This window comes from Neofelis nebulosa, chromosome 1 (genome assembly GCF_028018385.1).
Source record: "Neofelis nebulosa isolate mNeoNeb1 chromosome 1, mNeoNeb1.pri, whole genome shotgun sequence".
In the NCBI taxonomy this organism is placed as follows: Eukaryota; Metazoa; Chordata; class Mammalia; order Carnivora; family Felidae; genus Neofelis; species Neofelis nebulosa.
This window is the reverse complement of record NC_080782.1, coordinates 21,357,458-21,428,096: the sequence shown is the minus strand read 5'-3', so window position 1 is coordinate 21,428,096 and position 70,639 is coordinate 21,357,458. Positions and strand designations below refer to the sequence as shown.

The window sequence follows — 70,639 nt, the reverse complement described above, 5'->3', positions numbered from 1 at the left end:
ATTACAATTAAAAATACTACCATGAGTAAAACCTTTTCTCCTCCAGGAGGAGAGAATTGGGCTTGAAAGAGGAGAGTAAGTCAATTGAATTGTCTTCAAGTATTTATGGGGAAGAGGACCTGGAGGTGGTTAACTTGCTGACATAAGGAAAAATACAAAGTAATCTGGCTATGCGGCATGGACTTCAAAGTAGTCTTCCTTCCCCTTTTTCAGGCTGAATATGTAACTCTCTAATTTTTAAACTTGCTGAAATATAGTAAAGAAAACAAGGAAATATAGTAAAGAAAAAAATCCCATGTCTATTTATCATCATTTTCTTATTGTAATCTAATCATTTCCACACTCATTATTTTACTGCAACAGCTCTCCTGGTTTACCTGCATTTACTAGGACTCTTTCTTGCTGGACATTTTGTTTTTCATGTAATATTAACATCTTCTATTTTTATTGTAAGGCTGCACTTTGGCTGTTTTTTTTTTCTACCTCTATTTCTCAAACCAAATTAATGTATTTCCTTTTTCTCTTTTTATATTTTAGTAGATGCTCAAGATTTATTTTTCTTTTTCCACGGGGGGAAAAAACCCAAGCAAACATAATTTAAACTTCCATCTTAGGCAGCAATCATATGTCCCTATATTCAACTATGTAGCCACGTTCTTCAAACCCTTGATGAAAGTTGTATCTATTTTTTATCACTCACTAATTACTTCCCTATAATTGGGACTGCCTCCTCCTACTCCCCCAAAATATATTTTGCTCAGATCAATGGTGACTTATGTGACAGTGAATCCTATAGCGGTTTGTACTCCTGGCCACTCTGTTCTTGAAACTTTCACCTTTCTTGGATTCTTTGAGTTCACTCTCTTTTCTTACGTCACTGACTACCTCTCTCTAGTGCCCTCTTTTTTTTCTTATCCTTTTTGGGTTCCATCAAATCTTGTGTGTAGAACATGATTCTCCTTATGTCATTTTTTTCCACAATAAACAACAGTATGTCAGTGAATTCAATTATCACTTTTATCAGATTTATTTTACTTTAATGCTTCTAGCAAACTCTGTCATCTGAGCTTTAGACCTATGTATCTCTATTTTTCTATGGCACCTTCCTTTGAAGTCTCAATTCACCTTATAACTAACAAGTTTGAAATAAAACTCTTGAACTCCCCTTTCCATGTTTTTGTACTCTTGTGGGGGTCCCCTATCTTGATACATGGCATCATCATAAATATTTAAACTTGAGAACCCAGGAACCAAATTCAACATTTCCCTGTCTCTTCCATTTTTATTCAAGCTATCAACATTTCTTGGTCATTTATATCCATTGAATCTATTAGCTTTTCTTTCTCTCCTATCTGGCAATTTCCAGCTACCATAAATCTTGGTATGAAATATTGCGCCTATGTAGTGGGATAAATCAGTCTATCCTAGTATATACAAGGTTGGCCCTAACTAAGCTATTTCCTCTGTCGAATAGAATCCACTCATCAAAATTCAGATCTGATCACACTGCCCTCTGCTTAAAATATCTTAGTATCTTTTGTCCTTAGATAAAAAGCAAAATGTATTAAAATAGAAAACAAGATTAGGTATTCTAATCCTCCCTACCTATCTAACTTCATGTAAACATATTCCCATCTTGACCTTGGTGCCCCAGATATACTACATTGACTTTATTATTACCTTGTATACTTCATGTTCATTCTAGCACAGGGCTTTTCCAAAACACTCGTCTCTCAGACTAGCAATTTCTCATTCATTCCTCCATTTGCCATGTTACTTCTGTTCTGTCTTCAATTTTATTTTATTGTTTAAACTTTATTTATTTATTTTGAGAGAGTATGAATCCACGAGTGGGGGAGGGGCAGAGAAAGAGAGAAAGAGAGAATCCCAAGAAGGTTGCACACTGTCAGCCCAGAGCCTGATGTGGGCTCAAGAACCATGAGATCATGACCTGAGCCAAAATCAAGAGTTGGACACTTAGCCAACTGAGCTACCCAGGCACCCCTTCTGTCTTAAATCTTACCTCCATTATTTCATTAGGTGATCTTTTGCTGACCTAACTATAATGTGCTTCATAATGCAGTTCATAACACCAAGGGCCTTTCTATTTAGCACTTTATAAATGACTTTTAATTTTCTATTTATTTGTGTGATTCTTCGATTAATATACATTCCTTACTAGATCTTATGCTATGTTTTATCAGCAACTGTCTTTTCTTTTTTCTTTCATTCTATTCCCAGTATCTAGAAATAACCTGAAAGGTGAAAGGTGTCCATAAATATTTGTAAAATATATTAATGAAGAGACAGATAAATAAAATAAAGTCCATGTAGTCACTAAATTTCTTATAATTCACATAGACAGTAAAACCTTGGTTAGTTTGCAAGCATAATTCTTTCTGGAAATATGCTTGTAATCCAAAGCACTTGTATATCAAAGCAAATTTCCCCATAAGAAATGGAAACTCAAATAATTTGTTCCACAACCTGAAAATATTCATGTAAAAATGATTAGAACTTTGTAATATAATATAAAATAATAAAGAAAATACAAACTATAAAGAAAAACAAACTAACTTGCACTTGACTTTGAAACACTTCATGACTGGTGTGAGGGAGACAAGAGAGAGGAGGGTTACTGTGCAGGACAACTTTCACGATCACTAAAAGAATCACTGCATTCTATTAATCAATGGAATCTCTTTCTTTTAATGCAACATTAACAAGGAACTTATCCAATCACACTTGCTTTTGCCTCCTTTTGAGGATTTCATGGAGATGTGACATTGCATTGTGGTTAAACAGATTCATTGCTCACACTGCTACAGCCTTATCCGGGTGGTGTTTTTCTGCAAAATTTTGTGCTGTTTCCAACACTTTACACATCTCCCTAATCTCATTTGAAGTGAGGGATTCCTCCCCTTTTTCTCCTCCTCCTCTGCAGCTGAGATCTCTTCCATAACCTCTTGCTGTCCCTCATGATGCAACAGTTGGATGCCAGTTGTGGGCACCTTCCAACGTTCTGAAAATCACTGATTTCTGCTAAATACTGCAGCCTGAGACTGAGCATCCGAGCATGGGAGATGATCACCCACAATCCCACAGGGAGAGAGAGAGAAGCAGCATTGGCTTAGTTGTGATCATGTGACATTCAGCATCACGTACTACTTGTATTGCAAGACATCACTCGTTTATCAAGTTAAAATTTATTACACGTTTGCTCCTCTTGAAGAACACTCACAGAACAAGTTACTCACAATCCAAGGTTTTACTGCTACATGTTATTCAGACATATGCATTTTCATTACATTTGTATGCAGTGTGAAGTGGCTTTGCATTTTGGAAAATAAAACTTCTGTCAGAAATTCCTATTTCTCAATAATATTTAGTCCTGAGCACTACCCATGCCAACTCTATAGGAATCTTGGGGACATAGAGTTGGAAGCTCTGTGTTTGTAGTTAGGTCTCCAGGTAATAAAATAATATTCTAGATTTGTCCAGAACTACTACTCCTTCATGAAACCACATACTGAGTGTAGGAAAGTATGTCTTCCACACTAATTTTTATCTAGTGGTTCACTCAGATAAAAATACCTTCTGCATAATAAATATCATCCCAATATTAATAATCAACACTAGGTAGAAAATAGAAAGGTCAAAGGTCAAAAGAAACTCCATAATTGACAGTATTTCTCCTCAGTCAAAAGACATCTGGGGACATTAGTCAGTAGGACAAGCCTCAGAATAAATTAGTGGATTAACAAGGGATATGGCTATTCAGGGAATTGCATGAGATGATAATAAAATACCTGGGAGTTTTAATGATTACACTTTCCCCAAGGAAAACTTCTGCTGAACAATCATTAAAAGTATTCCCTAGCATCTGTTACATTTTTTAATAGTTCCTCCCAGTGATTCAAATGTGAATAATCACATTTCTGAAAAGGCATGCAATGATATCTGTAAGAGAGACCATATGAGTAGTTATGCCTGGGAAGATACAGGTAGCATTTTAAGATTCCTTCAAGGAGCAACTGTTTTTGAATGAAAACAGTGATAAGTCACCTTATATTCTAATATTGGTTAAATTTAACATTTAATGAATGCATATTATGCTCTACACATTCTCTTAGGAGCTATCTTGTTTAATTTTTATAATAACACTCTTTTATCCTATTCGTAACTCACAAAAAGGAAACTGAGGCTCAGTGGAGTGGAAGGCATTGTGTGGGTTTTCATAGGCTGAGCCAAGGTATAATTAATTGTCTCCAAACTCTAGTATGTTTCATTGTGCTGATCTCTAGAATGTCAAGGCATTTTTCCACTTAGAGAAAAGATAAAACGTTTATACCCACAAGATGGTATCTCTGTTCTACACTGTGCATAATAACTAATAAAACTGCTTACATTTTAAATTATTCTTTGTCACAATGTTACCACTTAACCTGAGAAGCACACACTCATTTACATTCCAAGGGCATTTTGCGATTTGAATTAAACATAAGTGTACACAAGAAAGGCATACCATGATGTTTTCCAGGAAGTTGGATTCTAAGCACTTATTAACTAATATATTTTCTTGGCAGATAAGTGGTAAACTGAAATGCATTGTGCTGTCAGTGGAAAGAAGCTGAACGGATGGCTATTCTGCATCCTAGTCTCCGCTGCAGTCGTAACTTGTCACACAACCTTGGACAAGTTGTCATTTCATGTTTCTGAGTCATATTTCTTACTTTCATCACGAGTGAGGTGACTAGATAATCTGTAGAGTTATTTCAAGCTTTAAAATAATTTTTAAAAAGTAAACTTAATGATAGAATCCTTCCTACAAAGATCACGATCCCCCTAGTGTCCCCATCTCAGTTCATCAACCCACTTGGACAGTTGGACAGTATCAAGGCAGGAAACATTTTCATTTCATTCCTTTATCTGGTCTCCAATGGAATAATAGGACAGAAGCACAAAGAAGGTTCTTACCACATGGGCACAGTCAGACTGTTCTCCCATAAAGCCTTCCTGTCGCATTGATATTCTACATTTTTCATAACAGATGTGTGACTATGGTGAATTTTGCTAGCATTCTAATGACCTTCCATATATGATGGGGACATTCTGAGCTTGGGTGCCAACTGCTCAAGAGCTAAACATTAGATCAGCCACCTACTTAGTAACATTGTGTATCAGCACCTCTATCTTCATAGCGCTTTATAGAACCTGAGGAGGTGAAGCTACCCAGGTATCTAGGAAGGGGGTTGAATTTGTGGCTCTTTATTTCCTAACTTGATGTATTTAAACTTACAGAAAGTTCTTTCTTTCCTACTTCCAAAATCTCGCCTATACTGAATCACTTCCCTTGATATCCACAACTGTCACTCCAGTCAAAGGCTACCTCATCGTGAATATGTGCGTGAACTGCTCCTTGATAACATATTTGACCTGATAGGATCCATTTTTACATAACGCAAAAAAGTTGATACCGACTCATCCTTTCTGCCTCAGACCATCCAGAAACCCCCACTACAGTGCAAAATCTACCTTTAACACCATCTGTTTTCCTCATTCTGAATACAACACATTAGCTTCTTTGTGACCCCTAAGGTAAACCAGTTCTCACCTGTGTTTCCTGTCTCTACTCAATCTCTTTAATCCACATTTTGCATGGTTACTCCCTGTCATCATTCATGTTTCAGCTCTCAGAAAATCCTTCCTGAACATCTCTTTAAATCTCTCCAACACCCCCCTCCCTAATCATCACCATGTTTTATTAATTTTTTTTAATTTTACTTATCATTATACTATATATTACTTATTTTTTAACATTAATATGTTTTCTTTTCATTAGGTTGGATGCTCCATGATGATGTAAGACTGTCTTGTTTAATTATGAACTCCTAGCAAATTTGTTATAATATGTATTGGATTATAGCATAAAAGGTTGAGAGGGCACGAGTTTGATATTGAATGAGTAGAGGAACAGAGAGACAGTAACGTACATACAGGCAGAGATACCTGAGACACTTTAGACAACTATATTTTTCTTGATTAATGTGCTTCACATTCACATGTAATGTATGCCTGATGTGAATTCTATGATCTCTATGATCTCTTCACACTATAATAATACATCTCTACATGTATCCATATGTAACTAAATATACTACCTTTGGAAGAAAAATATCAAGTTTAAAATGATTTAAAAAAGTACAAAACATAAAAAAATTTTAAAAAAGTACAAAACAAAGAATGTTGAGCTTTCCTTTAAAAATAATATTTTTCTTTTAAAAAATAAATAAAGAGGCAAAAGATTCTCATAACCTCAAAATGCTATAATTGGTTCTGTGCTTAGATAAAAATACTCAGACACTTAGATCTGGTTTTACTTTCTTATTACACAAAAAGTTTTAGATGAGGAAGTCTGGCTTGCCATGTTTTACACATCACAGTAGTTTACTCGCTGATACAAGTTGACTTGGACTTTTCGTAACCTTATTTCTTGCTATAAAATAAAATATTGGAACTTAGCTTGTGGGTTGCAAAAATTCTTTACAAGTGCTCCCTCAAGAGAATGAGTTCTCAATAGAGTGTTGTTTTGAAAAGATGAATAGTATTGCTAGGACATAGAAACCTTTACTGAGATATGTTTTTGTTTTGTTGTATTGTAGTGTTATGTTCTTTTTTTTCTCCAAGTATTATTTGGAATATTAGTCCAAAACGATTCTAAAAGTTAGTTGAAATAAACACAGAATGAAGAATTGCAAACTAACAATGATAAAGTTTCAAAGACGGAAACTAAAAGTAGTCAAGGGGGAAATATTAACTAAAATTGCTAGAAGAAAAGAAATTGTTCAAAGAAATGTCACTTTAAGATACCAGAATAAAATGGAAGATAGATGGGTTTCAATTTAATGACTGCTTGGTAGCATATGTGAAATTGATTGATTTTCCCAATCTAACTTTTAACAGAAATTCATCTATATTCCAAGATAAGTCTAAAATTTGAGTTAAAGAAAACTTTACACAATAAAGACTTCACATGATGTTTTCCACGGAGCAGATTATAAAAAACTTCTTAGAAAATGTTTGAAAAAACTAGAAGAAAATTATTGGTTTTTACTTGTAACTTTTATTGTTTTAGCTCTAGATTAAACTTTATAAATCAAAACCTGTTAATGAAGTTAATTAATAATTAAACCTATTAATGAAATCGTGTCTGTCTCCAATATGTTTAAAGTTTTTTGACTCATTTTATGGTTGCAATAATTTAAGCCACTAGTAAAGATGTCATTCAACACAAGAGAAATCTGAATTTAATCCATTGTATTTTATTTTCTTAATGTTCTCAGTAGTGGTATAATTGTGCAGTCCATGGTTTCAGGAAACTGGATAGGAGACATCAAAATTTTAAGTACTGATATGATAATCTTTGGGAGAAATTATGAAAAAATATACTTAGGAATAGCTTACTTTCTTGACCAGTTTCACAACTTTTCCACTACTAATCACTTTTAACATTTTCTCCCATAGCTTCCACATATTATAAGGTCTTGTCTACCAAACACATCAAATTTATCAATACAATGTTTTTGGTTTGCTTTAAAATTTGTCTAAGCCATGTGTCTCAAATGTTAACATAAAGAATCAGTGTTCTTATATGAAGATAACATTTTAAGGAAAAGAAAAGACACGTTTTAAATTTATGTGAATGACCTTATTTTTATGAATACTATACAATTTCATTTTAGCATTTGTGAAAACAAATTGGGATACAGTGGGTTATCTAAGAAGCTTATAAAACTAATGTTTGTGAAGTTTTTTTCATTATAAGGACATCAATGACCTTGGATTTAGGACCGATACTTATCCAATATGACCTCATCTTAATTAATTACATCTGTAAAATTACATCTGTAAAAGACCCCATTTCCAAACAAGGACACCTTCTGAGGTCCTGGTTGGACATGAATTTGGGGGCACACTATTCAACCCACAGCACATGCCCTGAGGGAAAAATCCATACAAACTGCACTAAATCCAACAATTTTATAGGCAAGTTCTAACAATCTTTCATGAAACATATATTTTCTTATTTCTCACCAAGAGTCTAGAGTAGGAAGTCTACCCAACTTATATGAGACCCAAGTGATGTTTTTACCAAACTGAACAAAGCACCACTGCAAAGGAAAGGCATAGGCCAATCTCAATTATGAACATAATCCCTTCTATATCTTTCTTTTAAATATTAGGTCAAATATACAAACAATGCATTGAATACATGACCATCAATATCAAGGAAAGTTTATCATGAAAGGGGGGTTCCATATAAAAACAAACATTTTAACAGATTAAAGGAGATAAAACATATGCTTCTCTTAGTTGAATCAAAAAATGCTAATAATAAAAATTTATCATCTACTCATAAGTTATTTAGAAAACTATAGAAGAGAAATTCCTCAGTATGATGCTGTGTGTATCTAGTCAGCATCAATTTATTTTCTTTTAATTTTAAAGATACACTTAAGCCAGTGACTAAATGTTTTGTGTTTAGAATAAGAAAATGTGTAATTGTTATCAATGTAATCAATGTAAGTTTATGTTTAGTAAGTCATCAATCAACAGCAGAGATGTTCTATGTTTGATTCAACTAAATTCCCTCTAACAGGCATCGTTGCAAACACTGTGACTACTGGAAATTTGGAATTAAACAGTGAAGTTAATTTTACCCTTACAGGTAATGGCTGCTTTCCATGGAATCTTTCCACACATTTTTTTTGTACCTAACTGCAGAATATAACATGAAAGCTTTATTATTATTATTTTTTTATTGGAATAAATGGCTTAAAGGCAATTTCATGGCCATGATTACAGAACATATATAGATTCAATTCCAAAAATTAATCTCACTTGAAGTTATCCTTATGTAATCATCCTTTTAACCTTCTCTCTTACTTGTGCAACCAAGCATAGTAATTACTCTGACACTTTTTATGTTCACAGTATTATGTAAACATTTTTCCTCCCAACTTTGCCATCACATGCAAAAGAAATTTGTGACCTGTGGTTTCTTTTCCTTTTAACCAAGAATGAGTCAGGACATTTGGGTCTGACATTTTTCTAATTCTATATCCATATTCCAGTGTTTCCTTTAAATGAATTTGCCTTACAACTGAATGTTTTGAGTAGAAACATTCTCTTGGTTATTTCCACCTTATTTCCTAATACATATAATATTTCTATCAGTAAATACTTTTGCCTTTCATTAGTAGTGTGGTCTAGGTAGCATTTTACCACCATTTTTTGCCACATGTAAGCCAGAGATAGACGATACCATGCAATATAGATTTTAATTTCCTTTATGATTTCTCATTCCAAACATAGAATCCTGCTCCTTAATCTGGTATGACATTGCCCTTCCCTTTCCAACAAAATGAGTAAAATCTTGGATAATCTGTCAATTATCAGGAATGTATGTTCAATGGTCTTTAACAAAGAGAGTGTATACTCCTTCATTATTCAGCTGAGTCATACCAAGAGAAAAATGAAGCATTACTAACCACATTTATATTGTAGTTATGTATGAGAGATTTATTAATACTAAATTTATGTGAATTGTTGTTGTTTCTTTCCCCCAAAGTGATCACACAACCCATACATTGGGATTGCCAATATTTTTTTTAAATTCCATCAGCCACAAAATTTCGTGATAGCCATGAACAAGCATATATCCTAGAAAACAAATTCCCTTATGAGTGGCTATCCCTTCTTTCTTGGAGCACATGAACTTGGGTTTGTTCACCGAGAGGGAAAGGGCTTACTCTTATTAAAGTGGCTCTATCATGAAGATATGAACATAGCCTAGAAGAAAAGCTTAGGTATGAACACAGAAGAAAATGCCTCTCCCCTTATTTGTGGCAAAGATAATACATACAAACATAGAAAACTAATGTCTCTCTCCTTATTTGTGGCAAAGAAAACTGTTCTGGGCAGGTTAAACCATGCACCATACACATGGAAATCAATATACAATAACTGGAAGCACATGAGGGACAATTAGACAGCAACCCAATAACACAAGATATCAATTTGATACCAAAAATCTTGAAAAAAATAGTATGAAATGTGATCTCAGAATTGTTTGATAGGAAACTACTTGTTTGACACATTGTGTAATGCATTCCACAAATGACACATCTTCAAAAATACTAATTTTGCCAACATGTGGATTGTTCAATCTATTCTGGGAAATAAAGAAGAAAGCAAAATTTAAAAAAAAATGTCTAATAATTACGAACAAGTAAAAAATAACACCTCTATCTTTCAGGATATAATTAAGACAGAAATAGTCACTGTGAAAAAAATAAAAGTAAATTATATGGAAAAACATGGATAACTTCTTTGAAGTTTTCAGCATATGGGGAAAAATACAGAGAAATATCTAGTTGAAAACATCCTCTTCAGACTTTAATAGTTCATCAAAATGATTCTTATAAGAATCTCCTTAGGGCTGAGAAAATTCCCCTAGTCTGATAAGGGAAGACAATTCCCAATTCAAGCACCCACTATCTTGAAATGCCTATAGTCATGCATCTGTTTTTAATAAGCTAATTCTGTCAATATTGGGGTTTCCAAATACCAGTTAATTAGATATTCTATAGGGAGACTTTCACAGACTTTAGATTAAAATGTATTCACTCAAAGGAGGAAGAGTTAAGATGGCAGAACAGCATGGAGACCCTGAGCTTTTCTCATCCCTGAAACACAGCTAGATCAGCACCAAACCATTTTGAACATTTAGGAAATTGATCTGAGGCTCACCACGACAATCTGCATAACTTGAGCCATAGAACTTGGCATGTACGCGGTATGGAGAGGGGAACTGGGGGGAGAGAAAAACTGGGGGAAAGGGTAGGGAGCTGTTTTGGTGGAGAGACGACAGAGAAAGAGAAAGGGGGAGAATGCAGCACATTGGGATTGTGCAAGAAAAGAACTCCCCTGAAAGTATCTGGAGAAAGAAACAGTGAAAACACAGGGACTCAACAAGAAAACTTTTCCCCAAAACCACTGATGGGAAGAAAGGAGAGGGTTTCAATAACACCAAGATTCTATAAACACTGGAACAGGGAGTCTGAGGTTCTGGAGCTCAGTGCCTGGCAGTGCCCTGGTGAAGAAGTAGGGCAAATCCCTAGCAGCAGGCAGCAGGATCTGAGGGGTCCATGTGCCACATGGGGAGAAGCAGTTCTCCTGCTTGGAGTACCTTTGGTAGAGGCCATACGGCTTCCCCTCAGGCAAAGGTCCCAGATGACCCTGGAGAGCAGCTACGTATGCTGGTATTGGCACAAAGATGCCAGAGTATGATAAAACCTGAGGCTGGCTGTGTGTTGTGATTTAGCATAATCTCTGAACTTCTGCCGTTGTGCAATTGCTCCACGTTTTCTGGGGCAAGCTGGTACCCACCTATTGTTCAGTGAGACCCTCACCCAGAGAGCATAGGTCCAAGCCTCTGGGGTCTCTGAAATGTAGGGTTTTGAAACACAAGTTCATTGAGATAAAACTCTCCATCCCCTTACTTTCAATCTGAAGGTGTCTTTAAGTCTAAAATGAGTCTCTTGTAAGCAGCATATAGATGATCTTGGTTTTTTAAATTTTTTTATCCACTCTGATATCCTGTGTCTTTGATTGGAGTTTTTAGTCCATTGACATTTAGAGTGAGTACTGAAAGATATAAATTTAGTGCCACTGTGGTGCTTATAGAGTTGGTGTTTCTGGTGGTGTTGTCTGGTCCTTTCTAGTCTTTTTTGCTTTGGGTCCTTTTTGCTTTGTTATCTTTTCTCCATTCAAAGAGTTTCCTTTTAAGTTTCTTGCAGGGCTGGTTTAGTGGTCATGAACTCCTTTAGTTTTGGTTTGTCTGGGAAACTCTTTAGCTCTCCTATTTTGAAAGATCTCAAATACACAACCTAATTTTACACCTGAAAAGCAAGAAAAAGAAAAGGAAACAAATCCCAAAATCAGCAGAGGAAGGGAAATAATAAAGATTAGAGCAGAAATCAATGATATCAAAATCAAAAAACAGATATCAACTTCAATAAAACCAGGAGCTGGTTCTTTGAAAGAATTAACCAAACTGATAAACCCCTACCCAGACTGATCAAAAAGAAAAAGGAAAGGACCCAAATAAATAAAATCAAGAATGAAAGAGGAGAGATCACAACCAACACTGCAGAAATGCAAACAATAATAAGAGAATATTATGAGCAATCATATGCCAACAAATTGGTCAATCAGGGAGAAATGGAAAAAATTCCTAAAAACATGTAAACTAATAAAACTGAAACAGGAAGATATAGAAAAAATGAACAGACTCATAACCAGTAATGAAATTGAATCAGTAATCAAAAATAACTCAACAAACAAGAATCCAGGGCTGGATGGCTTTCCAGGGGAATTCTACCAAACATTTAAAGAAGAGTTAATACTTATTCTTTAAAAGCTGTTCCAAAAATATAAATGGAAGGAAAACTTCCAAACTCTTTCTATGAGGCCAACATTACCTTGATTCCAAAACCAGAGGAAGACTCCAGTAAAAAGAACTACAGACCAATTTCCTTGATGAACATGGGGCAAAAATTCTCAATAAGATTCTAGCAAACTGGATCCAATAATATATTAAAAGAATTATTCACCATGATTAAGCGGGATTTATTCCTGGGATACAGGGCTAGTTCAGTATCTGCGAATCAATCAATGCAATACATCATATTAATAAAAGAAAGGATAGGAACCACATGATCTTCTCAATAGATGTAGAGAAAACATTTGACAAAACACAGCATCCTTTCTTGATAAAAACTCTCAAGAAATTAGGGATAGAAGGATCATACCTCAAGATCTTAAAAGCCATATGTAAAAGATCCACCACTAATATCATCCTCAATGGGGAAAAACTGAGAGTTTTCCCCCTTAGGTCAGGAACACAACAGGGATGTCCACTCTTGCCAGTTATTCGACACTGTATTGAAAGTTCTAGCCTCAGCAATTAGCCAATACAAAGAAATAAATGGCATCCATATTGGTGAGTATGAAGTCAAACTTTCACATTATACTCTAAATGGAAAATCCAAAAGATTCCACCAAAAAACTGCTACAACTGATCCATAAATTCAGCAAAGCTCCAGGATATAACACCAATGCACAGAAATTCGTTGCATTTCTATACACCAATAATTAAGTTGCACAAAGAGAAATCAAGGAATCAATCCCATTTACAATTGCACCATAAAATGCCTAGGAATAAACCTAACCAAAAAGGTGGAAAATCTATACACTGAAAACTATAGAAAGCTAATGAAAGAAACTGAAGAAATACACCAAAAAAATGGATAAATATTCTTTGCTCATGGGTTGGAAGAAAAAATATTGTTAAAATGTCAATACTACCCAAAGCAATCTACATATTCAATTCAATCCCTATCAAAATAACACCAGCATTCTTCACAGAGCTAGAACAAACAATCCTAAAATTTGAATTGAACCATAATAGACCCCGAATAGCCAAAGCAATCCTGAAAAAGTAAACCAAAGCTGGAAGCATCACAATTCCGGACTTCAAACTGTATTTGGAAGCTGTAGTATCAAGACAGTATGATACTGGCACAAAAACAGACGCATAGATCAATGAAACAGAGTAGAGAACCCAGAAATTGACCCACAAACATACGGCCAACTAATCTTTGACAAAGTGGGAAAGAATATCCGATGGAAAAAGAGAGAGTCTCTTCAGCAAATGGTGTTGGGAGAACTGGACAGCGACATGCAGAAAAATGAGCCTAGATGATTTTCTTACACCATACACAAAAATAAACTCAAAATGGATGAAAGATCTAAATGTAAGACATGGAGCCATCAAAATCCTAGAGGACAAAACAAGCAACAACCTCTTTGACGTTGGCCACAGCAACTTCGTACTTGACATGTCTTAGGAGGCAAAGGAAACAAAAGCAAAAATGAACTACTGGGACCTCATCAAGATAAAATGCTTCTCCATGGTGAAGGAAACAACCAACAAAACTAAAAGGCAACTGACAGGATGGGAGAAGATATTTACAAATGACATATCAGATAAAGGGTTAGTATCCAATATCTATAAAGAATTTATCAAACTCAACACCCAAAAAACAAATAACCCAATGAAGAAATGGGCAAAAGACATGAATAGACACTTTTGTAAAGAAGAAATCCATATGGCTAACAGACACACGAAAAAATGCTCAACATGGCTCATCATCAGGGAGATACAAATCAAAAGCACAATGAGATACCACCTCACACCTGTCAGAATGACTAAAATTAACAACTCAGGCAATGACAGATGTTGGTGAGGATGCGGAGAGAGAGGATCTCACTCTCCCTCTCTCTCTTCTCTCTCTCTCTCTCCCTCTTGAAACTGGTGCAGCCACTCCGGAAAACAGTATGGGGGTTCCTCAAAAAATTAAACATAGAACTACCCTATGACCCAGTAATTGCACTACTAGGTATTTATCCAAAGGATATAGGTGTGCTTTTTCAAAGGGGCACATGGATCTCAATGTTTATAGCAGCACTATCAACAATAGCCAAAGTATAGAAAGACCCCAAATGTCCATCAACTGATGAATGGATAAAGAGATTATATATATATATATATATATATATATATATATATATATATATACACACACACACAAACACACTGAAATATTACTCAGCAATCAAAAAGAATGAAATCTTGCCATTTACAATAATATGGCTGGAACTACAGGGTATTATGCTAAGTGAAATAAGTCAGTCAGAGAAAGACAAATATCATATGATTTTATTCATATGGAATTTAAGATACAAGACAGATGAACATAAGGAAGGAGATCAAAAGTAATATAAAAACAGAGAGGGAGACAAACTATAAGAGACTCTTAAATACAGAAAACAAACTGAAGGTTGCTGGTAGGGTGTTGGGTTGGGAAACTGCTAAAGGGGAGAGAGGCATTAAGGAGGATACTTGTTGGGATGAGCACTGGATGTTATATGTAAGTAATGAATCACTAAATCCTATTGCTGAAATTATTATTACACTATGTGTTAACTAACTTGGATCCAAATTTAAAAAAAAACAAAAACAAAAACAAAAAAATCTGTAAACAAACTGATGGTTACCAGAGGCTAGGTGGGTGGGGGGGATCAGTGAAATAGCTAATGGGAATTAAAGAGTTTACTTACCATGATAAGCACTGAGTATTGTATAAAATTGTTGAATCAGTACATTGTATGTCTGAAACCAATATAACACTGAATGTTAACTATACTGGAATTAAAATTTTTTTTTTAATTTTTTTTCAACGTTTTTTATTTATTTTTGGGACAGAGAGAGACAGAGCATGAACGGGGGAGGGGCAGAGAGAGAGGGAGACACAGAATCGGAAACAGGCTCCAGGCTCCGAGCCATCAGCCCAGAGCCCGACGCGGGGCTCGAACTCACGGACCGCGAGATCGTGACCTGGCTGAAGTCGGACGCTCAACCGACTGCGCCACCCAGGCGCCCCTGGAATTAAAATTTTAAAAAATGTTTAAAAATGTCAATTAAAGAAAATATTCAAATAATCAGGTTTCTATAAAATAAAATAAATGTATTTATAGTAGAAATCAGACGCTGATGTCACACACATACACGTCCTAATGTTAACCTTACAAAATAGAATACATTTTATTCTTTATTTTATTTACAAAAGCCTAGACTTTTTTTGCCTAGTCAAAAAAGTATATAACAGACTCTAAGAGTTGGGGTGGATATCTTTCCAGATGGCTTCTCTCAGCCAAGGACAATTCCTGTATAAGTTTACAAACTTAAGCCATTACCTGCACCTTGCAGATGGTTACAACTTTAGGTAAAGAGAATGTAGGTAGTACATCAGGAATATTCACTAGAATCATCTAACTGAAGCCAACTGATAGGTATATAGCCTATAAAAACCTTCACTAATTTATGTCAGCATTTCAGTTTTTTATGGCGCATTAATGTAACATTTTTCACACCCTTTTTAAACTTTGTTTAAAGTTTATTTATTTTGAGAGAGAGACAGAGAGAGTGAGCAGGAGAGAAGCAAGGGAGGGAGGGACAGAGAATCCCAAGCAGGCTTTACACTGTCAGTGTAGAGCCCAACCCGGGGCTCGAACACACCGACTGTGAGATCATGACCTAAGCTGAAATCAAGAGTCCAACACTTCACCCACTGAGCCACTCAGGCGCTCCAACAGAATATATTTTTAAATTATTGAAACGTCACATTTCAAAATGTCAAAATTAACACATTCACACAAGTATACAATCAAATTTGCAATAAAATGTCAATACATTTGAAGAGTTACCATTTCTTGCCTTGAATGCATACCAGAGTGTAAAAGATAACTGGCTCTAATCAGCAAAGCATCTGTATATGAACTTTCCTCAAAGATCTTTGCAGAGCCTGGCATTAACTTTTAAAAGCATATTTCTATGTGCTATGTTAGCTACTCATTGCTTGAATATTACATGAATACAATAGCAGACTGTTTTTCTTCACCATAAAAGTTTAGAAAAGTACAGGGTAAGACTGAATTTAATCAATTATTTTTATATACTTATGTACAAAAAGGCAACAAATATTCAGAAGGCCATGATAGATTGCTCATTTCTTAGTCTGTCTAAAGAAACTTTCTAGTCCAATAAGCCAAGGGCATCATAACAACTCCTTCAGATATTATTAACAAAGAAACTCTAGAAAACTGATAACCATTCTTGTAAGGAAGAGAAGGAGATTAGGGATGGCTTTGCCGAATCAGCATAGTATTATGAACTGACAATCAGCCTGCAGAAGACAGCTCATTAACAACCTAAACCACGAAAACACCACAGAGAAGTAAAGATCTCCATAGGTGACATGGGGCTGAAAGCTGTCAGTGAATACTGCTTCTTCTTCAGTGCAATTGCCTTTAAAAGAAAAGTTAATGGGAAGAAATAGCAAACCAGATCAATAAAATCAGCATGACCTTCAAGATGGCAGGAGGCAGAACATGTTATCTAACCAAGTTAATGGTTTCTTGAGCAGTCACAGACGCCACTTATTGGAGGACAGTGTTATTTGTATCTGACATGGACATTACATACACAACTTCGAAACATAATTATTTAAGAATTGACCAAACATATTCTATATCTGACAGGAAATCACAAGGAACCATCATTAAGGCCATCTAAAGATTAAAAAGTCAGAGGGTGATGCAGTTTTGCAGTCGTATCGAATAAGACAAGAATTTTAAATGAAAGAAAAGGTGTAGGTGTGGTATCTGCATGTTTTATGTTAGAAAAATAAAGAAATGGGAGTATTTTCCCAAAAGCATAGCTATGATTGGCAAGCTCATGAAGAAGAAAATGTCAAATAACTAAGAAATATTTATTTTTATGATTCAAATATCTATATAACACCAATGAGTAAGTTTAAGCTCCACTAATTTCTATTATATAATTCTTCATTTTCTTTGAATTTATAAAATTTTCAACATAAGTGAAAAGCACAAACGTAACCAGTAGTCCATCAAGGTATAAATAAATATACAAAAATATTAGGATAAATAGATAGTAAGATATATTTATGTAGAAAATCTAAACTCTTGTTTATAAAATCAATACATATATACACACTGATGTATAAAAGAAATATATATAGATATATGCACATAAAACACATTTGTCTATGTATATATATATGTATATATACATACTTTAAATAATATGTAAGAGGTTACTATATTTAAATATAAAATAGAATGTCTGTTAGCAAGGGAGTACAAAAGGTTGACATCACGTCAAATCTAAAAACAAATCTCAGAAAACATTATTTTGTATTGTGCGTCATAACATTTGACATACATTTACTTGAACAAAAATAATAGATAAATATAAGTTCAAATGCCAGAAATACACTTACAATAAAATTTGACATGAAACACTTGTGAGCGTTGAAATCAAAAGTGCAATTCAAAATGATAGTTCATTCTATAGAAAAATCTGAAACAACAAATTGAGATACATATACATACTGTATACATAAAAGGATTTCATCTATTGGCTTTTCCACATAAATCTATGAATTAAATATAACATGACCATTGAAAAACATACCTCAAGTGCAAGCATACCATTTTTGGGGGTAGAAAATAGGCATGTGTAAGAATATTATACTTCAAAAAACACCACAATTGATACTTTTCTAAAATCACAGTGAATTTCTTCTTTGGATCCTACTGCAAATCCTAAAGCTCTTTCTTCACAAATATAGAAATAGAGATTCTAAGCAAATGACACTCACTTGAATCAAAAGTATTTTGAAACAAGTGATCATACAGAAAATTCATACTTGCAAAATAAGAGTGTCTCTCATGGCACTAAAGAGAAGCTGCATTGTTTTAAAAAAGAGCTCATGAAGTCAACTTGTTCTTAAGAAATAAACATTAGACTTATTATTTTTTTTAAAAAAAAGGAATTTCCTGGGGTGGCTGGGTGTCTCAGTCAGCTCACAGTCATGATCTCACTGCTCCTGGGTTTGAACCCTGAGTCAGGCTCTATGTTGATAGCTCACAGCTCAGAGCTCAGAGCCTGGAGCCTGCTTCAGATTCTGTCTCCATCTCTCTGTCCCTTCCCGGTTCTCTCTCTCTCTCTCTCTTTCAAAAATAAATAAAGATTTTTAAAAAAAATTTAAAGGAATTTCCTAATTAGTCAAGAATATCACTCTACCCTCCCCCTCCTGCCCCCCACAACACAAACTTTTTTTTTTTTTAATAGGTGGTTCAGGGGAAAATGTCTTTATAAATATTAATAAGTTAAAAATAAACAATATAAATTCAAAAATAAAAAGGAACTTAAAAAACTGTGAAATATGAAGCATTCTTACCAAGAAAAATAATATTGCTTTTGGGTGCGTTAATATTGTCAACAAACATGCCATCATTACACAAACGTCATAATGAAGCTGTGTCCTATACAAACACTTTTAAAAGGTAAACTACAATATATCAAGGAAGAGATGGTAAGATACCAGAGATAGAAGTTGCATTGGCATAATTAGGAAGAGAGGTTAAAAAAAGTAGATTGTCCCCCCTAAAATTAAGGCAAGCCTCAAAAGATCAAATGGAAGAGATTTAAAAACAAACAAACAAACAAACAAACAAACAAACAAACAAAACAGTAAGGAACATTGTAAAATTCCAGGCTATGTTACTAAAGACACCATCTAAAACAGACACCATCTAAAACAGACACCGTCAGGGGCGCCTGGGTGGCGCAGTCGGTTAAGCGTCCGACTTCAGCCAGGTCATGATCTCGCAGTCCGTGAGTTCGAGCCCCGCGTCAGGCTCTGGGCTGATGGCTTGGAGCCTGTTTCCGATTCTGTGTCTCCCTCTCTCTCTGCCCCTCCCCCGTTCATGCTCTGTCTCTCTCCGTCCCAAAAAAATAAATAAAAAACGTTGAAAAAAAAAATAAAAATGAAACAGACACCGTCTTTGTTTTCTAAGTGGAAAGGTTTTAATTATAAAGCAGTGGTTCTCAAATTTTCTTCTCAGAAATATTTTATACTCTTAAAAACAATTGAAAACCCAGAGATTATGATGATGTGAAATTTTTTTAGTAATATTACCATACCTGAAATTAAAATGGAGATTGATTATTTATTTAAAAATAACCGTGATAAGCCAAGCATGTGTTAACATCAATAACCTTTTTTTAATTTCAGACACATTTCCAGTACAAAAAAATTGTGAGAAGAATGGCTTCATTTCCATTAATGTCTCCCTTCATTATAGACAGGTGGATTCTTGTATCTGCTTCTGCCTTCAATGTTATACCATGTTATTTTGGTGGAATGGCTTAAAAAAAATCCATTCCCACAGAGATAAATCGTTAGAAAGGAGAAGGACTTTTTTCAAAGACTTCTGAGATAATTGTGGATATTCTTTGATTCTACACTGAATGTGATATAGAACCTAATCAATGATAATATCCATCAGTCTATCTCGTGCTTTGAATGGACTTTTACTCAAAAATGATTTTTCCCCGTATTGTCTCATTATCCATCCTTCCTAATTGTTAAAGCTTACATTATCTACTTGTGGTGTGACCGGCTGTGTACAATGACTAGATAATGCAGTGACATGGCATTGATTGCATAAGAAGTATCTCAAACCAGGACCTATGATGCTACATGTGGGTAAAACAACTCATCACAAAGAAGTTTTTGAAAACGTTTATATTAAAAAGTATATACCAGAATTATTCAGAAATGTGGCTGGGCTACAAGAAATCTGAAAAGCTTAGTCTTACCCTGAGATTACAGACTCCACTCTACTCATGCTGGCAACCAAGTGGGAGAGTGACTGCCCATAAGGGTATGCGGTAGGGAGACACAGGAATGTGTGTTCACGAATATTCCTTAGGCTGACGCCTACAAATAACTAAGGTAAAACTCATTTTCTGCATATTTTACGTGTGCATCAGAATGCTTATTTTTGCCAATCCTTAAATCCAGAACTGACTCAAGTGGTAAGGGAGTGGCCTCTCTTAAATCTTTTATGCCTTCATACATGACCAAAAAAGTTTTGGGTTGTTGTTTTTTTTTTTTTTTTTTTTTTGAAATAGCATACAACCTTTTGTGGAATGTGGCACAATGTATGCATAGGAAGAGTTATCTCCAGCATTCTACAACAGTTATGTATTTTTAAGAAATGTAAGTCAAAAGTCAGCTAAGCTTTTTAAAACCCACTCATAGCTTAATAACAGTAAATACTGCTGAAGTTACTGTATTTCTCCCTCAGAAATTATTGCATATGCTTAAAAATATACAAGCTGTATAAAATAAATGGGAACTTCAATTTCTTCTAGAGAATATTCTAAGCTGGGTTCTTGGGTTAAAACTTTCAATGGGTAGCTAATGATATTCAATATTCCATGATATGATTATAAATGATAATATAAAAGATATAGTAAAATTGAATTTTGACCTCATATTCACCTCTGAATAAAAATGATAAAAGACCATGGGGACTAGGGAATTTAAACTGAAGGAGAAAAATCAATAAAATTAAGTAGACTTTTCTCAGTAGCCTGGAGTGTATCTTTGTGCTTAAGCTGCATTTAAAGTCTCTTTTTTTTTTCTTTTTGCATTGGCAAAATGGTGTTTAAGTTATTATAGAAATAAAAATCTTTCATACTCATTTCAAGTTAATATCTTTGAAGGAAATTTAGCTTTCCAGAGTTTCTGCTCTCTTATTTAAAGACACTTCAATAATTATTGAAATAACTACAAATTACACTTTAAAAGGTGATTTTTCTACTTATTTACTAATTTCTAATCTAGTTTAAAAAGATTCCCCCTTTGGAATCTTAGTAATTACTTATTTTTTTTCAAATTTCTTAATCTTTTCAGTTGCTTATTTATCTAGGTCATAAATATTGGTATAGATATTTTTAATATCTTGCTATAGTCACTTCATGCTAAAGCAGTTCTGATTTTTGATACTTATTATATTCCAGGTTATTAAATACATATTTGTATATGTACATAACTATAATTATGCATATATATATACACACACATATATACATCTCTTTAAATATACACTTTAATTTGAAAGCTATATATGCTCAAATTTTGAAGCTTGAATTTGACGTATAAGGAATAAAAGTCATACCCAAATGATACCCTTGCTAAAAAAGTCCTATTAGCCCATGGTCTCACTTCATCCATAGGTATACTCCATTTGATTTAATTATCAACATTAAGTGATAAGATTTTACTTAAATACTCCATAGGCATTTGAAGTTTTGACTTTAGTTTTCCTTTGGTTTATATTGCTGAGGAAGATTAAGGAGGTAGGAAACAAGCAGGTTTCCCATTGTTTAAAAATTAAATATTTCAATATGCCAACAGAGGAAGTTCCTGTGATTCAGGTTTTTTTGTTTGCTTGTTTGTTTTAAGGTTCACAATTATTATATAATTGTCTTAGCTCAGACTATTATAACAAAACACCAAGGACTGGTTGGCCTAAACAACAGACATTTATTTCTCACAGTTCTGGAGGCCGGGAAGTCTGGTTCCTGGTGAGAGCACTCTGGATCTGCAGACAGAAGTCTTTGCCATGTGTACTCACATATCAGAGGGAAAAGAGCTCTCTCACACCTATTCTTATACAGTTACTAATTCCATTGAGAGGGCTCCACCCCAATGACTTCATCTACACCGGACTATATCCCAGAGGCACCATCTCCTAATACCATCATATTGCGAATTAGGGCTTCAAAATTCAAAATATGAATTTTGGGGGGCACACAAACATTCAGTCTACGAGAATGCCCATGAAAAGCTATCTCTTTTTCTATTCCTTAATATCCTAAAGGCAATATAAAAGGGTTTCTAATAACTTTCAGAACAGGGGATCCTAAATATCATTCAAAATGATTGCGAAGATGTGATCTTATTTAAAACAACCCTAACATTAAAACATCCTTTTATCTTCTCTGTATCTCTATATTATATAGAATCAATGAGCATAACATCACCCTCTAGATAAGGTTTAAAAATAAAGTAAACAAAGGAATGAGACATAACTGAACACAGGATTTACAAAGCACAGAACCACAAAAGTGTGAGGTAAAGAAAAATGGTCACACTAAATTGAATGATTTATTATATTCATATTTTCTAAAATAGTAGAACTTCTAGTCCCTCTCATCAAGCAACCATAAAAATCAATATCATATTTCCATATAATTTCAAAGCATAGCTCCTGTTAAACTTGGGGAAATTTGTGGAATCTGCTGTTCCTGTCACCAGGAAATCTGTTCTTGAGAGAAAATATTTTCATAAAATCTCATCTCATTATGCTAAGCCTACACATTGCTTATAGGGTAAAAAACATTCTTCTGCTGACCCCATCAGAAACTGATAGGTTCCCTTACGGAGATGGCATCACTCTGGTAAACCACATTGTTGTCACTAATATGGCAATGTTCCAAGAATTACTTACATCAAGAAGCAGAACCAAGAAACAAAATTTGTAAATGTACACAGTGACAGTGGTTTTTGGAAAGCCATTTTGCTTTGACAAAATACATCTCACATTCCTTTGCTTAGATTTAGTGACTATGGGTTCTGAGAAATAACCACATGGTGAATCCTGTGACTTTACTAAAGTCACACTGGAGTAAGACGACAGAAGCAGCAGTAAATAATATGAAAAATTAAACAGCATTTTATATGCATGATCTGATTCAATCTTCTCAACCAGTTTATAAATTACAAATTTAATAAATGAAAATTTTAATAAATTAAAAGTTGCTGCTCTCCTTTCACCAGGATGGAAACTGAGGCTTTACAGTTATGTAAGTAACATCAACGGAAGATATAAATCTAGTAAGGGCCAACAGAACAATCTGGTTTAATCTCATTTCAATAACATGTTCTATTAGTAACTTTACTATCCTTCTTCCTTCTAGAGAATGCCGAGTTAAGACTTCTGACAGACAACACATTCTGGTACATGAAATTATAGATCCAGAACCCTTCAAAATAGCATCAGAATAGCTTCCACTTTGTTTCCACTTTGGTTTCTTTGAATTGACTCTGGTTATCCTGTTCTTACTCCAAATATTTACGAACTCAGACCATTCCCTTCCGTGTCTGTCTCCTCTTTCTATTCCTCCTCCCACTTCCTCTTATTCCTTAACCTTTTTAAAGATTTCCTTATAAAGAACTATACGACAGATGGACCTTTATTTACCTCAAGGGGTTTATTTCTGTATTCATTTCTGAACAAAACTTTCTTCTCCATTTTTGTGCAGTGTAAGCAATCCAAAGAAGACTGTTTTCCACACGCAGGTTGGGCAAATGCAGAATCAGTGCAATTAGTTTAGGAGTAAACCGTTCCAAAATGATTAAGTTATTTTATGTATGTATGTATGTATGTATGTATGTATGTATGTATGTATGTATTTATGGCTGAACAATAGTCTTTTTTTTTTTTTTATTCTCAAGTTAGTTAACATACAGCGCAGTCTTGGCTTCAGAAGTAGAACCCAGTGATTCATCACTTACATATAACATCCAGTGCTCATCCCAACACGTGCCCTCCTTAATGCCCATCCCCTCACCCCTCCACCCCCATCAACCTCGGTTTGTCTTCTGTATTTAAGAGTCTCTTGTGGTTTGCCTCCCTTTTTTGTTTTTATCTTATTTTTCCTTCCCTTCTATGTTTATCTGTTAAGTTTCTTGAATTCCATGTATGAGTGAAATCCTATGATATTTCTTTGTTTTCAGAGAGACAGAGAGTGCAAACAAGGCGGGGAGAAGGCAGAGAGAGAAGAAGAGAGATAATCCCAAGCAGGCTCCATATCATTAGCACACAGCCCAATGCGAGGCCCGAACTCAGGAACCATGAGATCATGACCTGACCTGAGATCAAGAGTTGAATGCTTAAACGACTGAGCCACCTAGGCGCCTCCCCCAACAAATGATAGTTTTATGCCATTATTTTTCTGTACTCTTATTTCCCTTCCTGTCTCTGCCAAAGCAGAATGATGTACATATATTTAATCAACTTATTTAAATTATTACTTCCCTGTCATTTTCTGCCTTCTTAAGTTCTTGCTTAGCAAGAAACTTGATATTGTTTCCTTTACTTTGTAACAGTAATACTTTACTTTATAATAATAATTATAGGCACTTTGGGGTGGAAGACTGTTTAACTGAAGAGATATATAACCAATTTCTTGAATATAAAGAACACTAAAACTTCTCTGTATTTAAATACAAACAGAGCAGGAATTTATCATATTAGTAACACTGGTTAGACCTTACATTTCTAGACTGCTAACCTAGATGCTAAATATATATGGTAAAGTCTCTCAAGATTGTTCTAAGCAGGCTCAAAGCATCTATTGTGTAAACTGTGAGGTCCTCAAATGACAGAGCGAGCCTAAGTGACTGCTAACTATCTGACTGCAAATTGTAGGATACAGAAAGCGAATATGGAATTCTGGGTTCATGATTACTTAGTTTCACTGTACCTTTACTATAGGTATTATTTTAAATATATATAAATAACTAAATAGTTAATGTGGCCTACTCTACCAGTAGAGTTGTTTAGATACAAGCAAATAGACTGTTTACCAGTCCACAATATTGACACAGTTGTTGTTATTTCGGTTTTAGCATCATCATTTGTCCATTTATTTTACTCTACAAATATTTCCAGAACCATATGTGCAATCATTCTCAATCCCTCTTTCATTCCCCGCCAATGGCCTGTTTAAGAAAACACAAACATATCTCTATCTCAGAATCTTTCTATTTCACATCACTCTATTAAATGTGAACCAGAATGGGAATCAGAAATCTGTATTTCTCTTAATTTTCTGGTGTGGTGATTAATTTGTATTGTTTTATATATAGTTAGCTATCTTATGTATGAATTGTAGAAATATGTCATTGTACATCACAATTTACCAATTCTAATTTTGCATCTTGATAGTACCTTAAAAGATGCTAAGATATTATCTTTGGTGAATATCATCTTTTATTTCTAGATGAATTAATTAAAAATTTTCATAATTTCTGGAACAATTATAATGTGCAGCCAAAATGGAAAAACCACTGATAGCTCAAGTGGCAGTGAGAACAATTTCTCTGGAGCCTTATTCTTAAATGCCCTGTGTCTTTCTTTGGTAATAGACAACTATCTGGGTTCTCTTACACTTACTTTGTTCAAACTGTGCCATTCATGTAATAACAAAAATCTCATTAAGCCCAAATATCTATTACTCCACTCCTATAAGATGAGAGGGAAGTGAGCATTTAAACCAAACATCTCTATACACATAGCAAAAAGTTTTCCCTCAAACTGTAACACAAAAATTTAGTGTGACAGAGGAGGTTTGTATAAAAATACCTCTTATATCCTACCACCTTCTTTCCTTTCTAGTTATAACTCCTTAAAATAAAACACATCTGAGTCTGGAATAATTCTGAAAATAGTATATATGTGTAGAGATTGTGGTTTAGTAATGTAAGTGATTAAGTTCATCTGCATTAAATTGGGGGTCAGTAAACTTTGCCAGTGGTCTAAATCTAACTCATCAACTGCTTTTGTAAATAAAGTTTTATTGGAACACACATTCCCAGTCCTTTACCTGTTGTCTATGGTTGCTTTCCTGCTAAAATGACAAAGTTGAATGATTGTCACAGACTGCATTGCCTGCCATGCTTAAAATATTGGTTATCTGACTCTTTACAGAATGTCTGTCAACTCTGTACTAAACGGAAAAATACACACACACACACACACACACACACACACAGGTATGGACATATTTTTTTAAAACACCTCCAACAATGGTAGAGGATGTATGAGCTGAAAAATGATCATAGTGTAAGTGGCAAAAAATACCTGGATACATCAAAATAATTCCCTGAGAAGGATGCTACCAAACTGATCTCCTACATCTGATCTTATCTACAAAACATCCCTACAAGGGATCTTTGGAATGACTTCAAGGATTTAAGACCATAATTTAATTCATGGCTAGGAAACCATTTTTCTGCCTTGTAGAAAATGGATTCGACAAAACAATTATAATAGAAAATAAGTTGGAGAGTACACAGAAGAGAGTAAACATACTAGGTTTGAGATTGCTTGGAAGGTTGTTCTTTGGATCAAACGCTCAGAACTGGGATTTTGAGAGGGTTAAATGATAATGTTTCATCATGCCTAGACTGTGCAAAAGATTTATACTCAATACTTGCTTCTAATCTGGAAGTCTGGAATTTTGATAAATTTTAGGTAGAAGGTGCCTATGTGACTACCTACCAATAATAAACCTTGAGTCTCTAGTGGGCTTCCCTTTAGAAACATCACATACATGTTGGCGCATTTTCATTGCTTGAAGAATAATACTCTCTGTGAGCACTCATAGGAGGGTGAGAGCATAAAACAGCATGAACACAAATTCCTCTAGAATTCAACCATGCCTTTTTCCATTATCATCTGACTATACACTCCTACTATGTCACTGTGATGAACCTTTGTAGTTAGTGTAATTATATACAGAGTCTTGTGAATCCTACTAACAAATCTTCAAAATGAGGGTTATTTGTGGAGCTCCAATACAAGAGGTATTGCAAAGAGCATAGCAAAATTATGGAAGTATAGAGAAGAACAAGGACAGTGGAATGGAGAGAGGATACATTCATGGAACTGATTGATAAAACATCTCCTAGTTTCTTACTGGATAAAAATAGTGTCTTAATAAATAAAATCAGAGAGGAAGATAGTATTATATTCCAGCACTAATCATAGAGAGCTCTATAATCAGGATTATCCAGATATTTTATTGAAGGACAAAAGCAGGCTCAGAATATGCGCAGAAGAGATACAAAAGAAGAATGTGGAAGACTTTTTCTAAAAAAAAAAAAATTCTTATTTATTTGAGAGACAGAGAGACAGAGCACAAGTAGGGGAGGGGCAGAGAGGGAGACACAGAATCCGAAGCAGGCTCCAGGTTCTGAGCTGTCAGCATGGAGTCCGACGAGGGGCTCAAATCCACAAACCATGAGATCATGACCTGAGCCGAAGTTGGACACTGAACCGACTGAGCCACCTAGGTGCCCCAAGAATGTGGAAGATTTCAGGGGGGGTGTGATGGAAGGAAAAGTGGGTGATGGGCATTGAGGAGGGCACCTGTTGGGATGAGCACTGGGTGTTCTATGGAAACCAATTTGACAATAAATTTCATATTAAAAAAAAAAAGGCATGTGGAAGATTTTAAGGAGTGGTTTCAGAGGGCCAATTTTGGGGAAAAAGCACTTAACTCCAATTCCACTGCCAACAAAATAGAAGCAAATAAGAGCTTTTGGTAAGAAGTAAAGCATGATATATAAGGAGTAAATTACACAGTAGGAGGAATAGGTAATGAGAAAGTAGGTAAATGGATCTGTCATAAGAACGATTTTTATTACTGATCATGAAAACACCGTAACTCTCAAAATCGGGGGGGTTTGTACGAAAGGATGCAAAGAGTTCATCTTACTCCTTAATGTCCCTCTAGAGAACAGGTTTATATGAACATTTTTTATAGCAATTAAGTAAATTCTCTCATAATAAGGTCATATTACATGACAAAGAAATCTCAGAACGTGGATTTTTATTCTAATTCTCCCAAGATTCTCATATAACAAAACTGGAAGCTTAACTTCCACAGGAACATATTCATGTAAGACCCAGTCAGTAGAGTGTCATGTATGGGTCAACTATATCTCCCTTTTGAATAAGATTCATTTGGTAAAACCCAACAGTCAGACTGTGTTTTAAAAGTTATACATATCTCAATGAGATAAAACTACATTATTATCAGTATCTTTTAACTCAACAACTTTTAGCTAATTCTCCTCCAATGTCACAATTATAAGAGAAGTTAATTAGACAAAACAAAGACTCATCAAAGTATAATCCCTGGAAGACAGCTTTTTACATGGACAGGAACATGTGAGTACATGGCTCTGACTCTGAGTTTCAGCATCATATTGAGGTTCTTTTGCTTTGATTGATGAAACTGTCACCAATGAAATACCTTACAGACATATGTTGACACAGAATATGTAAATTTTAAAAAAGACAAGAAACTTTAGGAAGAGAACAGACTTTCCTAAATACTCTCTCTCTATATATATATAAATCTTTTATTTGTATATTATATATATATAATTATTATATTATAATATATACATATATATAATGGGAAAAGTAACTACTCTGAATTGTTCAAAATTTCCATCCTACATAACTAGTTTGCTTCTTGGTCATAAAAGCACTGCACCATTCAACATACTTTTAGGTAAAAGAGAGTGAGGAGGGTATTATGCTAAGTGAAATAAGTCAGTCAGAGAAAGACAGATATCCTATGTTTTCACTCATATGAAGAATTTAGAAACTTAACAGAAGACCATGAGGGAGGGAAAAATAGTTTCAAACAGAGAGTGAGGCAAACCACAAGAGACTCTTAAACACAGAGAACAAACTGAGGATTGATGGGGGGTGGGGGGGGGAAGAGGGGGAAATGGGTGATGGGCACTGAGGAAGGCACTTGTTGGGATGAGCATGGGGTGATGTATGTAAGCAATTAATCATGGAAATCTACCCCCGAAGCCAAGAGCAAACTGTATATACTGTATATTAGCTAACTTGACAATAATTTATATTAAAAAAAAATCCAAACCTAGCATTCTCAATTCAAACAGGCATTAACACTTTGGAGGGATACTGTACAAATTTCATATTTTTTAGGTGTATGCCATACTGTTTAATAATGATTTCATCTTAATATTCTTTCTAGAGCCCCGATTTCTTTTTAGCCAAACCAAGAAAGCAAATAAATATTTAAAAAATACATATTGTTAGGCTGCCCATATAGTTTCATCCACCTAACAAGGTTACGGATTCAAAGGCAATGAGGTTTGGGTCTATAGTCTCAACAACACAAGTTCTCAGGCAGAAAAGTTTTAGAATAACCACTAATGGATAAAGAATTTTTTTAATATATTCAGCTTATCGTATTATCAACTTTCTCCACCTATTTATATCACACTTAAATACATAAATAAGATACAGTGAGCCTGACCAGCTGTTTAAGTAGAAGTGGTGAAATATTTTATAACCATTAAGATACATGAAATTAATATTTAAATCCAATATCCAGAAGTTTGTACTTAGACTCCTGCATAATTTTGTGCATCAGTACTTTCATATTCTTACTATGTATTTTAATCACTACAGTGTTATCAAAGAGGATCTTGGAGAACTCTACATAAGTACATTCTTGCCAGTATCATTTGTAATAATTTTACTGTGCCATTCAGTCAAAATTCCAAACTGATGTATCCATATAAATTTGAACTTGCCTTACTACAAAACAGTCACAATTAATTAATATAAAATTATTATAATAAATGCAGCTAACAATATAGGCATTATATTAATTAATATAGGCATTAATTCATCACTTCAGTAATAATACAAGGCCTCATTAGATATTACAAGTCATTGAGTCATGAAAACAAAATGTAATGTGAGATCTGAAATTAGATCCTGAAAAAGAAAAAAAAAGCCTTCAGTGGAAAAAGCAAGTGAATTCCAGATAAAGTCTATAGTTTAGTTCATAATATTCTATCAATATTATCATTGTTGTTCTTGTTATTAGTTTTAGTCTTAGTTCAGATCATTATACTATGGTTACAGAAGTTGTTAATGGCGAAGAATATGTGGAACTCGTATATTTTTGCAACTGTTCTGGAAATCTACCATTTTTTTTCTAATTCACAAGTTAAAAAAACAAGTCACTGTAGTTCAATTACATCTTTGGACAGTTCTACAAGTAAAGAAACAAAAAGTTTTTATACTAAGCCAGTATTTGACTTCCTGAAGCTTCCACCCATACATTCCAATCTTATCTCTTAAACTATAGAACACTACTCCATGATGGATGGTTTCAGATATTTGAATGGACTTCTCACATCACCAGAATGTTAACTTTTCTAAGTTAAACATTCTCTAGTCCTTCAGCTTTTTATCATGTAAAAGGTTTTTAATACCTTCACCACCAGTCACTTTCTCTCTAAAAGTGAAAGAACAGGATCTGCTTTGTCCTAAGGGCTTTACTTGACTGCAGTGCCTCTTGGCAGATACAGTCACTCTTGACAGAAACACTTCCTGATGCACCCTCAAAGGCGAGGCCCTAACACCAGTGTCTCCATCAGCTGTCAAACCCTCCTAGAGAGAGAAGTTCCTGGCAGCTTGTGAAACTAACAGTGACAGCTCTTGTAAATGTTAGCTAGTAATGTAAGTAACAATTCCCAGCAGTATCCAGGGCTGCCCCAAATTTCCCTGCAGTGACTGCTTTTCTTGAATAGTTCTACTCTTCACCATTGCTGTATTAATACACCTAGTCACAGGTTTCTCAGATACCAGAGGAGAAGATTCTTGGGACTATGAAACCTATTGTCTTAGTCTACTTGGGCTTTCATAATAAATATCAAAAACTAGTTGGCTTAAACAATAGAAACTTATTATTCAAAGTCCTGGAGACTATTAGGAAGTCCAAGATCAAGGTACCAACCAATTTGGTTTCTAGTGAGAGCTCTCTTCCTTGGTGGCAGATGGCCTCCTTCTCACTGTGTCTTCATATGACCTTTCCTAGGTGCATGAACATGGAGAGGACTCTGGTGTCTTTCCCTATCCATCAAGCAGTAATGACTGCCATGACAAAGAGTTCCACTGGCCACACCACCCAGACCAGTTTGAACTCAACCCTTGATTCAGACTTGTGTAGATGGACCATGGAGTGACCCACAGAGTGACCAACAGTTAGTTACCTTTACCTCATTATAATACTAAAGTCTTCAGCCAAGGAGAAGCATAAGGCTCATTTACATAACACACAATGTATGTATAGGCATGTATCCCCAAGGTGCAATCTTACTCCCATCTCTATATATGATAACAAGCCTCCCTTATCTAAATATTTATCCTAACTCTAAATGAAAGGAGCCATCCACACTTACTCAGAGAGTCACAGCTTTGGAGGTTATTCCCTGTGATCTCCTTATTTAAAAGTTTCCTTCGCATGACAACTCCACTTGGTGTAATTTCTATCTGTGACTCACCAAGGAGCAAACTCACATTTGGTTTGGTTACAAAACTAAACAGGTTACATGCTTCCAAAATACAATGATGGACAGGCATAACATAGATCTTCCCATTCAAAGAGGAAGAGGTGATGGATAGCAAGCAAGTCCAAGTCCTAGTAAGGCAAATTTCATGAGTTTATGGCTTGCAAATAATCTTCTTTAGTTCAATATTCTGCCCTCTAGTCCTACTGCAGTAACAGAGTCATCTCCATGACTCTGTGGGTGGCCCTGTCCCTTCAGTTCTTGCAAAAGTAATCCCAACTTTGTAGAACTGGGCAGGACCATCCTGCCCCCTAAAATCAGAGAGACAGCGCCACTTTCTGTTACTCATTTGTTTGTTTCTTAAATTCTGCATATGAGTGAAATTATATATTTGTCTTTCCCTGATTTATTTCACTTAGCATTATAGTCTCTAGATCCATCCATGTTTTTACAAATGGCAAGACTTTGTTTTTATGGCTGAGTAATGTTCCATATTTTAGCTATTGTAAATAATAGCTGCAATAATGTATGGGTGCATGCATCTTTTATATTAGTGTTTCCATACACTTTGGGTAAATACCCAGAAATAGAGTTATTTGATCATATGGTGGTTCTATTTTTAATTTTTTATATTGTTTTCATACTATTTTCATACTGAAATACTGTCTTCCACAATGGCTGCACCAATTTATATTCCCACAAACAGTACATGAGCTTTCCTTTTTCTCCACATCCTCACCAAAACTTGTTTTGTGTTTTGATTTTAGCCATTCTGCCAGGTATGACGTAATATCTCATCACGGTTTTGACCTGCATTTCCCTGATGATGAGTAATCTTCAACATCTTATTACATACTTGTTGGCCATCTGTATGTTTTCTTTGTACAAATGTCTGTTCATGCCTTCTGCCCTTTTTTTAATTGGACTATTTTTTTTGTTATTAAGTTGTGTAAGTTCTTTATATATTTTGGATACTAACCGTTTATTGGATATGTATTTGCGAGTATCTTCTCCCATACAATAGGTTGTCTTTTAGTTTTGCTGATTGTTTCTTTTGCCGTGCAGAAGATTTTTATTTTGAGTATTCTCAATAGTCTATTTTTGCTTTTGTTTCCCTTGCCCCAGGAGATATATCTAGAAAAGTGTTGTTACAGCCAATGCAGAGAAATTACTGCCTAGGCCATCTTCCAGGATTTTTTATGATTTCAGATCTCACATTTAGGTCTTTAATATATTTTGAGTTTACCCTTATGTATGGGTGTAAGAAAGTGTCCCATTTTATTCTTTTGCATGTAGCTGTCCAGTTTTCCCAACAACACTTGTTGAAGACTTTTCCCCATTGTGTATTCTTGCCCTCTTTTGTCTGAGATTAATTGACCATATAATGGTAGGTTTATTTCTGGGCTTTCTATTCCGTTCCATTGATCTATGTGTCTATTTTTGTGCCAGTACTATTTATCTTGGATTGCTACAGCTTTGTAGAATATCCTGAAATCTGGAATTGTGATACCTCCAGTTTTGGCCTTCATTTTCAAGATTGCTTTTAGGGTCTTTTGTGGTTCCATACAAATTTTAGAATTGATAGTTCTAGTTCTGTGAAAAAATGTTATTCATATTTTGATAGGGATTGCATGAAATCTGTAGACTGCTTTGGGTAGCATGGACATTTTAGCAATATTTTTTCTTCTAATCCATGAGCATGGAATATTTTTCCATTTGTTTGTATTGTTTTCAATTTATATCATCAATGTTTTATAATGTTCAGAGTATAGGTGTTTCACTTCTTTGGTTAAGTTTATTCTTAGGCATTTTTTTTATTTTTGATGCAATTGTAAATGAGATTGTTTTAACTTCTCTTTCTGCTGCTTCATTATTAACATATAGGAATGCAATTTATTTCTGTATGTTGATTTTGTATTTTGCAACCTTACGGAATTCATTTATCAGTTGTAGTTTGTTTTTGGTGTAGTCTTTAGGGTTTTCTGCATATAGTATCATGTCATTTACAAATAGTGAAAGTTTTAATTCTTCCTTACCAATTTGGATGTTTTTTATTCTTTTGTCTGATTGCTGCGGCTAGGAATTGAGTATTATGTTGAATAAAAGTGGTAAGACTGGGCATCCTTGTCTTGCTTCTGACCTTAGAGGAAAACTCTCAGTTTTTCACCACTGAGTATGATGTTAGCTGTGGGTTTTCCTTTATGGCATTTATTATGTTGAGGTATGTTCCCTCTAAAGTTACTTTGTTGGGGGTTTTTATCATGAATGGATGTTGTACTCTGCCAAATGCTTTTTCTGCATCTATAGAAATGATCATATGGTTTTTATACTTTCTCTTATTGATATGATGTATCACATTGCTTGATTTGCAAATACTGAACTACCCTTGCATCCCAGGAATAAATCCCACTTGATCATGGTGAATGTTTTTTTCTTTTTTTTTTTTTTTTTTTTTTTTTTTTATGTATTGCTGGATGTAGTTTGCTAGTACTTTGTTGAGGATTTTTGCACTATGTACATCAGGGATATTGGCCTATAGTTCTCTTTTTTAGTGGTGTCTTTATTTGGTTTTGGTACCACGGTAATGCTGGCCTTATAGAATGAATTTGGGAGTTTTCATTCTTTTCCTATATTTTGGAACATTTTGAGAAGAAGATGTATTAACTCTACTTTAAATGTCTGACAGAATTCACCTGTGAAGCCATAGAGTCCCAACACTTGTTTTTTGGGATTTTTTTTTTTTTTTGATTACTGATTCAGCTTCATTGCTGGTAATCAGTCAGTTCAAATTTTCTATTTCTTCCTGACTCAATTTTGGGAGGTTATATAGTTCCTGGAATTTATCCATTTCTTCTACATTGTCCAATTTGTTGGCACACAGTTTTTCAAAATATTCTCATAATCTTTTGTATCTGTGGTGTCAGTTGTTATTTTTCTTTCATTTCATTTTGTTTGAGTCTTCCTTTCCCCACACCTCTCTCTTCACTCTATTTATTTATTTATTTATTTATTTTGTATGAATATGTGAGTCTGTATAAAGGTTTACCAATTTTATTGATCTTTTCAAAGAACCAATTCCTGGTTTCATTTGATATGTTTGGGTTTTTTGTTTTGTTTTGTTTTTGTTTGTTTGTTTTTAGTTTCCATCTTACTTATTTCTGCTCAAATCCTTATTATTTCCTTCCTTCTACTGGCTTTGAGTTTTGTTTATCTTTCTTCCAGCTCCTTTGGGTGTAAGGTTAGGTTGTTTGAGATTTTTCTTGATTCTTTAGGTAGGTTTGTGTTGCCATAAACCTTTTGCTGCATCCCAAAGATTTAACCATTATGTTTTCATTTGTCTCCATGTGTTTGCTGATTTCTTCTTTGATTTCTTGGTTGACCCACTCATTGTTTAGTAAGTAGCATGTTATTTGACCTCCATGTATTTGTGCTCTTTCTAGGTTTATTTCTTGTGGTTGATTTCTAGTTTTATAGCACGGTAGTATGATTTCTTATATTTATAATTCTTATTTTTCCTTCTTTAGGCTATTGAATGGTTTCTGAATTTTATTTGGGGGTACATATTTATTATTTTATTCATTTAGCACCTCCATTTTATGGATGGTTTTGTATTGTTGATTTTTTTTATTTTTTATATTATTCCCTATTTCTGCTTTCTTTTGGTTTGCTTTGTTGAAGTTTTATGTTTTTTGAAGTTCTTTCTTAACTCATTTACTTTCTATTTTTTTCATTATGTTTATATTGTTAAGTAATAAAAATTCAACAGAATAAATTTTAAAGATCTAAGTGGCTTTATTTTTTGTTTTTTTTAATGTTTATTTATTTTTGAGAGAGAGAGAGAGAGCAAGAGACAGAGACAGAGAGAAAGCACAAGTGGGAGAGGGGCAGAGAGAAAAGGAGACACAGAATCTGAAGCAGGTTCCAAGCTCCGAGCTGTCACCAGAGTCCAATGTGGGGCTCAAACCCACAAAACATAAGATCATGACCTGAGCTGAAGTTGGACACTTAACTGACTGAGCCACCCAGGTGCCCCTAAATGGCTTTATTAATTGATTTATGAATTAGGCAGCATCCCATCTAGCAAGTATAGGGGAAGTCCAAAGTACTACAGAAAAGGAAAGGTTTTTAAAAGTAACGAGTGAGTGAAAAAAAAGAGAAAATATTAATGAAGAATCTTTGATTTATTTATTTATTTATTTATTTATTTATTTATCAACATCACCCTCTTACAGGGAAGAGAAAGGGTCTATCAATAAATTTCCTAGTGCTGACTAGGAAATGTCAATGGTGATTGGTTAAAGGATTCATACCTTAGTGAGTTGAAACTGCAGTTAGGTTAGGTTTAAGTCTTGGTGTATGGACATAGGGCCTTAGGTGACACCATTTGGGGCCTATGGTTTGTTTATATAAATATTTAACACTATTCTTGTAACCAGGTGCAGGAGTGGAAAAACACCTGGCTCAGGAGTCCCCTACAGACCAGTTTTAGCCACCCACCACTGTCAAAATCCAAACGCAGAGAAATTAACAGTGATGAAGCAATAAAGGAATTTATTTCAATAAGGCCAACACTAGGAAGACAGTGGATTAGTGTTTCACAGACTGTCTCCAAAATGCTGAAAATACCTCTAGGTTTATATGAGAAAAATGTAGGACAAAGGTCAGTGGGTACATTTAGGTGGGCAGCAAAGGTCAGGTTGATCATTGTCTTTGGGTCAATCACATGGGTCTTGCTGAATCAGGGTAGTGATTATTGGTGGAGGGGGTAGTTTCAGTTTCCGCCTGGGGATACTTTGCTTTCAGGGTCTTTTGCTTGAGGTAAGAGATAAGCTGGAAAGAAGAACTTAATCAATTAGAAAGTACAGACTGAGGTCAAAATGGAGGTAAATGAAGTCCTCTTTCACTCTCTAACTTTACTGTGTCTCAAATTCCAGTATATATTATATTCATTAACATTTAAAAATCATTTTCCATCTATTTTCATTTTGCCTTTGACCTAAAGTTTCTAATTGGGAAATCAATTATTCTTCCAAATAAATGTACACTTTTTTTTTTTTCTATTTTGATCATATACTGCATTTAATCAGATTTACTTTATGGTATATTGTGACTTTTAACAAATGATTTAATATAGGTTAATGTAGCTTTTGTAAATGTTCAAATTTCCTGGAAAACAAGTGTGTCTTTTTTCCCCCCATTACAGGTATACAAACACACACATATATAAATGTAAATATCAATATATACACATATGTGAAATATCTTATTATGTTAAACTTACTTCATATTACATAGTCTTGGGTTTGTTTGTGTGGATGAGAGAAATTGATTATAGTATTCATATAAGAAAAGACATAAGAATGGGGCGCCTGGGTGGCGCAGTCGGTTAAGCGTCCGACTTCAGCCAGGTCACGATCTCGCGGTCCGTGAGTTCGAGCCCCGCGTCAGGCTCTGGGCTGATGGCTCGGAGCCTGGAGCCTGTTTCCGATTCTGTGTCTCCCTCTCTCTCTGCCCCTCCCCCGTTCATGCTCTGTCTCTCTCTGTCCCAAAAAAATAAATAAAAAAACGTTGAAAAAAAAAAAATGTTTAAAAAAAAAAAGAAAAGACATAAGAATAAATAGTAAGAACAATCCTAAAAATGATATGCTATAGTAAGGAGCTGGGAGAGATTCCACTAGATAATAAAATATATACATATGATAAAACCCCATGTTATATACAAAATGTTTGTGTTCCCACATAATCATATCTTGGAGTCCTAACGCCCAGTATGACTATATTAAAGATAGAGAATTTATGAAAGTAATTAAGTTTAAATGAGATCATATGGATAAGGCCTTTATCTGACAGGAGTAGTGTCCTTATAAGAAGAAATACCAGAAAACTCCCTTTCTCCTGCATGTTCCCTATCTGCTAGTCTGTCTCTCCTGAATGAACAGAGAAAGGAGTCTGTGAGAACATAGCAAGGAGGTGGCTACCTATAAGCCATAAAGAGAGCTCTCAGCAGGAACTGAATCAGCCAGCACCTTGATCTTGGACTTTCCAGCCTCAAAATTGTGACATATTTATTTCTGTTTATTTCACCCATCCAGTTTGTGATATTATGTTATAGCAGCCCGAGAAAACTAACATGCCCCATCGTAACAAGAATGTTTTGGTATTGGTTCCTGATGAACATTAAGACCAATGAACTAGAATAGGGATCCAGAAATAGAATCAACCTATTATGGGGACTTATATTTTTAAAAGAGTATCTGAAATCCTGGAATTAAGACGACTTCATAAAAGATATCTGGGAAGCAGGAAGTTATGTGGAAAAAGTTAAAATTGGATCGATACAACCGGCATACACCAGAATAAACTCAAAAGGAATCAAATTAAAAATATATATATGTAAGAGTTTAAGTAGAAAATGGAGACATATGCATAATGTTTCTTTAAAATTCTGGGTGAATATTTTTGTTAAAAAATCAGATTTTCAAAAAAAATAAGACTTTTATGTGAAGTATTTTCTTTAATTAGTTAGAGCTGCATATACATTATTTTTCTTATACATTTAACACATATCATTAGATTTAGGAGTCTTAGATCAAACTCATTTTCCGTCAAGTTTCTGACATTGTTCCCTGTTAACTTTTAGATTTTAATTTTTTTTAACGTTTATTTATTTTTTGAGACAGAGAGAGTCAGAGCATGAATGGGGGAGGGGCAGAGAGAGAGGGAAACACAGAATCGGAAGCAGGCTCCAGGCTTTGAGCCATCAGCCCAGAGCCCGATGCAGGGCTTAAACTCACGGACCGCGAGATCGTGACCTGAGCTGAAGTCGGACGCTTAACCGACTGAGCCACCCAGGCGCCCCAACTTTTAGATTTTAGAGTTATAGACTCACGCAAACTCATTCTGCGTTGTAGAAGAACTTAAGCAGCTGGCCTGGAATCCATTCCTCCCCAAATTATAAGGAAAGTTTGTTGGGGAAAGTTGTCCTGGGAAAAAGGAGGTTGGTTGATGGCTTGGTTTTATCTCGCTGCAAGTATTCTTACATTTTGATCTTTTGGTAAATAAACTTCTGATATTTACTATAAGAGTAGTATCTATGGATTAGTCTTAGAGGAATTATCATGCTTTAGGATTTTTTATAGTAAACAAATCTCAAATCTACAGATTTATGAATCATGATTCCCTGGAAAATGTCACACAATCCCTAGAATCATCTGAATATAAAACAAAGATGCTTCAAAACCTAAGCTCTTACTTTTGGGTGAAGTGACCCAGAAACTACACTTAGTGACCTCATCTATCCCATTGGGCCAGAGGGAATGTGTCCAATGTGAAACAAGTACCAAGGAACTATGCAGAATGTGCAGATTTCTCCCATCTTTGCCTTTTCTTCTTGCATGATTGTGTATTTCATATTATTAGTAACATTTAATGCTGGGTAATGTCTCTGATTTGTGTGAGTCAGATCTGACAATTCAATTTTTGTGTTAGCTTTCATTGGCATTATGAATAGGATTGCTTTGCAGGCTCATAAATCATAATAGGGTACTTTTTAGAAGAAAAGGTGAGGAAAAAAAAACATAATGAGACTTTGATGACAGAATTATTACATACCCATCCTTTGTATGAGGGAAATGATGGGGTAAATTGTGGGGAGTCTAAACAGTGGAATTTGGAGAAAAGAGACCCAGTAGTTAAATAATTATTAGTATAAGACTGAAAGAAAGATAGCAGAATTTCTCTTCCTTGGTCATTGCTAACAGCCTTTGTTCAGTCTAAAAATTTGAAAGAATAAATGAAACGAAGAGAAAACTCTGTATGTAAGACTAGTTTACCTGTCTCTGAAAAGCTTTCTTAAGCCTTTGGCTTAAGAAGCCTTATGGCAGTGAAGAAATGTGATATTCACTTACAAGGTAACTCAATTAAGGTCTTCTATTATCTGTAAGAATATACAGATATCTGGAGGCCAAAGAGTGTATTCTTTTAAATAGCTGGATTGTTTTATGAAACAATATCAACAGAAACCTAGTGAGTTATATAGGCACATATTCTTAGAATTAATATTCAGAAGGCACATCACTAATTTTTTATTCTACTGAGTGAAAGGGATTTATGTGAGTTGATACAGATACTCAATAGATTGCACATATTTGTGGACAGGAGTTTCCAGGCATATTCCATCTAATCTGCAGCAGTAGATAAATGCTATTGGGCACATCTACCCTGAGAAGGGTAACGGTCCTACCCTTCCCAACATACAAATGGAATCCTTCCTGAGTAGTCAAAATGTTAACCATATAAGTGACTTCCTACTGTCTTTATGATAGCCACAGAGACAAACTTAATTAATTAATTTATGTATTTATGTATTTATTTATTTTAGAGAGTGATAGAGTGGGGAAGATGGGAGCAGAGAGAGGGAGAGAGGGAGAGAGGGAGAGAGGGAGAAAGGGAGAGGGAGAGGGAGAGGGAGAGAGAGAGAGAGAGAGAGAGAGAGAGAGAGAGAGAGAGAGAGAATCTTAAGCAGGCTCCATGCTTGGCACAGAGCCCAGCACAGTGGTTGAGTGGTTGACGCAGGGCTCTATCCCACTATCCCACGACCCTGGGATCATGACCTGAGCTGAAATCAAGAATCAGATGCTCAACCAACTGACCCACCCTGGCACTTCAAAACAAATGAATGTAATGCCATTGACAAGGATGTTTCTAGATGTGGTGATAGGGTGGGCTCTTGATCTTGGGTGCCTTGTATAAACTTGCACTTGGGAAGGAAGGGGAATATTCAGGAGAAGGTATTAAAGGTAAAAGAACTACATAATTAGGGGGGAAATTCCACACCTTACAAAAGAAAGGGAGGCTGAAGGGGAGACTTGAAAAGGCCTGTGAGGAAATGACAGCCTGATCGGCTGGGTGGTTTTGTTTATTTAGTTTTTAAAAATGGAGTGAAAAAAGTAAATATATATAGTTTTTCTATTAAAAGTTTGACAGCTTATTATCAAAGTTTGATTGGTGAAGGGAGCAGCCCCAGCCATGCTCCAAACTCCTCAAACACCTTAGCAAATTCACTCTCTATATCCTAGTCTGAACGAACTCAAATCCAATTATGAGGATCCTGATTTATAACAGATAATTCTCAAATAAGGTGCTAAATTTATTGCTTCAATTAAAGCCATAGAACCTGAAAAGGCCTGAATGAAAAGCTAATATCTTGCCTCCTACTGAGAGTGAAATAAAAGTGGAAATCATAAGCTACATTCAATACTTTGGGGAAAACAGCCTTCTAGTAGTAAACAAGAGGGAGCAGTGGGGTAAAGCCCACTCGTAAACTGGATTATGTCAAAGAACACAGTGAAGGGAACAGAATTCAAGGGGAGTTTACTGTGTTCAGGAGGAGGCTGATTCACTGCCCAAGAAGTGAAGGAGAGAAGGTTCCAAAGATCTTTTGCTCCCATGACTGTCAGAGCCCCAGATTCTATCTCCGTCAAGGCAAAGCTGGCCGCCTGACTCACTGATGAGACTTTCTGGATTAAGGGAAACTTCATGTTTGGAAATCAGCTTGATGATGGAATATATGTATATATACATAATTTTTCATAATAAAAATTTCAAAACTTTCCTAAACATCTTAACTTTTGCATTAATTCAACTATTGATCTCTATATATTTATATGTGTCTCCCATTCTCAATGCATTATAATAATATGCACAGAATCTTAGGATATAGCCAATAGCACTTATGTATAATTAGACAAATAGGCTCAGAATGAATGTAATTTTTGTGGAAATTTGAAGAAGTAGTTTATGTAGATGACCACCAAAAAAAAAAAAAAGAAAAAAAAAAAAGAATACCAAAAACCGAAAACCAAAACATAGTTGAAGACTCAAAAACGATTATAAGGCTAAATCAGATGCCTTGGTTATATCCCAAAGATGGTTGCCTGGTTCTAGTTGTGTCAGTAATTAGACATTGTGTCTGATGGACTGAGATGACAGAAACCTAAGGACAAAATCAAACTACAGGGTCACTGTGCCAAAGAACTGTGCCCCATCTACACAGGAAAGGCATCACTTTAAAACAGCTGTAAGCAAAATTCTCCAGGGCATAGATGTCAAGTGGATTGCATGAGACTTCTCTTCTAGCCTCATGTAGGTATTAACCAGAACGACGCCTAGTTCTACACTACCCCTATGCTGTAACAAAACCAGCCTTGAAGAATGCAATTTAAGGTCTTTAGCAAACTCTATCAATTTGGCCTACCTGGATGAATTTCTTTTGATCAACATACATCAATCAAGGTGAATAATTCACAACTATCTTACTGTCCCTAGAACAGTGACCTCATTGAAAACAGAATGAAAAATGCAAATACTTGTTACTTTAAAAAGTTGTAAAAACAAAAAGGAAAGTGGAAACAAACCCATAATTACAAAGAAAAACAGATGGTAGCCATTGGGAAGGGGATAAGGGATAGGCAAAATGGGTGAAAGGGAGTGGGAAGTATAGGTTTCCGGTTAAGGAATGAATAAGTCACAAGGATAAAAGGTGCAGAATAGGAAACACAGTCAACAGTATTAAAATAGTGTCGCCTGAGCATAGCATAAGGTATACAGACCTGTTGAATCACTATATTGTATATCTGAAACTATCATAACATGGTGTGTCAACTGTACTTCAGTTATATACATAAATTTCTAAAAACCTGGGATATTTTAGTTAAATTAGTGGGCCTTCAAATTGAATTATGAAAGGAAGTAAGATTTCTAAAATCTGGTTGGTGGAGAATGCAATTGCCTGTGTAACTTTTTACCTCTTCAACACGTTTTTTCTTTTGTTTTCCTAATCTAGTGTTCCCACGCCTGAGATTAAATAAGCATTCCAAGTAAATTGAAGCCCTGAAACATCGTATCAGTAACTTTATTTTTGACAGTGTATATTCCAGAGATACTTTAGGCTGGGTCATAAATTTACCTCATCTGGCCTCATTCACTAATTGTGAATCCCTCTATTATGACAGTTCTAGGATTCTCTATTTGTCAAAATAAAGTTAGATGACTGGGAGTAGGGGCCAAGAGCAATTTCTAGTGAATGTAATGTTATTATTAGCTTTGTAGCAAATTGTACATCTGCTGAGCTGGAAAGTCTGAATTAGAGGGAAGGTAGAAGGTATGGAGTCACATTACCCTGGCTGTAGGGGGGACTGCCATTTCTCACTGGAAAATTCAAATCCCAGTGGTCCTTTTGCATATTACTTTGTAAAAAGATTTTGGAGAAAATTTTGTAAGACAAATATTTTTTAAAAACTTAAAAATATATATAGCAAGGGGATATTAAACTGAAAGGAATACAAATGGGAAAAAAAGAGTTAAAGCAGTTAGACCATGATTCATCGCTGACCTGAATACTGGGGAAATGCTCCTAGGGAAAGAGACAGGTGACCTGGTCTAATTTCCTTGCAAATTGCAAACTGAAAGTCATCCTAAAGAGACTCTTAATATTGTCTTGAAAGTAGAAGAGTCCTTATTTATCAAAACTCTTAGCCAAATATCCTTGGCCTAGGATTCCTTATAGTAAACACAGCTAAAATCCAAGGATTTAGGTATACATGATTTTCTGAAAATATTATATAAAATCTTTAAATTTTTTTATGTTTATTTTTGAGAGAGAAAGAGAGAGACAGAGTATGAATGGGGGAGAGGGAGACACAGAATTCGAAGCAGGCTCCAGGCTCTGAGCTGTCAGCACAGAGCCCAACGCGGGACTCAAACTCACAAACTGTGAGATCATGACCTGAGCCGAAGTCGGACACTCAAACGACTGAGCCACCCAGGCGGCTCTATATAAAATCATAAGCCATCTTGGTATAAAATGGAAACATTCAGAGCGCCTGGGTGGCTCAGTTGGTTGAGCCAGGTTTTGGCTCAGGTCATCATCTCACAGTTTGTGAGATCGAGCCCTGCATCAGGCTCTGGGCTGACAGTGCAAAGCCTGCTTGGGATTCTCTCTCTTCCTCTCTCTCTGTCCCTCCCCCACTGTCTCTCTTTGCCACTCTTTCTCAAAATAAATAAATAAACATTAAAAAACATCTCCCAGCTGTATGTGAGCCTCTTTGTTTGCCTTTCATGTTATTAGTAAAGTATAATCCTGGGTAAGAACTGATTTGTATGACTCTGATTTGACAGTCTGATCCTCCGTTTGCTCACATATTCATATGTTTTTTCCTCTTTATGAACCATTTCCTCTTCCATATCAAACTGTATTTTCTTTGTCTTTGAAATTTAAACATTACAACCAGATTTTCAAAATTTTGGAGTCCCATTCGCCCTACTTTTTGTGGGATTTTTATTTTATTTGAAATTACAAGTTCAGTTTATTTGCTTCCACATCATAAATGCTCCTTTTATAGTTTTTTTCGATTCTTGTAATCTACTTCCTTCTAAACTACTATTATACAAAATTTAGCTTTGCTGTACCATTCTTTGTCTTATTTCATTCATTTTAAAATACCACTTCTTTCAACAAAAATTCTTAACAATAATTTGCAACTTCAATTCTTTGCTTTCATTATTACACTAAGTATTCACCATGCCAATTTGTTTAATACATTGATCATATTTTCAAATTCCTATGATATTCTCTGATTTTATGAGAAGTTGTTTTAATTTTTTAAAGATTTATTTTTGATAGAATGTGAGTAGGGGATGGGCAGAAAGACAGCAGGAGAGAGAATCTGAAGTGGGCTCTCTGCTGACAGCACAGAGCCTGATGTGGGGCTGGAACCCACGAACTGTGAGATCACAACCTGAACCGAAGTTGGACACGTAACTGATTGAGCCACCCAGGCACACCTTAAATTTTTGATAATAAAAATTATAAAACTTTCCTAAACATCTTAATTTTTGCATTAATTCAACTATTGATTTACTTTGGAGGTTTCTGGTTTTTGGGTTTGGGGTTTTTTTGTTTGGTTTTTTTTTTTTGAAACAATGTTTTCATGTGTCTGATTCTTTATTTTATTTATCCTTTCAGAGAAAATCCTCTGCTTGATCAGTATTTAAAATTAAAATGGGGCACCTGGGTGGCTCAGTCAGATAAGCGTCCCATTTCGGCTCAGGTCATGATCTTACAGTTTGTGGGTTAGGGACCCGCATCCGGCTCTGTGCTGACAGCTCAGAGCCTGGAACCTGCTTTGAATTCTGTGTCGCCCTCTCTCTCTGCCCCTTCCCTGCTCACACTTTGTCTCTCAAAAATAAATAAATGTTGAAAACAAAATAAAATTGAAATGAAGTTTATCAGTGATTTGACTGCTGTACAAATCATTCAGGACTAGGTAAGGAATACAGAAAATATTAAAATATAGAGTAGTTTATTTAATTTTGCCCATTGAGGGGACCAGATAAGAGGGATAAGGAGAGAAGTCTTTCCAGGGATGTCCAAGGTAGAATGATTGTTTTTATGGTGAAGAACTATTTAAAGTTTTGTGTAGCTGTTAACAACTGGTACTATTTTATTTACCCCCTTAGTGTGGTAAAGATGAGACACAATATCCTTGTTCGCTATGACATCGATTTCAGTGCTCTGTACATGTGTACTCCATAACTTAATAGCGCCCAATGGCTTCTATTACTTTCTCACTTCGGAAAAGGGTTAGTGTAGAATCTTGTCATTTCTGTGTACTTCTTAGAAGGCATTTGAGAATAACTGCAGATCAGTTTGGCTCTTCTTTCAGATAATTTTCCTTGGCAGATAGTTTTCTAAGTTGTTGACGTGCATACTAACATTTTCTAACTTCCAGCACAGATATGTATCATAGCCCTTATTTTCACATAAAATCGGTGTTTTTTATGTTAAGTTAGGAAGGAGATCAGAATCAGATGCCAATATTCAACTCCCAAGTTACCTAGAAGTAGGTTTAGTTGCCTAAATGCATTTCTATATTATATATTCATATCCTAAGAATATCACATCATTGTCACTGAAAAATAATTGGTTAATAGTGACCACACATTGTGAAAATGACTCTACATGCATTATTTCACTTCATTTTTACAACACATACAAGATAATATAGTAGATAACTGATGGTTGCCCTCTTAACAATAATGAACCCTCTTTGCCTCCTTGGCGACCCCCTGACAAACCCACTTTAGGAACTAAACATCTTCCAGAAAAGCTACTCCATACCTCGTTCAAGGAGTGAAGGCCTTTACTTAGGTTAAGCTGATCAGAATTGTCCATTTTTTTGAGAACACTGCATTATTCTGGACTAGGCATCTGACCTTATCTAGTTGAATCATAGTAAATTTCAACCATTTTCTGAGAAGGTAGGAATTGTCCTAAGGACAGAATGACATGGGTGTTTTAAGGACTAAAATTCACACCACCATTTTTGCTACCATATGGAGTACAGCCTCACACTGGACCCAAAACTCAGAGAAACAAAGAATGAAAAGGAAGCAGGACTCCAAATGAATTGTGAAATTTTGGATTAAAGTGTGCCTTAGTGCTAGCTTATAAAAAGTCTACTCAGCTACCTGGTTTTTTGATTTGGTTTCTTTCCTCTAATGCTATTTAACACCTCTGCCCCATCTTTTGCCACTGTGCACCATTAAGTTCGGTGATTGTTATCACCTTTCCTGGGTATCTTTGATGATTTTCCTTGTTCCTCTGTGAGGCCATTTGATGCTCTATGACACAAGTGTTGGCAAAGGTCTCTTATCCATTAAACAGTGCTGCTTGGAATTTTTTCTCAGGGAAATGGAACATCCCTTAAAATTATGAGATGGACACAGTTTCATCCATGTCTACAATCTGAGACAGATGACATGTTCTCTACTCAATCCCATTTTAACCTAACACGCCAGAAATTTCTCTTATTCTTCTTCCAATAAATTCATACATAAACGGACCCTTTTAGTACTCATTAAAAAACTTATACTGATGTGGACACATGAGTGACTCAGTTGAGTGTAGAGATACTTAAGGATAATTTTTTTTTAAAAAAAGGAATACCAATGCATTTCATATAGTAATTGGAATATAGTAATTGGAAGTCTTTCTTGCAATAATTATCTATTGAAAAATTTGGGGCATGTGGGAAAAGAATATAATGCTAATTTCATATTTGCACAAAATTGCCCTCAGCTCACAGTACGATGTAAACAAGATTTGAGTGAACGCTAGAGACCAAGGGCATGGAGATCACAAGAAATACTTTTATAGTTATAGGTTAAACCAACTCCTTGACCCAAATGTAATATAAGAAATATTTATAAGTATTTTATTTGTTAAAAAAATCAACTACAATTAAACATATTTTATGCAATTATTTTTTGTTACTATATATGCTCATTAAAATATGTGTTGTCTGGCATTAATTCATTTATTCAATAGTAATAGTGACAACCCAAAATACTGAGAAGTATAGATTAGAAGGGGTAATGCACAGTCACAATGTTTTGGGCTGGGTACAAGAACTATAAAGCTTCTCTCGTAGCATGATTTATATTTTGCATCTACTGAAAGACATGATCTCCCAATGATATATATTTTTTAGTGGTACCTAGACCCCCATCACCAACACCAGGACTGCTTTTGTTGGCAGAAGATTAGCTATCCCAAGTAACAAATCACTTCATTTCTGAGAGACACATGGGCTCAAAACCAACACCATCATCAATTTCCAAGTTTCAATGTTGTGTAATGGGAATTTCTTAAAACTTAGCCTTCAGCTAATTTTATTAAAAGTAAATCTTGGCAGCAGGAATATTCAGATTTCTGTAACTCTTGCTTGCTCTTCCTACGGGTTACATCAGTTTTCTGCTTAAATAGAATTAAAGATACTCTAAGATATTTTGGAACCTAGAGAAACCTAATGAGTGATTTCATTTTTTAAATTTGTATTTTATTGGCCCTGTTTGTGAATATCTGAATTCACTGTATTATTTGCAACTGCTGTTTATTTCCCAAAGATTGGCAGTTTAAATAGGGTCGTAGGAGCCAAACTCTTTCTCAAATAAAACAAACTCTGTTTTTTCTCCTGAATCTTTATACTTTTTCAAAATAAAATATTTTCAAGAAAATAAATAAAACAGTGGCTTCTTCATACTATGTGAATAAGAAGAGTGATATGGGAAAGGAGAATGTTTTAGGTACAGAGACTTTTTTAGGTCCAAGGCATCCTTTGAGAATCCATGGAATTGTGTAAATCTGCACTTTATAAGAGTGGAACTTTGTTTCCTCAGACTTTGAGCCCAATTAGCCTTTTATGTGCTGTCTCCCAGGACAGAGTTACTAATAAATAAGGTCCCTCTGGACTCCTGAATTCTGATTCAAATTCTGTCCTTGATGCCAGAAGGCCTCAGTATTAACGATGGAAACAAAACTGATCAGGAATCTAAAGTTAAGTGACTTACAAGAAGTTGTTGAGTTAGTGGAAGCAGCCAGCACTCTCCTGCAGATAGATGGGCTAGTCTGTCATAACATGACTGATTTGAATAAGTAGAAAATATGGTGTATGAAGCATTTAACTTCAGTTAATAAGTAACTACACTTGAAGGTTCACTTTAGAAGATTCTAACAGCACTATATGGTCCTAAAGGTTTAAAGACAGTAATGATAAATCCAAAGATTTTTCTTTTTACTATCACATTATGTGGGGCATTCATGAATTCTGACAACAAGGGACACATAATATGATTCTTTTTTGCAGAGTTACAGCACCTTGTGTGTGTTTTTCTGCTTTCACTCTGCAGTTCAAAATTGGGCTGTGCAGCCTGAACAGGTGCAGAGTGATGAGCTCTTTGAGCAGCTCTCCACGCATTCTGGGACTGGTTGAGAACCATTGGATAGATACAGTCCTACCTTGCCAAGAAGAAAATCTCCCCAAACAGGAACAGATGTTAATATGGGCAAAATGTTCTGTAACAATAAAATTTTTATTTAAACATTTATAGGAATTCTTTTATTCCCCAAAATGTTTTAGCATTCCAGTTTATGCAAGAATCATTTTGCTGCAGAATTTCTGTCATTTCAAGGTAACCAGTAAACTGCTGCATAATACAGAATAAAATTTAGAAAATAATCTCTTTGAATTTTTATATGTGGATCTCACAAACTATGCAGTTTGGTTTGAAGATTTGATTTAAAGTAATCCTATAATAAAAAATTATGTGAAGCTTAGTTGGATAGATAGATATAAATTTGATGAATCTTTGAAAGTCTTTGTACATAAATTGGTCTTCAATGCAATTCACACTGTCAGGTGCACTTCCAATAATTTCTCAACTCCTTAGGAATTTCCATTGCCACAACATCTTGGATTAATTTAAATGCACTCTTGAAAATAAGAATCACATTTTAAAACTGTTCCTCTAGTCAAATATAAGTTGAATGAATAATTTTCAGGGTACGATGTTAATATTGAGTCATTACTAGCTATCACTAGCTTTGGAATACTTCTAAGTTGTTTTACGTGATCCTGTCCCCCTAATAAACAAATGTGTTAATGATAATTAATGACCAACAAAAAGATGATTTGGGACTATTTTTACTTGTGGAACATTTATTTAGCACAGAATATTCAGCAGACAGCTATTAATTTAAATAAGTGTTCCAGAAACTGCCAGGTATTCAGTTTTAGATGTGACACTATCATAATTTAATTTTAAAAACTGATATATAAATGCATGTTAGCACATATATGTTTTAATTATTACTGCTTCTTTGTTTTACATCTGCTGTATCTTCTGTCATTTGAAAAACATGGAAATAATTTAAATAAAAATAAATTTTTGAATTTCAAACAAAAAAAGATAATCTCAAACACAAACTTGTCATTTTTTTTCTGAAATTGGTAACTACATACTATATTCTTTGTGAGTTTAAATATAAATTCAAAGAAAATATTTGAATTCCATTCCGTGCATTGTGTATGGCACCAAAAGAGTTGAATGAATACAAACCTGAATTATAGTTCCATCTAGTATGCAATATATATCTGATTAATTGAAAGCTTCAAATATTAACTGTCACTCAAATTACTTCTTTAGACCAACAAGTATAATAATGACAGTATGCCAAATGTTAGATATTTGCCAAGTTAAAGTAGGCATTTATGTCAGAATGCAGGCAAACAATCTAAACAATTTAACTCAGCTTCTGAAGTCAGAAGGAATATTAAATACTGCTTTACTGCAAGCTTGTAAGGCCCAAAAGATTGTCTGCAGTGGGATTCCTTTTAAATAGGCCAGAGATACATAAAAAGACAGAGATCCAGGCTACACCAGTTAGTCACTGTGGTTTATTTGAACAATTGTATATGAGCAGAGTGGACACATAACCTACAGTAAAAGAGAGCTGTGGTTAGTAATTTTCAGGTTTTGCACTTATTTAAAGTCATCCAATTTCATTTTTATTCTGCATTGAATGAAAAGAATTACATATTAACTAGAAGGAAAAGAACACTTTTCATTCTAGAAAATTAGCAATTGAACATAGTTTACTTAGAGTATGAACTCTGTCTAAATGAGGATAGATTAGTATGCTATATAATTGTTAGTCAAAGTGTTAATACAAAGAAATAACAAATATTAATCAATATATGAGATTTGAACACAAGGGGTTCAAAAGATTGATAAATACTGCAACTCAGAACAACAAAAGGAAAGGATCCTCACTAAACCAGTATTTATATCCACCCTTACCAAAGACTTTCAGCAATCTTATAGTGTTTAAGGATTTTAATGTTATTAGCATAGCCGCACATATAAAGTTTTAACTTGACATTTATTAATGTGGGTCTTTGTTAGTCATTAGTAAATTGTATGTCATTTATTACCTAATCATAATTGTCATTCTTAATAAATTCTGTATTGCCTTTCTAAATCCTGAGTTATTGAGGCTGCTCAGATATTATCTGGTAATTATTTAAACTGGGTTGATTAAGATGAATGACTCAAGAGAAGTAAATCGAATTTAAGAGAAAACATGGCTAATAACTATTATTCCATGACTACACAATGGATTATAAAGGCATTTTGAATTTGTCTTCTATTTTGTGTGTTTCTGCTCCATTTCAATCCCTTACCATTAAATTCAGGAGTTGAGCAGTGCAAACTACTGCAATAAGAAAAGAATAATGGATTATTAGAGTATAATAATCTTGAGGTGGGTTAATTTCAAGTGACAATTTGAAGCTGACTTGGGGAATCTTGTTGACATAGTGAACCTGGATGTGTTAGAAAATTAGTTGTTTTTTTTTTTTTTTCTTTGCAATCTTTTCACCATCAGGTCTGGATTAGTTGATCTCTGTGTGCACTAAAACACAGGGTAGCAGAAAAGGGAGACGAATGCACAGGACATTTCCAAAAGCAAAGCAAAAGAGGAAATGCTATATCAGCATGGAGAGACTTTGGAAATAAAACAAGGTGATTAAAGTACTCAAAGACATCCAGATAGGTGAGGGAAAAGTACAGGAACATAAAAGCTGGGACTCCATGCATCCAGCAGTGATGGAGTAACAGCAAAGACAAAGTTAAAGATGAAAACAAACTAGTAAGTACCAACTGATAGTTTGATCTTCCTTGGCCTCCATTTGGTGTTCAAGGGGCTATGCCACACGAAAGACAACTGTGCTAAGAGAATTAGTGGTTGCTCGATAATGTGAGGTCACCCAAGGAAGCCACATAATACACAATACCTCATGTTTGAAGGAAAAAGAGAAGCAGGTGGACTTCTACAGTGAGTGTTAACATGATATCCAAATGACATGGGAATAATGGTCATACAATGAGACTCCTCTGTGCAAAATCACAAGGATGCAGTTCTGATTATCCACCGTGCAGCAAATTCAACAAAGACAGAGAAAAAAATCATTTGGACCACAGTCTTTACCACCATGAGGGTCCTATTCCTGGGAGGAAAGATTAGAAAGGTGGACATACGCCTGATAAAGAGAAGGGATATGAATTGAATGCATTTTACTAATAGGAACTGGGATCACATGAAGGAAAGACAGTTTTGATCTCTTCACAGTAAAAAATTTCAACTTGTAAGAAGATACTGGCTGACTAATTAGTCAATTCAATGACCAAGATCAACTGGCAATTTTACCAAGTTAACTGGTGAAGTCAATCCAACTGTACTATTTGATTATGTGCATTGCATACCCAACTCCAGGGAAAAGAGAGTTGCAACAGTATTCAAAGTTTCACTGTGGAAAATTACAGAAAGAGAAAAAGGAGATAGCCTATTTCTACTGACCGTCCTTGGCACTGATTTTTCAACAGAGAAAAAATTTAACAGTTGCACACAAGTAATAGCTTAAAAAAAGCATTAATATATTTATAAAAAATGACCCATTATTGATAATGAATGGCTTACTTTTATCTTAATCCCCAAATATTTTAGGTTTTAGAGGGCAACATTTAACTACTATACCCTGCTAAATTTGCTCCAGATCTTAACCCCTTACTACGTAATTACTTTGTGCTGTCCTTCAGAAAAGCAATTTTTTTTAATTTAATTTTATTTTTATTTTTTTTCAATATATGAAATTTATTGTCAAATTGGTTTCCATACAACACCCAGTGCTCATCCCAAAAGGTGCCCTCCTCAATACCCGTTACCCACCCTCCCCTCCCTCCCACCCCCCATCAACCCTCAGTTTGTTCTCAGTTTTTAAGAGTCTCTTATACTTTGGCTCTCTCCCACTCTAACCTCTTTTTTTTTTTCCTTCCCCTCCTCCATGGGTTTCTGTTAAGTTTCTCAGGATCACATAAGAGTGAAAACATATGGTATCTGTCTTTCTCTGTATGGCTTATTTCACTTAGCATCACACTCTCCAGTTCCATCCACGTTGCTACAAAGGGCCATATTTCGTTCTTTCTCATCGCCATGTAGTACTCCATTGTGTATATAAACCACAATTTCTTTATTCATGCATCAATTGATGGATATTTAGGCTCTTTCCATAATTTGGCTATTGTTGAGAGTGCTGCTATAAACATTGGGGTACAAGTAGCCCCTATGCATCAGTACTCCTGTGTCCCTTGGGTAAATTCCTAGCAGTGCTATTGCTGGGTCATAGGGTAGGTCTATTTTTAATTTTCTGAGGAACCTCCACACTGCTTTCCAGAGCGGCTGCACCAATTTGCATTCCCACCAACAGTGCAGGAGGGTTCCCGTTTCTCCACATCCTCGCCAGCATCTATAGTCTCCTGATTTGTTCATTTTGGCCACTCTGACTGGCGTGAGGTGGTATCTGAGTGTGGTTTTGATTTGTATTTCCCTGATGAGGAGTGATGTTGAGCATCTTTTCATGTGCCTGTTGGCCATCCGGATGTCTTCTTTAGAGAAGTGTCTATTCATGTTTTCTGCCCATTTCTTCACTGGGTTATTTGTTTTTCGGGTGTGGAGTTTGGTGAGCTCTTTATAGATTTTGGATACTAGCCCTTTGTCTGGTATGTCATTTGCAAATATCTTTTCCCATTCCGTTGGTTGCCTTTTAGTTTTGTTGATTGTTTCCTTTGCTGTGCAAAAGCTTTTTATCTTCATAAGGTCCCAGTAATTCACTTTTGCTTTTAATTCCCTTGCTTTTGGGGATGGGTCGAGTAAGAGATTGCTACGGCTGAGGTCAAAGAGGTCTTTTCCTGCTTTCTCCTCTAGGGTTTTGATGGTTTCCTGCCTCACATTCAGGTCCTTTATCCATTTTGAGTTTATTTTTGTGAATGGTGTGAGAAAGTGGTCTAGTTTCAACCTTCTGCATGTTGCTGTCCAGTTCTCCCAGCACCATTTGTTAAAGAGACTGTCTTTTTTCCATTGGATGTTCTTTCCTGCTTTGTCAAAGATTAGTTGGCCACACGTTTGTGGGTCTAGTTCTGGGGTTTCTGTTCTATTCCATTGGTCTATGTGTCTGTTTTTGTGCCAATACCATGCTGTCTTGATGATGACAGCTTTGTAATAGAGGCTAAAGTCTGGGATTGTGATGCCTCCTGCTTTGGTCTTCTTCTTCAAAATTACTTTGGCTATTCGGGGCCTTTTGTGGTTCCATATGAATTTTAGAATTGCTTGTTCTAGTTTCGAGAAGAATACTGGTGCAATTTTGATTGGGATTGCATTGAATGTGTAGATAGCTTTGGGTAGTATTGACATTTTGACAATATTCATTCTTCCAATCCATGAGCAGGGAATGTCTTTCCATTTCTTTATATCTTCTTCAATTACCTTCTTAAGCTTTCTATAGTTTTCAGCATACAGATCTTTTACATCTTTGGTTAGATTTATCCCTAGGTATTTTATGCTTCTTGGTGCAATTGTGAATGGGATCAGTTTCTTTATTTGTCTTTCTGTTGCTACATTGTTAGTGTATAAGAATGCAACTGATTTCTGTACATTGATTTTGTATCCTGCAACTTTGCTGAATTCATGTATCAGTTCTAGCAGACTTTTGGTGGAGTCTATCGGATTTTCCATGTATAATATCATGTCATCTGCAAAAAGCGAAAGCTTGACTTCATCTTTGCCAATTTTGATGCCTTTGATTTCCTTTTGTTGTCTGATTGCTGATGCTAGAACTTCCAACACTATGTTAAACAACAGCGGTAAGAATGGACATCCCTGTCGTGTTCCTGATCTCAGGGGAAAAGCTCTCAGTTTTTCCCCATTGAGGATGATGTTAGCTGTGGGCTTTTCATAAATGGCTTTTATGATGTTTAAGTATGTTCCTTCTATCCCGACTTTCTCAAGGGTTATTAAGAAAGGGTGCTGGATTTTGTCAAAGGCCTTTTCTACACCGATTGACAGGATCATATGGTTCTTATCTTTTCTTTTATTAATGTGATGTATCACGTTGATTGATTTGCGAATGTTGAACCAGCCCTGCATCCCAGGAATGAATCCCACTTGATCATGGTGAATAATTCTTTCTATATGCTGTTGAATTCGATTTGCTAGTATCTTATTCAGAATTTTTGCATCCACATTCATCAGGGATATTGGCCTGTAGTTCTCTTTTTTTACTGGGTCTCTGGTTTAACAATCAAAGTAATACTGGCTTCATAGAAGGAGTCTGGAAGTTTTCCTTCCCTTTCTATTTCTTGGAATAGCTTGAGAAGGATAGGTATTATCTCTGCTTTAAACGTCTGGTAGAACTCCCCTGGGAAGCCATCTGGTCCTGGACTCTTATTTGTTGGGAGATTTTTGATAACCGATTCAATTTCTTCACTGGTTATAGGTCTGTTCAAGCTTTCTATTTCCTCCTGATTGACTTTTGGAAGTGTGTGGGTGTTTAGGAATTTGTCCATTTCTTCCAGGTTGTCCAATTTGTTGGCATATAATTTTTCATAGTATTCCCTGAAAACTGTTTGTGTCTCTGAGGGATTGGTTGTAATAATTCCATTTTCATTCATGATTTTATCTATTTGGGTCATCTCCCTTTTCTTTTTGAGAAGCCTGGCTAGAGGTTTGTCAATTTTGGTTATTTTTTCAAAAAACCAACTCTTCGTTTCGTTGCTCTGCTCTACAGTTTTTTTAGATTCTATATTGTTTATTTCTGCTCTGATCTTTATTATTTCTCTTCTTCTGCTGGGTTTAGGCTGCCTTTGCTGTTCTGCTTCTATTTCCTTTAGGTGTGCTGTTAGATTTTGTATTTGGGATTTTTCTTGTTTCTTGAGATAGGCCTGGATTCCGATGTATTTTCCTCTCAGGACTGCCTTTGCTGCATCCCAAAGCGTATGGATTGTTGTATTTTCATTTTCATTTGTTTCCATATATTTTTTAATTTCTTCCCTAATTGCCTGGTTGACCCACTCATTCTTTAGTAGGGTGTTCTTTAACCTCCATGTTTTTGGAGGTTTTCCAGACTTTTTTCTGTGGTTGATTTCAAGCTTCATAGCATTGTGGTCTGAAAGTATGCATGGTATAATTTCAATTCTTGTAAACTTATGAAGGGCTGTTTTGTGACCCAGTATATGATCTATCTTGGAGAATGTTCCATGTGCACTAGAGAAGAAAGTATATTCTGTTGCTTTGGGATGCAGAGTTCTAAATATATCTGTCAAGTCCATCTGATCCAATGTATCATTCAGGGCCCTTGTTTCTTTATTGACCATGTGTCTAGATGATCTATCCATTTCTGTAAGTGGAGTGTTAAAGTCCCCTGCAATGACCACATTCTTATCAATAAGGTTGCTTATGTTTATGAGTAATTGTTTTATATATTTGGGGGCTCCGGTATTCGGCGCATAGACATTTATAATTGTTAGCTCTTCCTGGTGGATAGACCCTGTAGTTATTATATAATGCCCTTCTTCATCTCTTGTTACAGCCTTTAATTTAAAGTCTAGTTTGTCTGATATAAGTATGGCTACTCCAGCTTTCTTTTGGCTTCCAGTAGCATGATAAATAGTTCTTCATCCCCTCACTCTCAATCTAAAGGTGTCCTCAGATCTAAAATGAGTCTCTTGTAGACAGCAAGTAGATGGGTCTTGTTTTTTTATCCATTCTGATACCCTGTGTTTTTGGTTGGCGCATTTAGTCCATTTACATTCAGTGTTATTATAGAAAGATACGGGTTTAGAGTCATTGTTTTGTCTGTATGATTTATGCTTGTAGTGATGTCTCTGGTACTTTGTCTCACAGGATCCCCCTTAGGATCTCTTGTAGGGCCGGTTTAGTGGTGATGAATTCCCTCAGTTTTTGTTTGTTTGGGAAGACCTTTATCTCTCCTTCTATTCTAAATGACAGACTTGCTGGATAAAGGATTCTCAGCTGCATATTTTTTCTGTTCAGCACATTGTAGATCTCGTGCCAATCCTTTCTGGCCTGCCAAGTTTCAAAAGACAGATCAGTCACGAGCCTTATAGATCTCCCTTTATATGTTAGGGCACATTTATCCCTTGCTGCTTTCAGAATTTTCTCTTTATCCTTGTATTTTGCCAGTTTCCCTATGTTATGTCGTGCAGAAGATCGATTCAAGTTACGTCTGAAGGGAGTTCTCTGTGCCTCTTGGATGTCAATGCCTTTTTCCTTCCCCAGTTCAGGGAAGTTCTCAACTATTATTTCTTCAAGTACCCCTTCAGCACCTTTCCCTCTCTCTTCCTCCTCTGGGATACCAATTATGCGTATATTATTTCTTTTTAGTGTATCACTTAGTTCTCTAATTTTCCCCTCATACTCCTGGATTTTTTTATCTCTCTTTTTCTCAGCTTCCTTTTTCCATAACTTTATCTTCTAGTTCACCTATTCTCTCCTCTGCCTCTTCAATCCGAGCCGTTGTCGTTTCCATTTTGTCTTCCATTTCGTTTAAAGCGTTTTTCAGCTCCTCCTGACTGTGCCTTAGTCCCTTGATCTCTGTAGCAAGAGATTCTCTGCTGTCCTCTATACTGTTTTCAAGCCCAGTGATTAATTTTATGACTATTATTCTAAATTCACTTTCTGTTTTATTGTTTAAATCATTTTTGATCAGTTTGTTAGCTGTTGTTATTTCCTGGACGTTTTTCTGAGGGGAATTCTTCCGTTTGGTCATTTTGGATAGTCCCTGGAGTGGTGAGGGACTGCGGGGCACTTCCCCTGTGCTTTCTTGAATAACTTGCGTTGGTGGGCGGGGCCGCAGTCCGAGCTGATGTCTGCCCCCAGCCCACCGTTGGGGCCACAGTCAGACTGGTGTGTGCCTTCTCTTCCCCTCTCCTAGGGGCAGGATTCACTCTGGGGTGGCGTGGCCCGTCTGGGCTACTTGCACACTGCCAGGCTTGTGGTGCTGGGGATCTGGCATATTAGCTGGGGTGGGTAGGCAAGGTGCACGGGGGCAGGAGGGGCAGGCTTAGCTCGCTTCTCCTTAGGTGATCCACTTCAGGAGGGGCCCTGTGGCAGCGGGAGGGAGTCAGACCCACTGTTGGAGGGGTGGCTCCGCAGAACCACATCGTTGGGTGTTTGCAGGGAGCGAGCAAGTTCCCTGGCAGGAACTGGTTCCCTTTGGGATTTTGGCTGGGGGATTGGCGAGGGAGATGGCAGTGGTGAGCGCCTTTGTTCCACGCCAAACTGAGCTCTGTACTCCCGGGGCTCAGCAACTCTCCCTCCCTTTGTCCTCCAGCCTTCCCGCTTTCCGAGCAGAGCTGTTAACTTAGAACCTTCCAGATGTTAAGTCCCGCTTGCTGTGGGAACACACTCCATCCGGCCCCTCCGCTTTTGCCAGCCAGACTCGGGGGCTCCGCTTGGCCGGCGAGGCACCCCTCCGCCCCGGCTCCCTCCCGCCAGTCCGTGCAGTGCGCACCGCCTCTCCGCCCTTCCTACCCTCTTCCGTGGGCCTCTCGTCTGCGCTTGGCTCTGGAGACTCTGTTCTGCTAGTCTTCTGGTGGTTTTCTGGGTTAGTTAGGCAGGTGCAGGTGGAATCTAAGTGATCAGTGTCAGGATGTGCGGTGAGCCCAGCGTCCTCCTACACAGCCATCTTCCTATCCCCACCTAGAAAAGCAATTTAATTCAACCTTCTATTTTTTCTTTTAACAGACTAGTAATTTCCTCTTTGTTTTTGGAGTCAGGAAACCTTTCATATATTTGTAGAAGATACAGAAAGTGGTTTTGAAAGTGTACACAATACTGCTAAATCAGGAAACAAACCCAGGAAAACTTTTAACATGGTCACAATTTACTATAAACTATCTCTAAAAAAGAGAATTTTGTGATTACCAAAGTCACCTAATTTGTAATTCATTTACTGCTAAACACTGTGGTTGAAAATATCCACTCTGGCTTCCAGCAAGGACCGTCTTTGAAAGAGAATCCTTAAAAGTTTGAAAGCAGTGTATAGGGGGACAAACACTTTGCATTTTTTCTCCCCAAATTCTAATGTAATCGTCCATATAATTCTATCTCTGCTGAAAGTGTGTTCCATTTTTGTTAGTCGGATTTGAATTAACTGAATTTTCTTGAACTCTTTCGAGAGGTTTCTCAGGAATGCGTGGAGGTAGGAAAGAATGCTTTCAAGCGTTGCCGTTCCCTGGCTGGGCTTCTCTTGCTACAGTGGAGAAAGTAGCCACTTTGTGTCCCTCCACTGATACTGAGAAGCCAACCTGGGGCAGAAGAGCTTGGGCGGCTCCCAGGCTTCCCTTTTTCCTTCTTAGACGGCTTCACGGGTCACTGTCATCAAGACACACAGCCCTTGATTTCCAAGGAGAAAAACAATGAATTTATTCTTGTAAACTTAATTTTAGTAGAACTCTCTGTAAACTGACATGTTTAAGTCACTCTGGCAAACTTTGTGCCTTCTTTATTGAATTTCACTAGTACTTAAAACCTGTTCTACTGCCATCCTGGATACAGCAGTTTCCTCTCTGGGGTGATCTTGTCCTCCCTGCAGTGATAATTTACTCCACCAAGTCGAGATCCTTTCCATCTCCTCCCTACCACAGCTTAAAGACTCCTTACATCAGGAGAACATATCTGAAACATCTAAGGTCACCTTTGTCTTCTAGTGACTCTGAAAACTGAAATTTTAGGGTTGTTGTGCCTCTGGAAATGTTGCAAAGTTCAAAACCAAACTCTCTCCATGTTTTCCACATATCAAATGTCTTTCTTAGGCATGACTTCATATGAAAGTTTATGGGGAAAACTACTTTCCAAAAGATTCCTGGGATGTTATGGAGATCTCAAGTTTGACAGGTTGCATTCTCATACAGAATTTGAAAATATTTTCCTTGAATTTAAATCACAGAGGCTCAGAGGGTCAAAAGATACTTAGAGGTTATTTAATTAAAATTCCTAGCAAACATTTGAAAGCTCACACACATTTTAGGAACTCTCAGAGTCCACTTTTGGCATTCCTGCATGTTTGCTTAATACCCTCTCCTTTGCTGTGTCCTGTCACGCATCACAAATACTTATTAGAACATAGTCTGATTACCTGTACATCAATTTCACCAAATAAAAGCTCTTTGAGAAAGAGCACTGTATGCTCTTTACTCTGTTGTTCTAGCACATAGGAAACCACCTGGAATAAAGTACATGCACATGACACAGTCTTTCTCCACCCCACCACCCATTTCTAATCTTGCATTCTCTCTGTAATTTCTTTACTTTTTCTCCCCTTACAGGTCTTATCAACATTCACATTGTATATATTTTAATTATCTTTTCCATGTATGGTATTGGGAGAAATAAACCTCATGTGGGCTGGGATATTTTTGTATTCTTTGTACATTATGCATTGAATAGTGTCTGTCCCATAACAGATGCTCAGTGAGTATTTCTTTTGTAAATAAATGAATGCAGGGTGGGGGGAAATGAGTGAATGAGACAAAAAGAACAAGGGTTTACATATGGACAAATATGTAATCACAAAGATTATCTTAAAAAGGAGAACTTAAGCAAATGTATTTATTCTTAAACTTTATGCCGCAGGTTACAAAACACTGTCCTGTTGACTTCTTTTTTTGGTTCACACGGATTTTTTTTTCTTTTTCTTTCTTTCTTTTTTTTTTTTTTTTCCTTTTTGCAGAGGATGGAGCATGTTATTGCCAACTGATTTCATGTTATGAACACACACACAGAAAAACCTAGAGTTTTTTGGTTGTTTTTAAAGAAATGTAAGATTTGGCCACATTTAACGTCATTGCCAGTTGCTGAATAGAGTTCACCCCTCAATTCTGCACACGTCCTACAATTCCCTATTGTCTTCTATTATCTTCTCTTTGCTCAGTTATGTTAGCACTATGGATATTCACAGTTTTCATCCATACTCTGCAGAGAAATTGAGTTGTTGCAATTACCAATTATTTTTTAGAATACTAGTTATTGTAAGACATTTTGTAAGACACTATTGTGATATTTCTCTACTGTTGTGTGACAAATTACCACACATTTAGCAGTTGAGAAAATCAGATATTATCTCATAGTTTCCATGGATCAGGAGGCCAGGCATGAGTTAGCAAGGTCCTCAGTTCAGGCTCTGAGCAAGTTAAAATCAAGGAACCAACTGGAACTATTGTCTCATCTCAGGCTCAGTACTCTTGCAAGCTCCCATAGTGTTGGCAGGAACCACTTACCCTGTGGCTGCAGAAGCAAGGCCCTATGGGTGTAATTCTACATGTAGTTCACAACCTGGTCATTTGTGTCCTGCCTCAAGTTTAACAGGAGACTCTCTCAGGACACTTAATCTAAGATGTCAAAGGATTAGGTCAGTCCCACCCAGATTAATCTTCTATTTGATTACCAAAAAGTTAGCTGATTAGCAACCTAATCATAGGAGTGATACTTCGTAATATTCACAAGTTCTGCCCACCCTCACGGGGAAGGATTATATAAAAGTGTGCGTCACAGGAGACCACTGTGGAATTCTGTCTACCTCAACATTTAACTGAAACTGTAAATCCTGGGCTGGATATTATTAACAAGCTCCCAGATCTGTGAAACTTATAAACTTAAATCTTAAAAAAGAAATGTTGCTAGGGGCGCCTGGGTGGCTCATTCGGTTAAGCATCTGAGTTCGCTCAGGTTATGATGTTGCAGTTCGTGAGTTCAAGCCCCACGTCGGGCTCTGTGCTGAAAGCTGAGAGTCCCGAGCAGGCTTCAGATTCTGTGTCTCCCTCTCTCTGTGCCCCTCCCCCGCTCATGCTGTCTCTGTCTCAAAAATAAACACTAAAAAAAAAAAAAAAATTAAAAAAAGGAATGTTGCTCTAAGCTTACTGTGTCTTTGAATAAACTTTTGAGTAAAAATATTTTCACACAGGAGTCATTTGAAACTACAACAGGCATTGCCTCTGCTTTCCCAAACCTAAGTAAGATCATGAATCTATGTTACTGTACTGTACACGGGCCCATGTTTAGCATAGGATGGTTATACCCAAGGGAAGTTTAGTGTGTCACATAGAAGGTTATACAATATAAATATACAAGAATTGGCGATATTACATTTATCAAGTGCCCCAATCGAGACAATCCGGTTACTTGTAATACCACTATATTCCTTACATATGTCATTTTCATGAGTTTTTGTACTACAAAAGTTTACACACACACCCTGCTGCCTTATTTAATTTTCAGTGTAAATTTGTTTCTGCTTCTCACTAGGTGCAAAGATAGTTATCAGACAGTTTATCCACAATACACAGAATTTTCCTTGAGAAGGAACCTGAAGAAGGTTTTCTTTCATTTTTACAGGTTCTATCCCATCTCTTTACAAGTCAAACCCCCATGCTGTAAGTTCAAAGAATCACTTAGGTTAAGACTCATTTGACTCCGTACTTTTTAAAATATGGTTTTACCCTTGAACCACAAAAGAAATGTTATCACTGCTCTAATCCCAGAAAGGGTAAAAGATGAAGAATTTTAGTCCCTGCTAACAAACTGCTAATAACTCAACTCATCTCCCAAGAAATATTACTTTGGAATGATTTCCTTTTTAGATGTTTTCATTATTAGTATCAATACATTATTTCGAGGTAGGAGCAAACTGCCTCTTTCAATGCAGCATGTGTAAAAAGAATGAGATTTCTCAAGTGAATCTGTAAGCAAAGTACACGGTTAGGAATTATGGTTCCGAAAATCCTGCACTGAATTATGCTATGATACAAAATGTGAAAAAATCATAACTCAGTTCTTGTTATGAAAATGAGATGTGCTAAGAATCTTAAAGGGAGAGAAATCTTTTCAAACTAATGTCTTACAGGTATGGAGTTGATTTTTTTCCCCTGTACTGAGATCCAAAACATTTGGCTACTTATATTTACCTCTCTAAATATACAAACTGAGAGTCTGAATGCCACAAATTTATAGTGTTATTGAATATTATAATTATTAGCTACTATAATGTATATAAAGCTAACTTCACCATCTAATTTAGGACCATGCTGAAAATCCCACATTATGTATCATCGAGATTTTACTGGTTGGAAAGTATTTTTACACAAATGTTATCTTGTATATTCCTACTAATTCCATTTAGGTTAGAATATTTTGGAATGTCTTATTATAAAGGGGGTGGGGCTCCTTGATACATGCGGTGCAGATTTCCGAGAGGAAGTTTGTCGGTGATGCCATCTTCAAAGCTGAATGGAATGAGTTTCTCACTGGGAGGTGGCTGAAGATGGAGACTCCTGGGTTGGGGTCCGAGTTACATCAACCAGGACAGAAATCATTATCTTGGCCAACAGGACGCAGGATGTTCTTGGGGAGAAGGACCTATGGATTCAAGAATTGACTGCTGTGGTTCAGCAGAGGTTTGGTTTCCCTGTAGAGTTTTCATGCAGTGTAGAGCTTTATGCTGAAAGGTGGCCCCAAGAGGTCATGTGCTGACCCAGGCAGAGTCTCTGCGTTACAAACCCCTAGGAGGCCTCACCGTGTGGAAGGGCTGCTGTGGCCCGTGCTGTGGGTCATCAAGGAGAGTGGGGCCAAAGGCTGTGAGGTGCTGGTGTCCGGGAAACTCTGAGGACAGAAAGTAAACCCAAGAAGTTTGTGGATGGCCTGATGATTCACAGTGGGGGCTCCGTTAACTACTACACTGATAGTGCTCAGACAGGGTGTCCTGGGCATCAAAGTGAAGATCATGCTTCCCTGGGACACAAGTGGTAAGACTGGCCCTAAGAAGTCCCTGACAGACCATGTGAGCATTGTGGAAATCAAAGATGAAATACTTCCCACCACCCCCATCTCAGAACAGAAGGGTGGGAAGCCAGATCTGCCTACTGGGACACAGCCAGTACCAATTGCATAACAGGGTCGCCTCAGCAGCTAGATGTGGAGTCTGGATTTTGCTCTGCAAAGACCATTAATAAAATCTTTGTAAAAGAAAAAAAAAGTTACCGGAAATAAGGGGAAAAAAGATTTATTTAACATTATTAAGATTAATTTTATGGAAAACATTTCACCAAAAATGTTTTTGTGACATTTAACAGCAACTCTTAGTCTATTAGAGTTTGAGTGTCTAATTGTTGTTGTAGTTACAAAGCCCTATATGTATTTGTACTGTTTCTCATATAATGACTACTGCTTTCCTAAGATGTACACCAGAACTGATTCTCATAGTTTCCTTTGATGCTCGGTCTCAGACATTGCCAATCAAATATTCCGTTCATACACAGAAACCATGTTTTAGTGTGTTTGGTGCTGTGTTCATCTATCTGAAGCCACCATACTGGTTTTCAGCCAGTAACCCTGCAAGTAAGTAGTATGACCCGAAGAAGCTATAGTATTGATGGGGATGGCAGCAAAATTGGTAATGTAGTTAGTGATGCCCCAATGCATTGATCTTGCTGTATATAATACTGGCTTCTAGATTTCTTGGAGACTCTGAAATTCCTAATATTATTTAAATTGGTTTTAAGGGGCGCCTGGGTGGCTCAGTCGGTTAAGCGTCCGACTTCAGCTCAGGTCACAATCTCGTGGTCCGTGAGTTCGAGCCCCGCGTCGGGCTCTGGGCTGATGGCTCAGAGCCTGGAGCCTGTTTCCGATTCTGTGTCTCCCTCTCTCTGCCCCTCCCCCGTTCATGCTCTGTCTCTCTCTGTCCCAAAAATAAATAAACGTTAAAAAAAATTTAAAAAAAATACAATTGTTATTATTTAAAAAAAATAAAAATAAAAAATAAAATGGTTTTAAGTTTTAAGAAGTTTCTTTTCTGCTTTTATCTAACCAGAGTGAAACCTGTTGTAGGTAACTGAGAACCTTAACTAATTGGAGTGTTTCTTAAATAATGTCTATAAGCATTTTTAAAATATGATGTCCATCTCTGAATATTTTTCTCTCTCCATTTCATCATTTCATATTTACAAAATATGTGTATATATATATTATACATATATGTGTGTGGACCTATACATGCTTACATGTATAATTTCAATTGCCTGTTGCTTTCACAACAATTCAATGTGAACCTGGCATCTAAACACAACACAAACGTATTATCTTACAGTTTATAGTTCAGAAGACCCAAGTGGTTCACCTGGGTACTCTGCTTAGGGTCCCACAAAGATACAGTCAAGATGTTGGTAGGTCTTTGATCTTTTCTGTAGGTAGACCCTCTACCCGAACCAATCACCATGGGCTCTAAGCCTCTTTTGTCAGTTCGGTGGCTGAAAGGGAAGTTAGCAAGATTTTTGGTCTACAGTGCTTGTATTAACAAAATTTGGTAAGACCCAAGTGGGTCTTAGCATTTGCCATATTTGGTTGAAATAATGGCTAATACTTGAAGGGTTTGGAGCTCTGAATCCCAAACCAATGAAAGCACCAAGACCAGTAATAACAAGACTGACAGTAAACAGAAGGGTGTGCAGCTGCACCTGACAGGTGTCTGTCGCCTAATGTTGATTTTTCTCCAGCATGTACTATTACCAAGGAAGAGCTGTCTGGTTTTATAATTTGGGATATGGTATTGATTTTATTATTTCTGAATGTGATTTTTATTTATGAAGCAGGCTTTTTTAATCCCCCTTTTGGTAGTTTACACTCTACTTTCCTGTAGAGGATTTGAGGGAAAGACTGGACTAAGTAACCACTCCTTATAACCTAAATACTAAGGAGGTTTTTTTAGGTGGTAGAAGCTTAGGTTCACATGGGTTTAATACTAGAGGGACAGCCTATGTATAACAGGACCCAGGAGAGAATGCACCTTTGATTTGACCTCCAGCCCAATGTGGAACAGAAGCAGGTTGAAAAAATCCATAAGTATAGAGACAGATGTTATTAAATAACCTCATATATAATTAGTCTCTATGCACATGGGAGAGAGACATGTCCCCCTTTTAAACAGCAAAGGGAAAGTATTTTTATAGTTGGTGTGAGACAGAAGTCAGCCAAGAGGCCTTGAATTAAGAGAGATTAAGGCCTTGGGCAAGACAGAGACCCATTTAGGAATTCCCTTTGTCAGACTGGAGTATAAATAGGAGTCTCTAATGTCTCTATTAAACTGGCTGTCTAGTACCTACTGGAGAGATGAACATTCTCTTGCATGCCTTTTAAAGAGTACAGCATTGTGTATTCAGAGAAGTGACATGTGTTCCTTGGTTTCTGTTAGCAATGTCTGAAACTCCAAGGGGACAAGGAGTGTCCTATGAGACATTATATTGTGACCTTAGACTATGTAGAGATATGCCGACTTGATTGATCATTTCCATAAATCTGTGGAGCAAGAGATTCCCATTGTGTGTGTGTGTGTGTGTGTGTGTGTGTGTGTGTGTGTGTGTGTTGTTGTTGTTGTTTTTAATCCTAAAGGGGACAACTTTTAGGCAATGGCCCAAAACTTTGTAAAAAAATGTGCAGATGGGGTGATTTTCTGCCATCCCCTACTAAAATATCACTCTGAAGTTTGGCCAATTGTGCTCACCTTGGGTCCCATTTTTATTTGGGACATCGTTATTAGGGATGGAAAGCATTTCACTTAGCTCCAGCAATTTTCTGATGGTGGCAATGCCATTCATATATTCTATGGATTCCCACTCCTACTGACTCAGTTAATCCCTAGAGATGCCCCTGGTAGCTAAGGGGTCTTGAGGAGGGATGACCCCCTCCAGCATGTAATGTCTTGTGTCTTGTCAAAGACTGAGAAGAGGGGAGACCATCCCCTCCTGCATGTGGAAAATGAAAAGGGCTGAAGTTTGGCTCCACCCTGAATCAAAGAAGCCACTGCAGTCTTGCTGAGCTTATGTGGTTCTAATTCCATGGAACTAACCGCAATGGGAAGCTGGGTACACTGGCTTAAGAATCTGTAAGAGTCTTTATTCTCAAAAGATACTAGTACATGACCAGCAATTTCCACTTAAAGGTATATAATACTGGGTTGAGAAAGGTAATCTCTGGAGTCAGAAACCCATCAACAATTTATGGTCATCACAGGTGGTCCAGAGATTCCGGGGAATGTGGCAAGAGGTTGTTAAAGACTCCACAGTCAGGGAGTTTCTGGGGGAACTAATGGGAATGCCTATTGATTTTGATGTGCACAGATTTTACAGCCTTTGTTGGAGAGAACTCCGTTTATAATGGATTTATAAGTAGCAACATGAGTGAGATTCTAAGTAAAATTTGTAAGTGAGGAATATGTTGCATCCAGAACTCAAAAATGACTAAAAGATACTGGACATGTGAATCCTTAATGAGTGTCAAATGAAACTTTTGGGAAGAGGATGTCATCAATGCAATGTCACCTCTGTGCTCTTGGAAAAAGTTGGAAGTAGTTGAAATCTTCACTGAAAAAACTGTGTGCAATGGCAAGGCTGCTTAGGTAACCCATGGGTAGCCTAAAAATTATATACTGTATCCTCTTGGAGGTGAAGGCAAACTGCAGCTGAGAGGCTGTTAAAATAGAATTAATCAGAATGTATCAGCTAAATCTATACTAACAAAATACTCGCTGTTGACTAGATGAAGTTAGTAACTTCAGTAATACTGGGAATTGGGTTTGGAGACCTTAATGAATGGGACCACAGCATTAAGCTTGCAGTATGGGACTGTGAGACACCATTCATCGTTTTAGGCTTAAGAATAGACAAAATTAGACTGTCAAATGGTGAAGCAGTGAAGATAATCACCTATTCATTAATTCATAATTAATGAATTAACTCATAATTCATAATTAATGAATTAATTCATAATTCATAATTAAAATGTATACTAATACATTTTAATACTTAGAGGTCCTATTTTAACTTACATTGAACCATCTTAACCAACTTAAATGGGGGTGTCCACAGAGTCTTATCTGGGTAAGCCAATTTATAATTGCCAAAGGCTCGACTTAATTTCAGTTTGGTATTCATTGTGCCAGACTCTTTATACCCATTATGGAATATTATAGGGCAATGGGTATTATGACTTTGGAAAATTTAGGCAAATCTATAAAGTGAGGTATACTGAGTTTTCTCTATCATATTTAATTATTATTTAATCCTCAAATTATTAGTTATCATGTTTAAATTCAGTAGGATCCCCAAGTATACCTGTAATTTGAACCCCAGTATTGATCAATCCATGAAGTTTTATCAATTGGTGAATTTTAGCACATGCCAAATGTAATTTAGAACTTGTGATGCAGAGGTCCAAAAGCGAATCAGTGTCCTTTTTATCTTTATGTTACATAAATTATTTTAGTAAATTGTGGATTTCCAATTAGGTCAAATTATAATTTATTTTTAATTTTTAAAATATCCCCCACCTGTATCTAGGTTTTTATGTGCTTTTTGTTTCTTGTTTTTTTGTTTTTTTTTTAATAACTCCTTATGCAGAATTTCTAGGTGGTTATAGGAAAGGAGCACGGAGGGAGGAGTCCAGGTATCTCTCTCATTCTAAAGCTTTCCAATCCAGCTTCCATTAAAACTTGCACTTAGAGAACTAGAGCATGCTCCTTTTAGGACAGCACAGGTAGCCCCCTGGTCTGAATTCTCAGTGCCTTGGTATGTTAATTTGGAGAAGCACTCACTGAAGTTCAAGCACCTTAGCTAGGGACCTTGCATTGTCATGCAACTGGGTAACTTTGGCAGATGTTGGGTTTGGGATGCGAGATGCAAGAATGAGGTATTTCCCTTGCTCCAGAGATCCCTTTTGGATTAAACATTGGGCCACTGGGCTTTAAGGGTGTAATTCACAGTACTCCTGAGGATCTGGAGATCCTGTATTTTGCTGGTGACAGCAGCTGGCTATGTGGGAGCAAAGAAGAAAGTAGCTGCTATCCCCACCTAAGTGTCATCACCAGTGATACCAGGGTGCCATTTCACTACCATGGGGTAGCGCAACCAACATCTTCTTCTAAAGGGGCTGCCAGAAACAAATGGATAAACCAGGGTTCTGTCTCAAATAATAAGAAAGAAATATCAAAGTGAAAGACATAAGGAATCCTGGAATAGCCCACTATGAAAAAATATAGGCTGTGACCAAAACCCACTGGAATGCAAAATCTGGAAAATGTGGTTCAAGCGGCTCATCACTCCTCCTGTGTTAAGGCAGACCCATCTGGGTGAGTGTCTAGCTGCTGGAGTTTACACATTAGAGCTAGCCTCCAACAGGATATGGACGAGTCAGTGGTCATGGCCACACCATTCTGCTCACAGTATCAATGTTCTATAAGCTTTAAATATGGGGCGCCTGGGTGGCTCAGTCGGTTAAGCGTCCGACTTCGGCTCAGGTCACGATCTCACGGTCCGTGAGTTCGAGCCCCGCGTCGGGCTCTCTGCTGACAGCTCAGAGCCTGGAGCCTGTTTCAGATTCTGTGTCTCCCTCTCTCTGACCCTCCCCCATTCATGCTCTGTCTCTGTCTCAAAAATAAATAAACATTAAAAAATTTTTTTATAAGCTTTAAAGATTCTTTTGATGGTGTGACAAAACACACAAACACTCAAAAGTACACAAGGGGCAAAATTCTGTTATTTAGCTCCAAGGAGAGAAGACAGCTAGGCAGGGCCACATAGGGAGCTGAACCTGCTACAGGGGAACAGAAATCTGGAGCTTAGGGGGCAGTTTATATAGAGTGAGTAGGGTGGGGTTAGCTAGGTTTGGTCCTAGGTCTCTATGGATTGGCTAATTTAAATAATGTTGTGGATTCCTGGGCATAAGGCCTAACCCCAGTTGTCTAGTACCAGGTCCTGGGGTAATGAGGGTGGGTGCACAGTGGCCTGCAGCATGAGAATCAGTAAGGGAAGTGGCTGTGTTAATTAAATCTTAACTGCTCAAAAAGGAAAACTAACAGGGCCTCCAGCTGGGTCAAGATAGCACGAAAACAAACAAACAAAACAAAATAAATGGAAGGCTATATTACAAGGGCACCTGGGTGACTCACTCAGTTAAGAGTCTAACTTCATCTCAGGTCATGATTTCAAGGCTTGTGAGTTTGAGCCCTGTGTTGGGCTCTGTGCTGACAGCTTAGAGGCTGGAATCTGCTTCAGATTCTGTGTTTCCCTCTCTCTCTCTCTGCCTCTTCCCCACTCAGGCGTGCTCTCTCTCTCTCTCTCTCTCCTTCAAAAATAAATAAATATGAGTGGGAGAGAGCCAAAGCATAATAGACTCTTAAAAACTGAGAACAAACTGAGGGTTGATAGGGGTGGGGGGGAGGGGAGGGTAGGTGATGGGCATTGAATAGGGAATCTTTTGGGATGAACACTGGGTGTTGTATGGAAACCAATTTGACAATAAATTTCATATATTAAAATAATAATAATAATAATAATAATAATAATAATAATAATAAAAGCTGGTAATGCTCAGTAAAAAAAATAATAATAATTGCTTGAGAATAAATATGACATAAGAAAATGTACTGGAAAGGCCACTATTCACCTCCACGAAGGGCCAGTTTTTGCAGAACGTTGGCAGGAATGATACTCTGAGGGCAATACCCGTATATTAATCATACGTGGAGTACCAACAACCAATTCAATGCCTTGCTCAGAGATGTGCATGGAATAAATGAATGGATATTTTAATTTAAAAAAAAATAAATATGAAAAAAAATTTTAAGTCTATATTAGTTACAAAAATGTCTTGAAAATAAAAGATTTTTGGTAGCGTACAGCTATACACATAATTACAAAACTTCAACAAACAGTATTGCTCCAGTGGGAGAGGGGGTATTTGACAGAAAATCATAAGGGGTTTAGATAAAAGAGAATGATTGACTGGGAAAATTATAGGTTTTTCACCTAGAAGTCATGGTATAATGCAGTGGCTCAAATGCCTAAAAGTTACTTTAAGAACCTGGTAAATAAGTGTTGGTGGGGATGTAAACTGGTGCAGCCGCTCTGGAGAACAGTGTGGAGGATCCTCAAAAAAATTAAAAATAAAACTACCTTATGACCCAGCAATTGCACTACTAGGTATCCAAAGGCTACAGGAGTGCTGATTCGAAGGGGCACATGCACCTCAATGTTTATAGCAGCCTTATTGACAATAGCCAAAGTATGGAAAGAGC

At 36.3% G+C, this 70,639-nt stretch overlaps 1 pseudogene; it reads left to right on the top strand.

The window, feature by feature from the left end:
• The first annotated feature begins 10,860 nt into the window (after positions 1-10,860).
• On the top strand, positions 10,861-63,466 carry LOC131514164 (small ribosomal subunit protein uS3-like; annotated as a pseudogene).
• The last annotated feature ends 7,173 nt before the right edge of the window (positions 63,467-70,639 follow it).